The sequence below is a fragment of the Nuphar pumila genome, chromosome 16 (genome assembly GCF_984573655.1).
Source record: "Nuphar pumila chromosome 16, dmNupPumi1.hap1.1, whole genome shotgun sequence".
Taxonomy (NCBI): Eukaryota; Viridiplantae; Streptophyta; class Magnoliopsida; order Nymphaeales; family Nymphaeaceae; genus Nuphar; species Nuphar pumila.
The window spans coordinates 86,209,734-86,281,822 of record NC_143264.1 but is presented as its reverse complement, the minus strand read 5'-3'; the positions used below and the strand labels follow the sequence as shown (position 1 = coordinate 86,281,822).

Sequence of the window (72,089 nt, the reverse complement as noted above, 5' to 3'; positions counted from 1 at the left end):
AAATTGGTGAAAAGCTCATACTAGATCCGCTTTTCTACATGTAAAGGGATTTAGATATCCATTAAAATTCGGATGTTCCTCTGATTAAGTAGCAAAAAATCAATGTCATATTTGCATCTGATTACAATCGAATATGGTTTTGGCTTACCAAATGCAACTAAATGTTGTCAAATTCGGATGGATATCGGATAAAATCTGATCCATTGATATCCCTAAAACACATTGATTATGCTTGAGCCTATCGGAGAGAGCACATTGGACACTCTTAAGAGAGGGCTCATTAGTTGCAAATCACATTCCAAACTTTGAGTGTGCGGCTGCACCTGACCACCCTCCATCTCTGGGGCACAGTGTGTCACTGTATGTGGAGCCCAACATAAGATGAAGGGTCGATCAGGTGCAGCGGCATGCTAAAGTGTGCTGTGTGATTGTACATTGATTTTGGTGCTTGGCCTAGACCCGACACGAGGTAGAGTTTAATTATGTCAATCTGATGCAAGCAACTGCAAGAGTGTTTTGGTGGCATTTTAGCAAAATATACTTGCCTTTGCTTTGCTTTGCTTTGCTTTCTTTTTGAAATCTTTTTCCTTGTCCTAAAGGCGTATGTGTAGTAATAACGGGTACTTTTAGCATTTTCATTTTAGCTTCCTAATAGATATGAGGCCTCTCGTTTTTAAATTAGAGAAGTTTCCATTTAGAGACCCAACTTTTATTTTGTTTTCCAAAAAGAGATCCATGCTTTCCTCAAAGACATTTTAAGGCCTGCTATTGTGGAAGTTTGAGGCCTGCTCTTTAGGTTCATGGTAGACGGGTCAACGGTATAATCATTCTAAAGTGTTCCAGCCCGCCATGTTTCTCTTGATGTAAATAAAAATAAGCCCGTGACACCAACCATGTTGGCACACCATTATATACTACATTACATAATAAAAGTAGATGACCACATTACGTGTAGTTAGGGGTGTCAACAGGTCAGGTTTGATTCGACCCAGGTAGAACCAGACTTGGACCACATTTTTTGGGTACCGTATCGGGTTCAGACTCGAGTCTAATCGGGTTCATTATAAGAAAAAAAATACTTGGACCTGATAAGAACTACATGAACCAAACCCGGTAAAACCATATTGTTTTATCATTTTTACATTAAAAATTTGCAGGTCTTTGTATTAATCGGCCTTCGAGTCTGGACCCGGGTCTTAATCAGGTCTTCTTATTCATCACCATACCCAGACCCTATAGGGTTTGATTAATTATGGTCGGGTCTGGGTAAACCAGACCTGTTGACACCCCTACGTGTAGTGTTATAGTAATAGTCATCTATACCGTTCAAGGTAATTTCTCAGAGATATTTTAAACAGTGATCTTTCTTGAGAAAATCTCGTAAGATATGAATAATAGAAAAGACAAGAAATAATAGGTTTTATAGTATTTTTCTTGCAAAGATATAAATAATCAATTAAAAAAGACTTAAAAGTATTAAAGAAACAAAAAATTTATTTTAAAATATATATATATATAAAATATTTTTTGAAATCTCCAGAATATCTCAAGAATATATGAAAAAAATATTTTAATAATATGTGATATTTTAGGTTCTGACGATATTTTAAAAATCTTAGAAAATATAGACTGACATTGAAATACAAATAATATCATGATATTTTCAAAATAACAACGATATCAGTGACTAGGTGTTAACATATCTCAAAATAAGCATTTTGGATGCTTAGCTTTTAGAATCCCATGCTTGCTCTATTTAAAGATTAAATTTGTTTGCTTAGTTTAAGTCACTTGGAGTAAAGAATGTCAGGTTTTAAACTGATAATGACCATATTCGATGAGCAGAATCTAAGAAAAACTGAATGTAGGCATTAGAGTAATACCAAAATCCGTACCTAACGTATCTTAAAAAGAGAGATTTGGACATGCTTTTTATAATGATATAAAGGCAGTATCCATATCACCAGACTGTTGCACTCTTAAAAAGCTGTTTCTATGATCACACACCAAACTATATGGATCATCACGGTGACGTCTTATTTGGTGTAATTCAGAATTGAGATAATGATTGCATTTACTAAATCATACAAAATTACATCGAATCCTCGATCAGCAACGGGCCAACCACAGCAAAAACTCTTTTTTTTTTCAATGAGAAAGTGTGGAACCGCAGCAAAAACTTGACTCGTAATCTGAAAACAGAAACAATTGAAGCTATGCAATTAAAAGAGTTTGCAGTGATATGTGGTGATAGGATAATCCAGATTTAATGCAAACATCACGATTACATCATTTCATGCGCTCTCAGTTGTGCAAAGTTCAGGGCCATTAGCGCTAATGAACAAAAATGACATCCGCAAGCATCTCTATTCGGGATGCTGTTGAACGTGCTAAAATCCACCGAGGGCCCTCACACTCTTTAACCGCTGCTAAAGGTTGATGCCCCCCCTAATGGTGCTTTATTTGGTGACCACCCGATCTGTTAGACCAGATGGGATTTGACCTTGTGGATGTGATTTATATGGTCAAAAACCTACATACACTCTTGGATCAAACTCTTTTGATGTATAAGATTTTATAGTGTAGAAAATTACAAAATTTTCAAAACCATTGATTTTTAGATTCTTGTGAAATCCTATTTATACATTAAAAAAACTTGATACGAGTTTGTTTCCACTATGGAATCACGTCTTTACAGTTAGATTTGTTGAAAAACACATTTACATATGTTTTTTTGTAGGTGAGGATAGGGATGGCAATAGACCGGGACGGGGGACAGGGTCTCCACCCCCGCCGCGTCTCAAGATTAGAACCTCCATCCCTGCATGGGGATGGATTTTAACCTCCACCCCTGCCTTCATCCCTGGTTCAAACGGGGATGAGGCGGGGCAGGGCCCGTTTCCCCGTAGTCTATTGCCATCCTTCAGAAGGACTGGGGGTGGGGTGGGGCTAGGCGGGGATCGGGGCGGCAGGGAAAAGTGTAAGTCCATCCCCTCTTTCATCCCTGAACGGTGTTGGATTTTAACCTTCATCCCCGTTTCATACCCTTCATCCCCGGTCCAAACGGGGCGAGGCGGGGCGGCCCCCCTTTCCCCCAGTCCACTGCCATCCCTAGGTGAGGACAAGTGGGTAGACCATCCTCTCTCTCTCTCTCTCTCTCTCTCTCTCTCTCTATATATATATATATATATATATATATATATATATATATATATATATATATATATATATATGTTAGAATTGACTGTATATGCAATCTAGATCTAGAAGGGAAGTTAATTGTATCCACTCAATCTGGCCTCATATATGGATGCATTGAGTGCAGTTTGTTTATAAGAATTACCATTTGCATCAGCTTTAAAACTAAGTTATCGAGTCATGAAAATATAGTACCTTGTAGGCCATTGATTTTTGGAGAGGCCATGAAAATCCTGCTTACACTTTGGAAACATAATCCCAAACAAGTTTCCTACTAAACAAATTATCATGATTGCATATGTAGAATTTAATCTGCTAAAAATAAAAAACTAAAAGAGTGGTGTTTGCTCATAGATTGAACATAAGATGGTATATATATATATATATATATATATAGAGAGAGAGAGAGAGTTTGGTCATCTATATAAAAATTTAATATCTAACTCACCGTTTTGAGCGCATTGAACCAAAGGAAAGAAGTCACAATGGAGATTACGGGTGTGAATGGGTCGGACCTCTGCCAGAATTGGGTAGGTCTGGACCTAGATTCGATTAGGAGGTGCTGGTGCCAGATCAGAGTCTATACCTGATTGGATCTCTCATAGGAAAGACCGAATCCAGGTCTTATATAAACCAGACTCAGCTCATACTTGGTAAATAAGATTATGTATACTTTTCACATAGAAAAATTGCAAATCTTAATCAGAACTCTGATCATACCGGGGTTTTGTATGAAGTTCCACAAATTAACCATACCCTGTTCCTAACAGTTCCTGTACCGGACCTGTTGACACCATAAATTGGAGAAGATGAGATGGCGTTTGAATCATAGCAAAGACACAATCAGACATGATGGGCACCTATATCTTCATGTTTTATTTCTGTTCAAAGCAACCGGAAAAGAAAAATGCACATCACAAAGAAAGCGAGAAACATGCGGGTTCCTTTTGGAAGAAAAGTATCCCATTTTCTACAAACGGGGGTTCCGCTTGTTGTCTGGTAGGAGCAGCTAGTGCACGTCACCTTGTGTTGGACGTTGCAGGTTCAAAACCCAATGGCATAATTGTACCCTAACTAGCCTTTAAAAAAAAGGAAAAAGTATCCCATTTTCTTGCGTCGGTTAAAGGACGTGACCCCATGACCCACATTGTGATGTCATGAGGAGAATAAAACAAAACACCGTAATGTTGAACGTTGGCAGATTTTTTTGGTCACGAAAGAAACACCTTCTTGAAGTCGTCATGCCTTGTTGGCTTATTTATTTCTTTGAAATAAGTACAAGATCTAAAACAATGCATTTATGAACCCTTGGACTCGGAGAACATGGTTGACGGGAAGCCATCAGCTGATTAAAGCTGCACCTCTAATGGAGCAATCAAGATGTGACTCGTTGAGGACTTTACGTACAACTCTTAATTGGGTTTTGCAATCAATTGATTGCAAGGTTTAGGCAGATTTTTTAAGAGCTTCAAAAATCAACCATAATGAATAAACAACAATTTTACGTCTCAAAAACTCGTATTTTTTTAAATTTTAAGTAATGTGATCAAAGGTTTGATCCGCAGCAAACAAACACATCTATGTGGTCAGATTGAGTCAGTAAAGCATGAAACTATGATTTCCAGTCTCAAATAAGCTGGTTCGTTCATTGTTTTCATGGGTGTCGTTCATTTTTAAGATGAACAACATCCAACATCACCGACTGAATACAGGCCACCATTGGTAAAACCTCTCAAATCCCTAGAAACGAGATGAGCGCGGCTCAGGTGAACTTGTGAAACGCTCGGCTTGGTTCGGAAAGTAGGCTTGGCGAGCAGAGCTACGAGCCAGCTCGTTTTAAGTATACAAGCCACGTATATACAAGAGAAGCTCAGCTCAGCCCAGCCCAGCCCAGCCCAGCCCAGCCCAGCCCAGCCCGTATAGTCATAAAATCTATACATGCAAATCTCCGATCTACTGGGCCTTTTAAAATCCAAATAGGGAAACCAAAAATCCACATGCGCGGGTGCGCGCGCGCGCACACACACACACTCTGTGACCGTCAAGATATGTATTTATTTGTTAAAATAATGAGCTTTTCAGCAAATAAAGCCAGTGATAATGACTATCAGCTTATGATCTTGATGGATCCAAACACAAGGGACAGAAAAAAACCATCGCTTCTCCAGGCAAAATTTTCGCTGTCCGCCACGCACTCTCGCGTGTCCATCTGGTTGGTCAAGTTAGGCAGCTACACCCTCAAAAAAAGGGCTCCACCCAAGTCAGATCTCTCTTGTCAAGCTAACCCCAGCCGTTCAAGTCTTTATGAAAATGAACGATACCCATCAAAACAATGAACGAGCTCATTATGAGCCGTTCATTTTAAAACATTCCTATGCCGCCCATCCTAAACATGAACGACATCGGGAAAAAATAGTGGGGCCCATTCAAGTGATGGGCATCCCATTCGTACAGGTTTTTGATGCCTTTCATCTTGAGATCAACGGCATGCAGAGGTGTTGTGAGGGAATACCGTAAGAGCAGATTATGACATGATACTACCGTCTCGAAAAAAGAAAAAAAATCTTTTAGAGCCATCAAGTTTCATTATCTATCTAAATTTCGTGCCCTACAAGCGACATTAGTCAAGATATTGATGCAGCGATTCGACACAATTTCCACCACTCACAACTTTAGTCTGTCCTCGCTGCTTGTTTGTACCTCAAGAGTCCCAATGTGACGTGGCCTTGCTTTGATCATTGCTATATATATAAAAGGATTTGACCACCTATTTAATTTGTTAGATGTAGGCATCAATTTCAGGTCATGCTGAAAATGAGCCTTTTTTGCTCCTCTCAAACTGACTATGTTCAGCCATGATTCCGACTGTAGCTCAAGAAACGACGGTGAGTTTGAGAATTTAAAGCAGGAAAAAGGAAAGGAAGGTGAGTCAAGTAAAAGGCTCGTGTCATTAGGTCGATCCAATGAACTTTTGCCTAACTAAGTTTCATTGCAAACGTAACCAATGAGCTCACCAAGCTGCATCGATCTTTCTGGGCGTATGATTAGCGTTCGGACACGAGACAAGTGCAGGAGAATGATCTAGACAAAGAGTTCAGTCTGATTTGGCAAGGTCAGAAGTTATCTTAACAACACTGGTACACACTTGTCAAAGGCCGAACCAAGTGGGCTCGGCCCATGTTCATATTGAAATGACAAAATTATTAGTTGTAAGAAAGAATATCGTCAACATATAAAACCAAAATTATAAACTTACTTCCACTAGTCTCTATGTAAATGCATTGATCAAAAATATTTTTTAGTAAATTTAAATTTCACAATTACCTGATTCAACTTTTTATATCACTGATGGGAGGCCTGTTTAAGTTCATAAATTGACTTCTTCAATTTACAAACTAAATGATTCGAGTCATCTACACTGAAATCAGAAGGTTGTTGCATGTATACCTCCTCTTCCAGATCCTCATTCAGGAAAGCAGTTTTCACATCCATTTGATGCAGCTCTAAATCAAAATGAGCTACGAGGGTCGTGATTATTCTCAAGAATTCTTTAGTTGAGACAAGAGAAAAAGTCTTATTATAATCAATGATCTCTATCTGTATGAAACTTTTTGCAACAAGCCTAACCTTATACATCTCCTCTTGACCTTTAGAGTCTGTTTTTGTCTTATAGACCCACTTACAACCAACAGGTCCAACTCCATCAGGTCAAAGTACAAGTGCTCACACTTGGTTCTTTGCCATATAGTCAAGATCTTCTTTCATAGCATTGATCCAATGTGTTGATCTTTCACTTTTAATGGCTTTTACAATTATGAAGAGATCATCATCAATATCTATGAAATTATATGATTTTTGCAAATACACCACATAGTTCAGACAAATGACAGATTTCTTGCTCCTCGTAGACCTCCATACAGGTGCTATAGGTGGTTCAAAATAAACTTTTGTATTCTTTTGTTGTATATTTTCATCAACAACTTGCTCTTTTTGGGATTGATGTCCATTGATCGGAGTTTCTCTAACATTATCCAAAGGGACAATGACAGAAAAAATGGGACCATTCACCTTTGCAGGTATGGAACCTAAATCTTGTATTTCCTCAAAATCAATATTTTGAGATGCATCTATCTCAATAGAATTATTTTAAAAAAAATCTCGCTTTATCTGTTTCCACTATCTGTGGTGTATGAGATGAACAATAAAACCTAAAGTCATTTGACCTTTCTAGATAACCAATGAAAAATCCACTAGTCATCCTAGGATCAAAGGGTTTTATATGTGAGATACAATTTAGCTTCAGCTGGACATTCCCATATGCGCATATATGACAAAGAAGGTTTTTTATATGTCCATAACTCGTAAGGAGTCTTCTGAACAGTCTTTGCAGGAACATTATTCAAAATATGTATTGTTGTCGTAAGAGCTTCACCCAACAAGGTCAAGGAAATGTTTGAGTGATTGAACATCGTTCGAACCATTTCTTTAAGCGTATGATTCTTCTTTCAACTAAATCATTCTAGTAAGCACTATCAGGCATGGTATACTGAGGTACACTGCCTACATCTTTTAGAAATCGTGTTAATGGCCCTTTCTTTTGTCCCATCTCAGTGAAATGATCATAATATTCACCACCTCTATCAGACCTGACAACCTTAATAACTTCATCGGTTTATTTCTCTACTTCTTTTTTGAAGTTCTTAAAAACCTAAAAGACTTCTGATTTTTCAAATAATAAGTTTGAGATATATATACCATGAGTAATCGTCTATAAAGGTGATAAAATACTTTTTACTTGTATAACAGGGTGAAAAAGAGCCGCAAACATCTGTATGCACTATCTCTAACTTTCCATTATTGCATTTAACATCTTTCTTATTCGTATTAGACTACTTTGCCATTATGCAGTCAATACATGACTCTATATCTATGCAATCAAGGGATCCAACAATTCCTTCTTTCATAAGTATTTGGATTCTTTCTTTCGAGATATGTCCTAACCTTTGATGTCAAAGCAAGTAGGATTGATCTTTCTTTAGACCACATTTATTGTCAATTAATGTGTTCTCAATAGAATGAGATTCCTGAATTTGAAATTCGATTTTTAACCAATATAAACCATCACACACATATACAGAACCTACATTAATAAAAAAAAATTATAATAACGAGCTTAGAGTTTTCAAATTTAAAACTAAAACCAAACTTATCAAGTTTAAAATTGAAATCAGGTTCCGACTATAAGATTAAACATAAACTGTATCAACCAAATAAAAAATAAATCATGATTCTAATACTACTCTGCAGGTCCCAATGTTCTTGACATGCGAATGTATCTTATTTTCTGAGAAGATGCTTCTTTCATGCTTTATTGGTTTTCTTTTGTTCAGAAATGCCTACAATGAGTTGGCAATGTGCATCGTGGCACCAGAATCAATCCACCAACTATGCAATGAAACATGAATCAAATTACACTCATAAGAAACAAATGACTTATTACTTTTATTTTCGATCCATTTCTTATGCTTCAAGCAGTTCACCTTCTTATGCCCCTTCTTCTTGCAGAAGAAACACTTTATAGAAAAGCCTCATGCCTAAGATTTGGCTTTTGTCTAAGAGTTAGAACTCTCTCTAGAGGCCTTCTTATTCTTCCTTTTAAAAAAACTTTTCTTTGACCCCAGCCTCTGTTTTTTCTTATGAGAGACCATATGTGCAATCGACACCCTCTCATCCTTCAGTCTCTCCTCTTCTTCAACACACTTGGATAATAGGTCATTAAAAGATCACTCATCATTATGTGTGTTATAGGAGATTTGAAAGGTCCATATTCAATGGGCAACGAGGTCAAAATTAGATGGAACTAAAAAGAATCAGAAATGACAAACTTCATGTCATTCAGCTGAGATGCAATGTTTCTCATTTTCAGAATGTGTTGTGGGATGTGACTATCACCGATATATTTCATAGATACCAATTTGGACATGAGCGTGTTGGCCATTGCCTTATTAGAACTAACAAATTATACCTCAATGGCTCCCAGAAATTCATTCATTGTCCTATAGTGAGGAATGGTACATCGAATATTCTTAGCCACTCGAGATTGCAAAAGCAATAGGCTAAGTTTGTTCGAGCGCTCCCACGTCTCGGAGGTAGCCTTCTATTCGGATATGCTTTACTTTATAAGAGCAGAAGGTTCATCAATTCTAAGGGCCAAGTCAAGATTCATATAACCCAAAGTAAACAACACTATTTTTTTTAGTCTAAAAAATTAGATTCGTCTAAAAAGAAAATGTTACTAGAACCGTCGATAAGGAAAGAACCTGATATAACAAGAAGCGAAAGATAAAACTTTAAGGTTAAAATATGAAATGCAGATTTTGGTTTCTGAGAAATCAGAAACTGAAAGCTGACGCTTGGATTTGAGGAGAGGAGACGAACACCCTCACCAGAGTCGGTGACCCCCAACAAGGTGCCATGGAGCCAGGTCGTCGCCGTGGTGAAGGCTATGTCGGTGAGGCCACCATTGAGTCAGTAACCCTTGGCAGAAGTTACCTTTTCCAACGACAACCCGTGGTGAAAAACACCACCAAATCCCCTGCCAACTGATACAGAGGTCGGTCGAAACACCACTGATGAGGGTAGTGTTTCGGCAACCATCCTTCTACCAGCAACGCTGACGAAGCCGCCAACGACTGACGACTGTCATTTTCAGCATATCACCCCACAGCGGCCAACACTGGCAGCAGTCACCATCACGCTCAATGGACTCTGGTGACAGTGGTTCCCTAGCAACGTCGATTTCCTGTGAAAACCAAAAAAAATGAAAAGGGAAAATACCCCTTCAGCATCCGGTGACTGGAAAAAGACGTCGGTGATGAAGCGAGTGGTTTGACGATGGCAGTCGGCGACAATGACTCCTTTCGGCGATGAGCCTGATGGAAACCCCCTTCCAACAAAGGGATTCCATCAGTGGCCATTCTGTCCAGATGTTGATCGAAAGCGTCACCGACAACTGTGCTATCAACGACTAAACAGGGCTGCCAGCGACGCTGGCATGGCTGCTGGTGAGTGAAGCCCCTTGACTCCTCGGTGAAATCTCCATCGAGAAGTAAAAGGGTTACATTTTTTTTATCTGTCGACAGGGATGTCTGTCGCCACCGGTGACCAGACGGCACTGTCGCTGACGACAGTGCCAGCAACAAGAAAAGGGCCTGGCCACTGTATGAATGGGTCCTTCTGGTATCTCTGTAAAGGGGACCAGATAGCAGACCAACCTCTGCTCCCACCGGTGATCGGTAGCAATCAGTTTCTATATGTCGGCCCTGGTACTGCGACCCACCGACGATGCAAAAAATGTGACAGCAGACGAGTCTGTGTTAGCAGCAAAAATCTAATACGTCGATGTCGGTGAGCATAAAATAAACACTTATGACACACCCACATGGGCAACAAAATATGTGATAAGTGGGCCCATAACCCAATGTTGGCATATTCGCATAAATAAAACCAAATTGTAAATGCGTACCTATAGGCGCCATTAAAATGATGTGCGGATGCTCAACATTTTCTTCAGCCTATCGACGCCCACGATGAGTAAAGGCCTTAGGTCGATGATGAGCAGGACCTAAACCCAATGCTAATACCTGAATGTGAGCAATATGAGGTGTTGGTGGCTGATGGCTCTCATCATACGTACAACCCCACACCTCTCCTTTTATAATAGGAGATAGGGTGCTTACGTGAATGTAGTCTCTTCATATTCACGTAACCTCCACCCACTAACTGCTCTTAACTTCCCACTAACCAGCCCATTAATAGTGCCAAACCGGGTCACCTGATGGGTTGGACCCAAACCCAAAATATCCAACACTTTTCACCTTTACGGCAAGCCTACTCAATTTTTGATACATTTTTTCATGTTTTCTTTAAATGTGACCGTACATGTCTTTTGCATGCGTAATTGTATAAGAAGTGATTCTTGGTTTGTCCGTTTTTGACAAACTGGAAGGTTTTTATAAAGTTTAAAATCAATGGCTTAAGATTTCATAAATATTCATGACTTAAAAATCATATTTTTATTCAAAAACTTGATTTAAGTGTTGTTTTTCAACAAATCGATCATGCTTAACACATCTCAGATTTGTAGAAAAACTTGAAAATACCCGTTCACTTGCAATAAGCTGGCATTAGACGAGAAAAGTGGTAGGCAGCTATCACTATACATGCATAAAGACACAACCATATATATATATATATATATATATATATATATATATATATATATATATATATATATATATATAAGGTGATAGCTACCTAACACTTTATGAGCCTATTGCCATCCTACCAACAATGGATATGGGTTTTCGGATTTGTTTTTTGCAAATCTATTTGGCATTGTCAATTTGCTAGAAAAAGACACTTGGATAATATTTTTTGATAAAAATAATGATTTTTTAATAAAAATAATGATTTTTTAATAAAAATAATGATTTGTTAAGCATTGGATATTTTTATAAATTGTAGATAGTTGATTTTCAAATCTTATAAAACCCTAGCTGTGTGTCAGAATTGGATGATCCAAGAGTCGATTTCTAGAATCAAGCATGTAGATCACATTTGTATGGTTAGATTTAAAAAAAAATAGAAAAATCCTTTCAAAACCTGGTAGGCCGGCCATAGGCTCAAAAAGCATTTGGCAGCTACCACCTACTATATATATATATATATATATATATAGAGAGAGAGAGAGAGAGAGAGAATACAAGGTAGTTATCTCATTTGTTCCATGCCTACTACAACCTACCACAAGTGATGAAAAGGTTTTCGGTTGTTTTTTGCAAAAATTCTGACCCCATAGATGCGTTTGGCATGGTCGATTTGTTAGAAAATGATACTTTTGATCATATTTTTTTTATAAAGAAATAAGAAAAACCTTAGATATTTATAAAAATTTTACACCTTCAATTTTCAAACATCATAAAACCTACTGGTACATTAGAATCGGGCAATGCAAGAGTTGATTCCTATAAAATCAAGCACGTAGAATGCATCTGTGTGGTAAGATTCGAGAAAATGATGGAAAAGAATCCTTCAAAAACCCCGTAATTTGTAGTAGGCATGGATTAGTGCAGGCAGATAGCCTCCAATATATATATATATATATATATATATATATATATATATATATATATATATATATATGTGTGTGTGTGTGTGTGTGTGTGTGTGTGGGGGGGGGGTCAACAAGTCGGGTACGTAATTAATAAGATTCAAGTTTGGTAATACATAAGGACGTACAACTAGGAACTCAGTGGGCCCATATAATCCAATTGATATATGGAGCCTGGTATCATTGATGGAAATTTATATCAGAACCAGGTCTGACTGGAGCTCTTATTAGGATCCATAAATTTTGAATGTAAAAAACATTAAAAAATGTTATTTTAGCAGGCATAGAGCATGTTTAGTCCATTGCAATCCTTACAGGACCTGGCTATGGTCTTTCCCATGATGGACCTGTTGGGGGTGTTTCACCGTCGATCCGCAGTCGTCGGTGCCTCAGCCACCAATCAGTCGGAGCCCCTGCAAAATCAAACACACAGAATGCGTACCTGAGGCGGCCATTGCCGGAGGGTGGAGGATGTTGCCGGAGAGGGGTTTTTTTCAACTCAACTGATCTGCAGCCACCATAAGCGCAGGCCTCCGAATGCCACTGGTGAGTCGACCTTTTTCCCTCTTTTACTGTGTTTTTCACTGTATACACAGATTTGTTTTTCCACACTTTTTCTCGTATGAGGTTGCTCATGAAACCTCCTTTTTATAAACACAAAATGGGAATGGTTGTGTAACTGTTTCCCCTTATTTGCGCAGGTTTAACGAGAGGAACATCTTCAGAGAGGGAGCGTTACGCACATCGTGGGTAACCACCACCAACGTGGTGGTTTATCCCAAGATTCTCCCACTTGTTCTGACGATAAACCCTTTAACCAGAAAACCTTATGGGAATAACTTGATGAATAAAATGCCATTTTTATTCTGTTCTGTAGGTCCTTAGTTGAATCTCTAATCCTTATGAGATTAACAACAACCATAATGAGAATCAAAAGACTAAAAGTGATCACTTTATTTATATGCATATGTCAAAAAGAGTTTAACAATCCCATCCTCATTACATGTTTGAAATATAATCCAGGTGCTAGCCCTTTAGTAAGATGATCAATGATCATCTCTTTGGTACCAATATTGACAATATGCACTAAATGGTTTTTCGTCCTTTCTTTAACAACAAAATACTTCAATTCCATATGCTTACATGACGTAGTACTTTTGTTGTTGTTCGAAAAGGATACCGTAACTTCATTATCACAGTAGACCTTCAGTGGCTTCCCAATGGAATCGACCACCTTTAACTGTGATATGAAGTTCTTTAACCATATAGCCTGCGAAGTAGTCTCGTACAATGCTATGAATTCTGCCTCCATGGTGCGGGCAGCAATGGTCGTCTGCTTTTCACTCCTCCAAGAGATCGCGCCTCCAGCAAGTAAGAAGACGTACCCAGTAGTAGACTTTCTACTATCAAGGCATCCTCCTAAATCCGCATCTGAGTAGCTAATGACCTCGAGGTGATCAACTTTATGATACGTCAACATATAGTCTTTTGTCCCTTGTAAGTACCGCAAGACTTTCTTGGCAGTCTTCCAATGGGGTAAACTTGGGTTAGACTGAAATCTTCCAAGCACCCCTACTGCAAAAGAAATATCTGGTCGAGAACATATTTGTGCGTACTGCAAGCTGCCAACAACTGATGCATATGGATAAGCATTTATCTGTGCTTTGTCAATATCGTTCTGTGGACAATCCTTTAGGCTCAGCTTGTCACCCTTTGATATGGGTGTAGAACTAGGAGAACAATTCTCCATCCCATATCGCTTTAACACCTTATCTATATAGGATCTCTGGGAGAGGCCTAGAACACATTTTGCTCTGTCTCGACGAATCTCAATGCCAAGAACATAAGCAGTCTCACCCATATCTTTCATATTAAAATGTGATGCAAGAATCTGTTTTGTCTCTGAAAGCAAATTTATATCATTGGTTGCAAGTAAAATGTCATCCACATACAACATCAATATAATGAACTTACTCCCACTTTCCTTAAGGTATATACATTGATCAATAATGTTTTCTGTAAACTCGAAAGTCACAATGACTTGGGAAAATTTAATATATCACTGTCGGGAGGCCTGTTTAAGTCCATATATTGATTTATTAAGCTTGCAAACCAAATGATCATCTTCAGAGAAACCAAGAGGTTGTTCCATGTATACCTCTTCATTCAGATCCCCGTTGAGGAACGTTGTTTTCACATTCATCTGATGTAACTCTAAGTCATAATGAGCTACGAGGGCCAAAATTATCCTCATTGACTCCTTAGTTGAGACAGGAGAAAATGTCTCATTATAGTCAATGCCCTCCATCTGGGTGAATCCTTTAGCAACCAATCTTTGCATTGGATAGAAGCCATGAAAGAAGAGTTAGACTCTATGGCTAAAAATCAAGTGTGAAATCTTGTCACGTTACCTAAAGGAGTAAAGCCTGTAGGGTATAAATGGGTCTTTAAGACCAAAAAAGACTCATTGTTGGGGGTGTTTCACTGCCGGTCCGGAGTCGCCGGCGCCTCAGCCACCAGCCAGTCGGAGCCCTGCAAAATCAAACACACAGAATGTGTAACTGAGGCGGCCATTGCCGGAGGGTGGATGATGTTGTCGGAGAGGGGTTTTCTTCAACTCAGTCGGTCTGCAGCCACCACAAGCGCAGGCCTCCGAATGCCACCGGTGAGTCGACCTTTTTCCCTCTTTCACTGTGTTTTTCACTGTATACACAGATTTGTTTTTCCACACACTTTTTCCCGTATGAGGTTGCTCATGAAACCTCTTTTTTATAGACACAAAATGGGAACGGTTGTATAACTGTTCCCCCTTATTTGTGCAGGTTTAACGGAAGGAACATCTTCAAAGAAGGAGCGTTACCCACATCGTGGGTAACCACCACCAACCTGGTGGTTTATCCCAACAGGACCTGGTACCAGCACTTAAGAGTTAGATCCAAGCAAGTAAAGATCCGACCTTTGGCGTCCAAAACTTCAACAACTCCCATGTCAACGGGTCGTACTGCATAACTTCACACAGGAAATCAAGTTTTTCTCAACATGTAGTAAGTATCGTCTAGGACCTTGAACCGATCGAACAAGGGGAATCAGACGATTCCAATTCAGGGCTGAATAGTTTTTGAATGGGTTAACTTTTAACCACAAAAAGACATGCGTAAAAAATTTACGATAATATTAAAAATATAAAAAAAAAACTATTTTGACCATTATCTGATTTATTTGAAAATTAGCTAGTTCAGGTCAGTTTCGTATCTATTTTCTGCTGATACAATGAATCGGACAATTTGCAACGATACTGGCACTTTTAATGGTTTTTCTTATTGAAATAATTCAATTTGACGCATTCTCTATACTTAACCTATAATAATTAACGAATGTATAAGTTGATACCAAGCATTCACCACCACCAAAGCTTAAGCATTTTTCCAATTATGAAAGGAGCAAATGACACACTTACTACCTGTACTTCGAAAATGCATAATGTCATTGAATGTGGTTTTTGTGATTATTTATTTTGTGTTAACTTATCACGGCCCATGTGTATAATGATTTCAAATGTGCAATTAAGCACTTTCTTAAATTGAATGGACAAGAAGCTATTTACTATTAATAAAGTTTTTCTTTCCCTCAACAAATAAATAAATAAATAAATTTAATGACCATGAGTAAACCAAGACCTTTTACATCTTCTGTTTTAAATTTGAAAGTGTGCCAGATTCCCTGCTTATTTGTTTTTTTGCCGCTGTTGTCTCACACATATGAGAGAGAGAGAGAGAGAAAATCAAAAGATCAACAAAATGTTGAACCCAGAACAAGAAAGAAAATAAAAATAGAAAATAGAAAAATAAGAAGCTAAAGAAAAAGAAACTACAGACGGATAGCAACAGACAACAAAGCCCATCTCAACCAGGATCCGCTGGACTAGAAGGCACCACAGATGAGAGAGAGAGAAAGAGAGAGAGAGAGAGCTTTTTGTCTTTTTTATTGTGAAGGTCAAATTCGGTGAGTGCAACACAATATTGTAGGCTTAAAAGTGACCTGGCCTGATCAGGAAATTTTCAAAGTTCGACACTTTTGGAATGGCACCTTTTTGTGTGTCCATTTGCACTTTTATATACAAAACAAACTCAAAATCTACCAAAAATTTTCTTCGTTGAGTAAAAACCTCCAAAACAATTTTGAGACTAGATGAAGCTTTTATAGTTTTAGGATACATTTCTTGGGCCCAAATGAGAATTATTCTCTCAACGATAGCTATTCGCCCCATTTCGAACATGCACGCCAACATGAGAAAATAGAACGGTGAAATTCGAAAGCAGATTGCAGCCACCCAAGTCACTTGAATGGCAGCAGACTTGAGGAGAAGGTGCTTACACCTTTATCCTAGGTTCGACTCCGACCGGGTGTGCGGATGCCTTTGACTGTGGGCTCCTTGGGTGTAGGTGACTCCACCCAGGGTTTACCTTGCAGGAAGGCGGACCCATCAAGTCACCTGGTTCAGGTAAGGGTTCTTTTATCATCAAAAAGAAAAAAAAATAGAAAACAGATCATACTTACGTCATTTTACTGTTTCATGACATTCAAAATCAAATTACATCAGATCCAAGCAAACGTGCCCTTAGAAAAAGCCAGCGTCATCAAACCTTTATAGCCTTTGTCAATGGAAAAAGTTTTTAGGCATCAAACCACTTCAAGTCTAATCATATCATGGCAGATCTCAAAAGGGTTTTAAAAACGTAAAAAGCACACTATAGTAATAGTGGTAGATAAAAGAAAGCTTTCATATCCAACAGGAGATCTCAAACTTTTCAACATGACCACAAGCATAATGAAGATATCACAAATTCCACTCACTCAATCTTATAGGTGCCACCGGGGCCGTAATTATTTTCAAAGCTGAGCCACATTTTAAAAGTAGTAATATTCTCCTTCGACTATTACTGCATCTTTCTGTTGGTTGTCATTTTTTTGGCAATACAATGTAAAATTGCTTGATCATGCATGTATTCTTGAAAGACTAATCTTTGCAATGCTATGTGATCTTGAATTTTCTGAATATGCTGTGATTGTAAGTCACAATCAGAATACTTTTTCAAGGATAGTGAAAACATGAGAAAAATGTAAGTTGTTATCTGTATGACCAGCTGTGATTGTTTTTGCCCTTGTGACCAACAATTGCAGCTTCTACTTTCTTAGTTTCTCACTGTTCATCACCACTTGTGACCAAAGCAAACTTGTACTTAAGCTCCCTAATCTCTATCTAGCTCAACTCTCCCCCTTCCCCCAAATCAATCCAGATATACTTGTTAGCTCCTTTCCATCCATCCGGCAACAGTTGTCAATAGAGGAATTGGTATTTTCTTTCTTTTGTTTCAAGTGCTCGACTTTGAAAAAACAAGACTTCCCATCCACTCATATAAAGAAATCTTAAGCCATATCCAGTGGCGTAGCTAGGATTCATGTGGGGGGCAGGGGGGGTGTAGCAAAAAAAAAAAAAAATTGGTGTGATAGTCTGGGGTTCGGGGGCAATTATTAATAAAAATCTATTTCATATAGACAAATCAAACTATTTGCTGAGGTCAGGGCTGGGCTAGGACTGGGCTACAAAAATAAATAAAAATCTATTTCATATGGAATCAGGGCTGGGCTTTAAAAAAAAAAAATTACCCCCCCCCCCCCCCCCAGCTCCACCTATAGCCATATCCTTTCTGGAAAACCAGTTTTCCCGAAACGGATATGGCTTACTTTTTTTTCAAGGAGTGAAAACAATGGAGACTGGGAGGGTTTGGAAAGCTCGCAACAATATTAGAGTTCACAGAAGCGACTCTGGTTCGCTCCAATCGGTGCTGCATGCAATCCAAATGGGCGTTCAAAGTGTGGCTAACATACTCTGGCCTGGGACCGACCATTCTTGGCTGGATCCTTACTATTGATGCGCACTACTGTAATCTTATGCACCTCATTCTGTTTCTAATGTTTTCTGGTGGCCACGATGACCTCTCATCCTCTGGCCAACTACCACTGCTACTGCTGTAATGTTTACATCTTTTAACTAATAAAATCTTCTTTCACCTATAGAAAAAGATAATTTTGTTATATGAAATTAAATATTTCTCTAAGTTTCATTGGTTTTGTGGTAAACTTGTCTCTAGCATGATAAAAGCAGCTCGGAGAAACCACCCCAGGCGCACAGACCTAGCTGTACTTATGGTCGCTGTCCTGTCAACGTAAAACTCAGAGGTCTACCCCAGAGAGTCACCAAGCTTCGGCTTTACGCAGGGGGTGATGCCCATGAGATTTGAACCTAGACTGCCCGTCAAACTACCTAGCCCCCCATCCCATTATGCCAAACCCCTGCCCTCTTTTACCTACATCAACATGACAAAGGAAAGAAGGATAGGTCCGGATGAGAAACCAGCCAGTGTGGTCCGCAACAATGAAAAGCAATCTACCACAAGCGACAAATCGCAGAATTCAAAGAAAATTTTGCGTTGATTAAGGTCAAGAGACATAACTGTCCTCCACCACTTTAAATGAGCCAAAATCTTACAGCACCATAAATATGCATGCTACCGACCTCCCCCGCCTAGCAATCCAAATTTCAATGTCAGCATTCCAATTTTGATTGATCGTGACATTCAATGCCATTAGAGTTTATCGGCTTCCCCTCAAGTTGATAATTAAATGCGAGTAACTCCAGACGGGCACCAAGATACAGAATTGATATATATATATATATATATATATATATATATATATATATATATATATATATATATATATAGAGAGAGAGAGAGAGAGAGAGAGAGAGAGGTCATGAAATATATGTCTTGTGTACTTTCTTTGTGGGGATTGGGATTTTTGAGCAATTGATTTGAGCTTATCCCCCTCACTGTTGCTAAATAGGACCAAAGATTTAGCACTAACGGAAATGGTAGGCCGAAACGAAGACAGGGTGGGCTTAGCTAGCAGTGCCACTTGCTGGCTTTGGGCTGAAGCTATATGTTGAATAAAAATCATTCTCTCTCTTTTTTTTTTGCACTGAAGCTACTGTAATATTGAGCCAAAATCACCATTTTTTCATATTTTTGGATTTCATAAAATCTGACCCTATATGTGTGATTTACAAGGTTTATTTAGTAGAAAACTGGTTTCAGTTCATATGTTTGTGACGTGCAAGCAGGTTTTTCAACGGTTACAAAAGTCAAAGACCCACAATGTGTCAATTTTTTTACTCAAAGGATCAGACTATTTACATTGGAAAAATGCAGCACAAGGCGCAAGCCCCAGCAAACAGACCATGCTGAATAATTGGAATGAACTGATACAGCTTACACCTATGATTTCCAGTTCAACAGTATCATACCTTCAATAGCTAGGGACACATGGAGCTGAGAAATATTATATCTAAAATATGGCTTTTTGACATTTATAAAAGTAATTCTTCTATAAATAGTTTTGATGTTCCAAGAACCAGTATATTTGCAGATGCTACAGTACCTATCTACTTGGTTGTTGGACTGAGCTCGGTCAGGACAGACATGATGTAATGTTTTCCCCAGCTCAAATTAATAATAATGTATGCCAATTGGGGGGCTTCATATAAAAAAATGGTTAGTTTTAATCTTTCATAGATTTATTCATGTTCATACACAGAGAGACTTTATCCAAAACGTAAAATTATGTTTAGACCAGGACTCTTTCTACGTTAGGTGAATGGTCACACTTGTAGTTTATATTTTATTGGATTCAACAGTTAGTTTTTCTTCATTGCTGGCCTAATATTACTCAAGAAATCTTCAAGTAACTTGAAACGCTGTCAATTAATAAATTCCACACTACGGAAAATTCAACTACTTGGATGGTGGTTGTTTTTATCCCATCCAATGTTTGAAACATGTCTCATTTTCACAAGATGGAGTCAAGTACGAACCATTTAAGTCTAACCTACCAACTTCCCTGAGGGCGAGGGGCAAGCTCTTGGAGTTTTACGCTGTCAGGACAGCGACTGTAAGTAGGGTAAGCACAGCCAGCACGACAAGATCTCTATCAGTCTTTTTTGAGTAAAAAAAATAACCCTACCTACTGCATTTTCATTCCATAACTAATTAATACATAAGCTTACTTCACACCTAATTCTTTAAGATATTAAGACAAAGCTAACAATCTGTCCATGCTTCTCCCGCTGGTCATAATCCGCATAGACCACTTACATCTCAATTTTAGAATTGCTATTGCTTCATGACATGCATCATACCCCCTCAATGCTCTGCATACTAAACAGTACAAGGATGTTTGTGTGTGTTTGATGGAGAAGGAGATTGGATGCAGCCTTCCCTTAATAATTCTTAATTGTCGATGCAACAAAAGAGTGCACGTTAACTGTTTGATGATTTGCCGCAAGTTTTTTGGAGTTATATTTTTTTATTTGTTGTTCTTATCATCTCGAGTCATATTAAACAAAAGAGCGATAAAAAATAAATAAATTCATAGAGGAGTTACTTGGTCCCCACTTCTTTGTTTTCCATCTCCTTTTCTACCATGAATTGAGATTCTGGTTACTCTTCTTGTGATCATGCTTTTCATCACCAAAAAAAAAAAACATTATTTTCCTCTTGCCTAAAACCACCCTCCAATCCACTTCTCTATATTTGGAATCTGTCGTTTGCTGGCTTCTTTTCGGTAAGAAAAATTCAATGTTTCATCCTCTTTCATTCCATCATCATCTTCTCCAACATTTAAAAGGCATTAGAGATTTTTAGTTACACAACAAAGAAAGAATAGTTACCATGATAATTACCAATGAGATTCAAAAAACGCGTTGTGAAACATAAGTTAATGACAAGGATGGAGTTTAGACTTCAGAAGTTTCAGTCTGTGATAGAACAACACAGATTTTGCAGAATAACAAGATGCCATAATGCTGAAATCTCATGTATCCTACCCTTTGGCTCTCTGTCATTGCCAACCTTCAGAGGACCACATATGTCGGGGTAGCACCTCTGTCCTTAAAGTGTTCTTCAAAGGCGTTGAGACCAACATCACATTATGAGATGCAATTCAATTTTATTAAATTGTGAGAAATTCCCTTTAAGGCTTAAACTACCCCAGTAGGGATGTAAATGGTTCGGTTTCAGATCGGATTTGGCCAATATCATCAGTTGTTGTCTAAATGGATTCATATTGGGATGGTGAAAAGCTCATATCAGATCGGCTTTCTTACGTGTAAACGGATTCTGATATCCAACAAATTCGGATATTTATTGGATTTGGCAAAAAAAAATCAAAACCATATTAGCATCTGATCATAATCGGATATAGTTTGACTTACCAAATACAACTAAACAAAATCGAATTTGGTCACATATCATATAAAATCTGATTCATTGGCATTCCTTAAACCTTGGATTGTAATAGTTATGGTCTTCACAATGTGATCCTTCTGCACTAGGCCTATCTAAACTAGCTTGCATTTTTTTTCTCTAGATCCCTTCTTTTTGTTGGGCAAAGACATTCAATCTTTATGTGTTGCTTATATCGTAATTTAATCAGCTTACTAACTTTAGAGGGTAAGCATGATAATTTTCCCTTTGTCGAACATGTTCGCATTGTATAGTTGAGAAAGCAGAACAAAAATATATATATATATATAGTCGTTGTCAAGTTATAATTAGTTACAAGTACGTCAAACAAATTAAACACATGAATCTAATCATTGCCAAGATTTTGGGCATCATCCTCTTCATTTTCTCAATCTGCTCCTCCCCCCATGCCTCCATTAGCTCCTCTATGTTGATATCTCTAGCATCCTACAAGAGAACCAAAATGTTAGTATTTATAAACAAAATATAATAAAATAAATTATATGCAATGCACCTAATCTAATGCAACAGAGTAAATGGCTGAATGACACATAGACTAGCAATAAACTAAAGGACATTAACAGAATTCAGATATGTGTTCTAAGACTGGAAAAAAAATATAGTGATTCAATCATGCAGATATGTATTCTAAGGTTGTCAAAGAATGTCATAGTGATTCACACATGCATATATGGTTTATAAGGCTATCAAATAAATGTGTTATGTATCACAATCATGCATATATGTGTTACAAGGCAGTGATGAAATCATGCTTATATGTGTTCTAAGGTTGTCAAAAAACTTTCATAGTGATTCAATCATGCTCATATGTGTTCTAAGGCAGTCAAAAAACTTTCATATTGATTCAATCATGCATATATATGTGTTCTAAGGAAAATTTTATAGTAATTCAATCATGCATATGTGTGTTCTAAGGCAGTAAAATAATTTCATAGTGATGAAAGCATGTTTGTATATGTTCTAAGGTTGTCAAAAAAATTTCATAGTGATTTAATCATGCATATATGTGTTCTAAGGTTGTCAAAAAACTTTCATATTGATTCAATCATGCATATATGTGTTCTAACGTTGTCAAAAAAACTTTCATATTGATTCAATCATGCATATATGTGTTATAAGGCAATAAAAAAACTTTCATATATACTAATATCATGCTCATATGTATTATAAGGCAGTCAAAAAACTTTTGTAGTGATTCAATCATGTTCATATGTATTCTAAGGCAGTAAAAAAACTTTATATGTGATTCAATCATGCGTATCATGTTCTAAGGCAGTCAAATTTTTTTATAGTGATTCAATCATGCATATATGTGTTATAAGGCATTAAAAAACTTTCATATATGCTAATATCAGGCTCATATGTGTTCTAAGGTTGTCATAGGATGAAAGCATGCTTGTATGTGTTCTAAGGTTGTCAAAAAACTTTTATAGTAATTCAATCGTGTATATATGTGTTATAAGGCACTAAGAAAATTTTATAGGGATGAAATCATGCATATATGTGTTATAAGGTTGTAAAAAAACTTTAATAGTGATTCAATCATGCATATATGTGTTATAAGGGTGTTATAAAATTGTATAGTGAATCAATCATGCATATATATGTTCTAAAGGTGTCAAAAAAATTCATAGTGAGGCAATCATGCATATACTAGCTTGAAATCTAATGACATGAATCTTTATACCTGACAAAAACCGGAGCACATGTTGAATGCAGACGAAGTTCTCCTATCCCGAAAAAAGTTACACAACTCATTATGAAAAATGTTGAGAATGACTTCATTTAAAAAGTACTGCATTTTGTCCTCAAGACGCTGACAAACACCATCTCAAGACATAGCAGGATCAATCAGACGTTAGAAGCTGATGGTGGCAGGAGAACTCTGAGAGTCATGACTGCAGGAGACAACAACTGATGTGGTGTTCATGTTACTCCCAAACCCGAACACACGACCCATTTTGGGTTCACCGGTTGCAGTCAGCCATACTGCAAGATCAAAAGGCGGATGCTGAGTGGAGTCATCGTCATATCGTTCTACCATTTGTTGCTCGTATGACTCCTACAAAGTAATGATTATATTATAAATTAAGAATTAAGAATTACAATATTTATGATAATGTAATTCATAGTAACTTGTATATTACAATGTTTATTAATACAATAAATACATACCGATGTTGCTCTCGCCTTCTCTGATATAAAATCTTTCGTGCTCTTACGTTTATGTGTTTTAACAAACACATCATTGTAAGGCACAATGTCTTCTTTTTCTGCTTCATGTAATGTTAAATGATAAAAAAAATCAATTAATAAGTATGCAGAAATACTTACAAATTTGACTATATATATATATATATATATATATATATATATATATATTGATGAGTTACGATTTTCTTCTTGTGCCTCCCAGAAGTCCTAGATCCACCTGTGTGTAGATGGGCATCGGGCATCTTCGCTCAGTTTTGTGCAGCCTTTGCTAAGCGGTTTTGAAATTCATTGTTTCCCCACTTGTCGTACATGCCCTCCCAATAATCTCTCTTGATAGTAGAAGGCACATGGCCCTTCCATTGCAGTGGATCATCTATCCCACCAGTTGCTTTTTTTGCTACAATTTCCATATTGTGCAGCATGTCGGCAAATCAATTGGTAACACGAGTATGAGATTGTTCTACTCCCAAATAGATTAAATCCATCTGTACATAAATTGAGTCTAACATTTCTCACTTTCATTGAGAAGTTTTGATGAGTACGATCAAAGTGCCTCCAAGCTTCTACGTCAACAGGATGTGTGATCTTGTCTTCATCATGTCGAACTTTATTTGTATGCCATATCATGTATTTAGTTGTCCTCAAAGATATATACAGTCGTTGCAATCTAGGGGTGAGAGGAAAGTAGCGAAGTGACTTGTATGACACTTTTTTTGACCTCGTGCTATCATTTCTCTTTGTCTTTGGCTAGAACCGAGGATGCCCACATGATGGACATGATCTACTATTTTTTTGATCTTTGAAATACAACATGTAGTGATTTGAATAAGTATCTATCTTTTGATACCCCATACCTAGAGCGTTGACCATAACCTTCGCACGGTAGAGATTTTCTGGCAATTTCTTATCTTTAGGCAACATACTCTTCACAATAAAGCACAGACGATCAAAACATGATTAGCTCAAATTATACTCTGACTTTAAATTCGGTAGTTGATTAACTGCAGACAAGATAGTGTGACTATCACAATCATTCCATATTGGCTCATTAGCATCTCTAAGTAAGTCATAAAAACTACTAGCTGCATCGTTTGTTGCTTCTTCCTCTACCCCAGTTGGTACATCACTAGGTCCCATAGCAGAACCCATTTCTGGTCCTGCGACATCAAATATCAATTTCACATATGGATTATCATGCACTATATCCACCCGTGCGTTAAAATTATTCCAAAATTCTTCACCATGAAGCGTCTAATTCTGATAATCACTAACAAAACTCTTTCTTTATAGGTGATGTCTAAAGTCATGAGGTTCTACAAATCGATTGTTCTTACATATCGTGCAGGGGCATCTAATTCGACTGGTGGGATCCACTGTACTGACACTTGCCGTTGCAAATTCAATAAAACTGTCAACACCATCCATATATTCATGTGACACCTCATTATCAACTATCCTACGATACATCCATTCACGGTTTGCAGTCATTTTGTCCTATAATGTTACGTATATTATCATCACCAGTTAAAAGAGAATCATATTAATGTTATGATGAAAAAATATCTAATTAATCTATTAATTTTTTTTTTGTGATTGTTTGTGAAAAAAAAAATTATTTTAATTAATGCGTAAATTTTTTCTCCTCTATACCACAAACATACTTAACATAAAATGTAATTTTATGAACTATTATGCATGCATTGATAATTTAATATTTTTGTATGTAACACCATCACATCATATTTATACACATTACGAGAATATTTAGAAATATGAAATCACATTCTATAAAATGATACACTCATTTGAAGCATGTTTCCATGATACAATTTCATATGAAAGGCATAAGCAAATAGAAAATAACTTCATGCAAACATAGATACAGACACATCAAACATTGCAATACATTCAAATCATTCATATCAAAACAATGTCAAACATGTACCTGCAACAAACACACTTCAATATCCTGCTAACTACTATCATGCCTAGCATGGAATCCGAACTCCAAAAATAAGAACACTTCTATTTTCATATATTAAAATCATGCTCAGCATGATCTCCAAACTCCATCAAAGCAGTCCTAGATAGCCACAACTAAGTGAGTGTGTGAACAGAAAAGTGTTGGATCCAAGAAATTAAATAGCATGTGATGCGCTTGCATCAATTACTCACCATGGGTATTTACCCGATTTGTATTGCTTTTGCCTTTGCATTTTTTTTATTTTTTATTTTTTGCATTGCATTTTTTAGCCGCATGCGGTGCTTAGCACTAAGCATCGTGCAATTAGCTCAGCAACGTACCTGTAAAGCACAAATATACAAAATAATATAGGGAGGAGGCTCGACCCCTCCCTGGCGAAAAAAAAAACAGGGAGGGGTCAGAGTCCCTCCCTCATATCCCGTAAGACAGGGAGGGGGCCCGACCCCTCCCTCTCATCCTATAAGATAGGGAGGGGGCTCGGCTGGCGAAAAAAAATAGAGTTTGAGGTTGAGCCCCTACCTCGCATCCCATAAGACAAGGAGACAGGGAAGAGGCTCAGCCCCTCCCTGGCGAAAAAAAATAAGGGAGGGGGTCGAGCCCCTCCCACGCATCTCGTAAGACAGGGAGACAGGGAGGGGGCTCGACCCCTCCCTAGCAAAAAAAATAGGGAGGGGGCTTTTGCCCCCTGCCGGAAAAAACAAAAGAAGCAAGGGGAGCTCTGTCCCCTGTCGGAAGACACACAAAGGCAGGGGTCAGAAGACAAAATCGATGGCACAGGGCTCTCCCTCTGTCAGGAAAAACAAAAGGAGACAGGGGGCGACAGGGCTCGACCCCTGCCCACATGCCAAGAAAAAGAAGGGGAGGCAGCAAGGGCTTTGCCTCCGCAGACCTACCAACCAGAGGCAGGGGGGCCTGTCACCCTGCCAACCAAAACACAAGGGCCCCTTGAGAGCCCTTCCTTAAGCTGGACAAAGAAAATGGAGGCAGAAGTCGAGGTTTCTGCCAACGAAAAAGAGAGGGGGCAGCACAGGCTTGGCCCCTGCCGGCCATTCGACCCAACGCAGGCGACAACTTTGCCGCCTGCCAGAGGAAGAAGGTCGAAGAAGATGAAGGAAAAGAAGGCCAAAGAAAAAAGGGGAAAGGAGTTACCTAAGGAGAGGAACAAAATGAGAGGCGTGGTGATGCTCGTCGGAGCAAAGACGGCGACAGTTGGCAGTCAGATGGGGCTCGGGGTTATGTTGACGGCAACCAGGAGGGTTTGAGGGAGGTGTCACTCGAGAAAAGAGGTCGTCGATCAAGGGAGGCTCCTGGAGAGCAAGGTCAGAGAGGGACGGCGATGGGGAGATCGTCGGTACAGTCGCCGACGACTCTAGTCGTCGGTGGCCACTGGGGAAACGAGAGGAGACATGGAGAGGGGGGGGGGGGTCTCGGGGTCATCGGGGTGTCTGCCAGACACAGGGAGCGGTAGGTGGCTGGGGCGGTCGCCAAAGAATGGTAGGCGGCCTGGGCGAGCAGCGCGGGTGTGTGAGAGAGAGAGGGAGAGAGAGCATAGTTAATTTTGTGCCCTAGATGGGCGTTTTACATCAAAACTTAGTGACAGATTTGTGACGAAACAATTTTGTCATCAACATCAACGCTACTGAATGATGGATTCGCGATGGAAACATTTCATCGCAAACACCATCGCTAATTAGTGATAGAGTAGCGACGGGAAAAGCCATCGCTAATCCATCGCTACATTGCGACATAGTTTATGACATATGTAATTCTGTCGCTAATTAGCGACGATGTTTGCGACAGAATTGTTCTGTCACAACTTCTGCAACTAAATCAAATTTTAGGGATGGCTCATTTTCTCTCGCTAATCTATCATAAAATTGTGACGGATTATTTCCATCACAAATTTCTGTCACTAATTAATGTTTTTTTTGTAGTGTATTTTGATAATTTGGTGCAGACCAAGTTTGATTTCGACAAGAAAATGGTTGAACATTGTACTACCATGGATAAGCAGCTTCAGCTATCATACTCAAGGGTGTGAGAAGGTTTTTACAAGTATTATAATAGGTTTAAAAACCACAACGAAGAAACAAAACATCCTTCCGAGGGAGTCAACTCTGAAGTGTGGAAAGAGATTTGCAACTTTTTCACCAGAGCCTATTAGACGGTAAATATTTGATATATATTCATAATTAAATAAATATTCAAATTTTTTATTTTTTAAGAACTAATTGATCTTCCTTTAGTTAACAACGGACGTTAATGAAAATTTTGTGAATAGAGCAAAACAGATGATCCAACATACCAGTGAATTATCTTCCTACATTGAGAGGTTTCATACGATGGTAAGTTTCTTATTCCCTATTTTTTTTTCATATAGCAGTATAGTGCTAAATATGTTTGCTTTAATAAATTCTAAATTTGTTATTTGCAGACTAAAATGGAAGGGTACAAACTGTCAACAAGTGCATTCTATAAAGAGTTGCACACCCATTCAGGTTTGCACTTACATTCATCTGCAGCGAAATAGAAAATACCTTTGTAAGTGACTCACACTTTGTAGCAATGAAGCAGAAGCCAAATTCATTCATTCTATTTTGTATATTATCACTAGCATTCTATTTTGTATATTAACATTAGTTATTGATAACCAAATATTAATGTTATGCAGAACAAGTTATACTATATAAAGATTGAAAGTGATGGAATGTATTCTTCATAAGGAGGCATGTCGATGTTGTAGTGAGACATCTTTGCCAAAGTTCTTGGGGAGAGGTCTGGATATATGAGAGGGATGAGTGCATTTGTCATTCCATCCAAAGGCAAAACTTGTGTATTAGCGATATCTTCTCAATTGGAGGTTATGCAGTAAGAGCTCCAACAATTAAGAGAAGAACAAAGGATGGACTATGTTCAACAAGAGTGAGAGAGAGAGAGAGAAGAACAAGAGCGAGAGGAAAAAAAATGAGAGCAAGAAAAAAAATAATGAGAGCGACTCTTTAAGTAAGAGAGAGAAGAAATTAGGAAACTCAGAGAGTGAATGCATACCTTCATAAATTCTCTCAGATAGAACCCTTCATCCTAGATCTCTCTTATTTTTTCATAGATAAAGATAAGACTGTCCAATGTCTATTTATTGGATGAATATAGTGTAATTTTTTATGTTATGTTATGTTGTAAGGACACATGTCTGTTTATATTTTTTTTTCTATTTGACGTGTATTGATTTTTATCAATGAGATGTTGTAGCTAGTGTGAACTGATTATATATATATATATATAAACTAAAATTGATATCATCTTGAATGTGAAAAGATGTTTTGTTAATGTTATCTTTATATTTTTTTAGATTCTCATGAAAGTACAATAAAAGGTGAAAGCATTATCAAGTCTTCAATCATAATGTAATTAAAATATCTATAAATTATCCGACTGAATTCTCATACTGCTATCATCATTATTAACATTGTTATAATTGTTTTTTTTTATAATTGTTTTTTTAAATTTTTAGATTGTACTCATTCTTAAAGTGTGTTTTTTGCAGGTTTGAAGAATATGTAGGGGAGGAGGTTGAAGATGATGTATGTTTGTTTTTTAAAGTGTGTTTGTTACATGTTTGGAAATGATGTAGGGAAGGGGGTTGGAGAGGATGTATGTTTGTTTTTTGGAAGTGTGTTTGTTGCGGGGATTTGAGAGAATGTGTATTTGTTTTTTGAAATGTATGTTTATATTTGAGTGTATGTCTAAAGTTGAATGTTTGAGAGAGTTGGAGAGGACAAATGTTTGAAGAGGTTGGAGAAGTATATGTTTATATTTGAATGTATGTTATGTTTGAGAAAGTTTGAAGTGTATATTTGAATTGTATGATCCATTTGTTTAATTTAATATAAAAAATAATTAAAACTAATATAAAAAATTTAGTTTTGTTGGTTTAAGGTCTTTAATAGCTACATTCATGTGTCATTGTTGTAGGCCTTAACCTTATGTCGTCATTAGAACCTATAAAGGTGACTTAGTTGTCGCTTTAATAGACTGTACCAACCACTTATTTCTCGTCGTTATAGATTATAACGATGAGTTAATTATTCTTATTACAGGCTACAATAACGACACATAAATGTTGTCATTATAGGGTGTGTGGCCGCTATGTGTGTACCCAGTTTCGGTTAGATTATTCGGCGGTGTTAGATCACACACTAACGATGATTGATAAATATCGTTATTACTCAACTAAGAAAAAAAAAATTGATGATTGTTTTAATTTGTCGCTGTTATAGACCTATAACAGTGATAAATAAGGCAATAACGATGAGAAAAATCACTGCTAATGACCCTCCTTATAGTGAAGGCTTCTCTTTCGAGAATTTTTTTTTTAGAAGGCATACTAAAGCTTCTCTCATCACACGACATAATCCACATAAGAGTTCGACATCACTACCGTTCTCCCATAGTTGCAACATGTGATATTTCATGGCATCAGATCAAGGAGTCGGTAAGAATCCGTCATTGTCACCAATAATCTAATACAGGTAGACTATTACTAATACATACATTGAACTTGGTCATGATACAGAATGCCTCCAATAGTAGAAAACACAGAAAGGAAAGTTTTTTTATTCTTAAGATTAGAACGGTACACGGTTCATATCCCAAGCGTGACGATTCCCTGTGGCAAGGAGTAAGTACACGGAGTTTTATGATGCCAGGACAGCAGCCATTAGTACGGCAGGCAGAGCTAGCGCTGTTAGGTCTCTGATCCTGTGAGCAGTCTTTCCATGTAAAAAAAAAAGATTAGAACGTGGATGGGGATCCAGTCATCCTTATGGTGTTTTTGTTTTTTTTTTTTCTGAGAGAGAGAGAGAGAGTCATCTCTAATGTCATAGCTATTCTCATACTCACCCTGTCCTGTGATATCTGGTTGTTTTGATCAAATCAGACCTCATAGATGTGATCCACATGGTAGTATTCGTCAAATCTGTTTACAGGATTTTCTGGTGATTAAAAATAACAGTAATGAAAACACCCAAATTTTTTTATTTAAAATATTATACTTTTTCATCAGAAAAAAAAAATCTAGTGGTGGCTTCCTAACAAATTGACTATGTTGAGTCCGTCTATAGGGTCAGATTTAATCAAAACAACTTGCAACAGCACAAACACAAGAACATGGATATACGTGGTTAGGATACGAAAACCTACACTCTTCATAATCGTCGTCTGAGGTCTGGAACTTCCTTATCAGTAGAACCAGCTGAAATATATACAAGAGACAGTGATAACCATATCAAGAGGATATTCTCTATATCTTTTGCTATGTAAGAACGTTTGCTTTGAATAGTCTGATTGTTGTATTTTTCTTGGAGCAGAGATTGTGTCGTTTTCACGGGCTTCAAAAATCAAGGTCCACAATGCATTACAATTTTCAAGATTGAAAAAAAAAATCATATTTTTATCAAACCAGTCAATCAATCGGCCAAACCTCACCACTTGCACATCTCCATGAATATAAAAAAACGATCCGCACAGGTGTGCAATATTCACCAAGTTTGCCACGTGTTAAGACAAGTGTCCGACCGCAAGAGGGCTTTAAAATAATGGGGGCCATGACGGAAGTTTGACTAAGCCCAACCGTGCTCAATGATTTGAACCGAGCAAACGTCCAAATCAAAACCAAAAATTTCAAAGGGGTACTGATCTGGTTTTTCAAAGATGGGCACAGCCTCTTTCTTTGACTCTCACTTTGTTTGCCATCTCCAAAGGATTCAAACAGTGTGTGTGTGTGAACCCCACCTGTTCAACTTTTCCAGCACTCTCCCAGAAAGTCATCCTTTGGGAGATTCCACTTGTCCCAAACACGATTTTTCGACTGTCAGAGAGAGAGAACGTCATGCCTTACACGCAATCCCCCCGTTTGAAAGAAGCATCCTAGAACCCGTAAGGGGACATAACCTCTTGTGTCCCTCTCTCCCCATTTATCACTTTTGTATTTTAGATAGCCCTTCTCACTTTTTCTTACCTTTCTCTGCCCGACATGATAATAAGGTAATTTTCTAATTAAAACAGAAATTTTCAGTATAATTCAAACGTCAATTTTTTTTTTTTTTTTTGCAAATGCAAGACGGGACAGGTTTGGGTTGCCTAAGCCACCCAGGCCTAACATAGCCTGATTAGTAGATGGACTAGTTCAAATATGAGCAGAATAATTTCTGGACTCTACTAATAATTGTGCTTAAAAGGCTCAACCCAAATCCAAACCGTTTCTTGAGGTTCTCTCTGCAGACCGCGAAGAGTACACCTAGGCTCGACCTTGAAACAAGAAATGCCCCCTTGTGGGTCAAACAATGGTCATCCCCATGTCAGGTGGGATAAACGATGGTCGCCCCCTAACCAATAAGATAGAGCCCTTGTAGGCATCCATGAACCGTTTCGGTGTTTAAACTTGTAGCAAGTGTTAGATACGAGTCCGGAATATGATTGCACAAAAATTGTGCATTAAGCACCTGATCGCCCTCCATCAAGTCTTGGGCCCCACACCTGACAGGCCCTGTCCCCAAGATGGAGGGTGATCAACTGCTTAAATGCATAAATATGTGTCCAAATATACAACCGCCTTTTATTTTATTGATGATTGCTTCTTTCTTTTTTTCCAAAGTTGGATTTCTCTGTTCTAATAGTTGAACCAGTGAAGACGTTAGTGATCCAAAGATCGATATATTCTAAGGTGAATAGAAAACAATAAAATCATAACATTAACTAAGGAAGATATCAATTCATTAGCCTCCCAAACTCTGTTTGGCGTATGAAAACAAGTCTATGTCCTAATTGTTGGAAGGTCAAAAAATGTAATGTCTTTGCACCAGCAACTGCAGTTCATTTTAAGATAAGTTTGTTGTTCTTTTTTGGGTGCTTTTCTGAAAACATCCAAACGTTTTTTGAATTATGCCAAAAGCATAGGCGTCATTTTGAAAAAATCCTTTAATAATCAATGGGAGATTTATTATAGCCGTCCGTCCACAAGGTTTTTCTTTTTCCAAAGGAAAATATACAGCCGCCAAGTTTACTACAGTAGCAGAGAGATAATGAATCAAGTGGGTCATTTTCGACGAAATTGCGGACCTTGCGGTACAGCACGTGTACACGGGGGGGGACCCCCAATTTGGAGGGTAGTGTCCTTCGTTCTCTCTATAAATAAGGGGCAGCTTCGCAGGAAGGAGGATGACCACCTATCGAGTCCTTAAAGTGGGAGTTGAACTCTTCTAAGGAACTTGGAACCAAATTGCAAAAGAGCAGCAAAGATGGTGAGGGCACCTTGTTGTGAGAAGATGGGACTCAAGAAAGGACCATGGACCCCTGAAGAAGACCAGATTCTGGTTGCTTACATCCAAAAATATGGCCATGGCAATTGGAGGGCACTCCCTAAACAAGCTGGTAAGACCCCCAATTCTCGAACTTGGTTTCTTGCTAGAGTGCTGAATCTGAAAAGATACTTTGGTGTTCTCCTCTGTTTTCGTTTTCCAATCCTTTTTTGGGATTTTCCAATTAATGAGTGTTTTTTGTCTTTGGGAAAATTTGCAGGACTCTTGAGGTGCGGCAAGAGTTGCAGACTAAGATGGACTAATTACTTGAGGCCAGACATCAAGAGAGGGAATTTCAATAGAGAGGAAGAAGAGACCATCATCCAACTACATGAATTGCTGGGAAACAGGTGAGCGTCCAATGCTTTCGATTAATTACTTGTAGTCTTTGATTGAGAACAGTGTTAATTGCAATCATGATCTGGGCATTGGCACTAACAAAATTCTGTTTTTCTTTGGATTTCTAGGTGGTCTGCGATCGCGGCGAGATTGCCGGGAAGAACAGACAATGAAATCAAGAATGTGTGGCATACCCACCTGAAGAAGAGATTGAAACAGAACACAACACCAGCAAGTCAGGCCAGCAACAGCACTCAAGCTGCAGATGACAAAGCCAAACAATTGAAAGAAACTGTAAAACCTCCCCAACAGATAGAACCCAGTATCCCGACTTCGACCGAGTGCGAGAACTCGATCCAAACGCCGGTGTCGCCGCAGCAATCATCGAGCAATTCCTCGTTTTCGAACGCCGAATCGTCGTCGTCGATCTTAACGTGCGAGAACAGAGCGGCGATAGCCTCCGCTGCCGACGACGAATGCATGGACTCATTGGAGTCTAATGCGATCCAGTCCTGCAATTCAGCCGAGTTTTGGCCTGAAAATCTATGTGGGATGGACGAATTCTGGATGGAGGCAATCAAAGAAGAGAAATTCGGCGGCAGCGACGGTTTTCCGGCCGATCCGGCGTACTGTGTGCCACTCTCTCCGTTGCCGTTCTCCATGTATCAAGACGATAACATGAATTTCTGGTTGAACGTGTTGATGGAAGCGGGGCAAATGCAATTGACGCCGGAATTTTGAGGGGATTGGCCGGAGTCAGGCGAGGGAGACAGAGAAGGACGGCCATAGAGATTAAAAGAGCTTTCACTTTTTCCTATCTTGAATTTCGCAATTTTTGTCGGTTGACGGTTTGTGAAAAGTGGGGTTGCTGTGAAAATTCGTCCCGTGAGGAGAATTTCCGCCCCCCGTGTAGAAAAGAAATCCGAACGCTGGACTTGTGCAGATGTGAGGTAAAAACTGAGGGGGAAAAGAATATGGAAAAATGTATGGCATAGTCTCTGTGTGCTTACGGGGGCAAAATGTTTGATGATGAGAAAGTGGGATGGTTGATTCAACAATCCCACCATAGACTTGTTCTCGAGACCATTTATGTGTGATAATTAAGTTGCTCACCCTGGTTGTATTGTATCCATGACTTGTTATTTGTTCTCTTTGAGTAGAGTTAGAAATAAAAAAATTTGATCCGCCATATACATGATTATCGTGTTTTAGCCTACGTCGCATGGATATGGATACAAATACGGATCGATGTGACAAATTCAAGACATGAATGTGACTTTTTTTTTGGAAGAGAGAGACAGAAACAATTCTTTTTATCACGTATAAATGAAAAACAATGTTTTAGAATATCTCACAGGGATAGGAATCTATGTGATACAGTTTTTTTTTGAAACACAAATGCATGTTCTCTTTGCTAAGAGTAGGACACAAGTGCACCTATTTTTAGTATTTAACGTATAAAGTACAAATAATTAAAACAAAAAATAATTAAATGATCCCAGTGTCTAATGGCATGTTCGCGTGCAATGTCAAGTCCCCTTGACACTATTGATGGATCCACCTGGTAATGATCCGATCAAAATCAACTTTTATAGTTTAATCACTACTGGAAATTGGGTTTAATATCAGAAATAAAACGGGTCATTTCTTATTTGCAAGATGGTTTTAAAGAATCGTCACCCTTTTGCACAATCTGACACTTAGTTAGCATAGGCCCTTCATGGCATCAGAATTTTACACCTTTGGCAGGTATATGGCTGGCTGAGCCAGCGTGACCAATTCTTCGATCCCATATGTGGTTTCTTTGAGTAATAAATTGAAGACAAAAAAAAACTCTAATTGGCATTTCATAAAGAATGGGATGCATGGACGGATTTTTTGGGGTGAGGTACCAGCCTTTAGCCTGCAATCAAGTTGAGCAACGCTATTTCCCAAAGCTGGCACAGTATATCATGCTAGGTTAGAACGATGGAGAGCTCTAACCTTGGGAACCCTCGCCCCCTTCCAGAGGGGCTTCCGTGCTATGACGCGTCTCACAGTCTGGGACCCCCGGTCCCTTCAGTAATGCTCTAATGGGCCAGTGTGCTGGATGGTTCAATAAATCCTATCTCTTTTTGGAAGGTGAGCATCGTGCAGCAGCATGGCGATTCCTAACGCCTAGAGATCCCCATGAAACGACGACATGATGAAATGTTGTGACCCTTTCAAAGGACTTTGTGATCATGCACATCGTATACATATATTTCTATGCATGATCCATTGAAAAAAAATACAGTAAAACCTCATTCTTATCAATATTTTTGAGAAATTGTTTTGAAATTCAAAATAAAGATAAAATCACATGTTTAAACTCCTTTATGCATTTTTTTAGTGTTTTAAGTATTTTAAGACTTTTTCAATTGTAGTTTAATTAGTTTAGAAATTTCAACTAGTATTTTATTTTGTTTAGAATTGCCTTTTTATGAAACACGTTTTTCTAGAAGTGCTCATTTAAAATTCTTAAACATTTAATGGAGTTTTTAAAAAATTATGTTTTGACCTAATTAATTAGTATAAAAACTTAATTTTGAGAAGAGAGGGGCACCTCTCACTTGAGAAAATATGCCCTCTTCTTCCTCCTCCTATTCTCTTCCTCCTCCTTTTTCATTTTCAACAGGTTCTCCCCAGTTTTTTCCCTCTTTCTCTCCAGTTCTCTTCTTGCCTTTATTCCCTTCTGGCGTTAGTTATTCTTATCCCCATCGATAGAAGCACGTGCATCCCAAAGAGAGAGACTGTCTCTTCTTCTCAACCCTCCATTGGAGGCGAATCGTGAGATTTGCTTCTTCTTTTCTCGTTTCTTTATTTGTTTTACATGTAGTTCAGTTGTATTTTGTTTCGTTGCAAGAATAAAACATGATTTCGCATTGCATTTAGCATAGAATAACATGTAAACTTTTGAAATCTTTAGTTTGTAATAAGTATTGTCATTTGTTTCGTGTGTTGGTAATCTAGGAAATTTTATTTTTTTTTTCTTTCTTTTCTATTTTTGAAACATGCGTAGTGTAAAATAGCCAATGGGCCTGTAGATCTGTTGGATGGGTTTATGAGTGAGTGAATCAACATCTTCACGAATTTCGATCAACAGACTTGCTTTGAAAAAATATTTGTCTTGATCGTTTGTTCGTGTAATACCAAAACTCACTTGATTAGATTCAAGATTTCGATCCGCAGGCTGCTGGCATCAGTGTTAAAACATGGTATGATAATCAAGATTATTTTCTAGATCTCTAGCAAACAGCGTGATTCACGTTGATTAATCACAATTCATGCATCAACGTGATCAACAATTAATTAGCTTAATTTGTAGCAAACGTATTTTAGCCTAGTTAGTTTAGTCTAGATAAATTTTCTTTTGTGTTTAAGTTTTTATTGGATTAAATATGCATGTTTTCATGTTTAGTTAGTCGATATAGCTTGTAGTTAAGTGTTGAACAGAACCAGTGTGTTCTGATATCAATGTCATTCACGCAAATTCTAAATATGTGCGATTGATGCTGATCATTATTCAAGTTTTGTTTAGTTGGTTATTTAGTGAGTAGTTTCCATGTTTTTATTTATTTTTCAATCGGTTGCACCATTGTGTTAGCATACTCAGCTTGTCTTAGACTTTTATAGCATAATGATTAGTTATGAATACATTCTTTTGTATTATTTAACTCATATAACAATCCAACATTAGTTGCTAGCTACATTTAAGTTAGTTTTAATTTTAATTAGTTAGAGTAGATTTACATGTTTTATAATTACATTTAGTTAACATTTTATTTAGAATTTGTTGTTTGTTTACAAGTAGCGAGAACTAGTTAGTTTGTTAATTAGTTAGTTTTGATTCAACATTTCTCTTTATTTTAGTTAGTTTGTTTGTTTTAAATTTGCTTCATGTTGTTAGTTTGTTAAACAATTTGTTACAATTCATCTTTTAGTTAACTTGCTTTAGTTTGTTACAAGTATATTATAGTTTATTAGATTAGTTTCTTGATTTTTTTGTTTAAAATATTAGATTTTTGTTATAGTTTCTTTGCTTTGTTTGGCTCGTTTTGTGTTTTTGTTTTGCAAGAAAGTGGTTGGATGTGAGATAGGCTCTCAAAAGTATCCCTAAAGAGCCCTCTGAGGTCCCTCAAAGTTTTCTGAAGGTCCCTTAAAGGCCCCTCAGAGAGCCCTTATCAAGTGATCCAAAGTACTGGTCATATTAAGAGTTGTGAGAAACATAAGCAGTGAAGATCAAAGAAACTAGAGCTCAAGCAACTGAAGACCTTTTTCTTTTATTTTAGATTAAATTTAATTAATTCATTAATTTGATATTGTAATAAGGCCATTTATTATTCTTTTTTAGTCCTCTATAATAGAAAATTCTTTGTAATAGTTAGTTGTTTTTATTTATTTTTATTTTAAAGGCAATAAATCTTGTCATTTTGTGTAATACAAAGTTTCTTCTTTTGTTCCCTGAGTTCAACCCGGATCTCACCCTAGTGTGAGTTGGTTTTTATTATTTGGTGTGTGGCTTTCATAAAATATTTTTTTATTAAAAATATCTCTTTAAAAATCTATTTCATAAAACTTACACCAAATTTTTAGCGTCGTTGCCGTGGAACGGCAATAGAAAAATGAGTATTCACTTTATTGTCTCTCGTGTGTTCTCGCATTATTTAGGACTGTTATTTATTTAGGATTGCTAGTTTATTTTTCTGCTCATTAATTAGGATTGTTAGTTTGTTTTTGTAATTAAGATTTGTAGAACTATGTTACTTGCAAGCTCTAGAGACCAATTTACTTTTTTTGCATGGCCCACCTAGTAGGTTACTCCCTTAGTAGGTGACTGTGCATGATTGGTACTGTGCACATAGTTTGCTTTCTGCAAAATATTTGTTTGGGTGCAAGTGTGCGGTGTGTGTTTCCTATTTTCTGCTTTATTTATTTATTTTGCATGTTTCATGGTTTGTGTGGTTGATCACGTGTGCATGGTAGGTTTAGGTAGAACAACCCTTCTTTAGGATGGTTTCTACATTGATCTACCCACAGGTGTATGCCAAGGCGACGCTCACTTGACTTCGAGCTTGTTGAGCTAGTAGAGGACCCCGCTCAAGAGTGTCAACTTTTGCAGGTTTTGCACAAGCATAAAGAGGCGATTGAATGGTCGGTGGCAGAACTGAAAGAGATAGACCCCCTCATTTTGCACGCATTGGATTATCACGAACGAGGGTGCCAAGCCCTTAAGAGAGATGCAAAGGAGGATAAATCCATACATGAAGGAGGTGATGAAGAAGGAGGTAGTCAAGTGGTTGGACGCGATGATCATTTATTCTATCTCTGATAGTCAGTGGGTGAGCCCCCATCTTGGTTGTACCCAAGAAGTCTGGTATCACTGTTGTAATTAATAAGAAAAGAGAAAGCGTCCTTATGAGGACTACCATGGGGTGGCGAGTAAGCATTGATTATCAAAAGTTGAACAATACAACATGAAAAGATCACTTCCTATTGTTGTTCATCGATCAGATCTTAGAGAGACTTGTTGATCAACACTATTTCAGTTTCATGTATGGATATTCAAGATACAATTAGGTGAGTGTTCAACCTGAAGACCAGGAGAAGACTATGTTCACCTGTCTCTATGGCACCTTCATATTTAGGAGAATGTTGTTTGGGCCCTGCAATGCCCCGACAACTTTTAAATGGTGCATGATAGCCATTTTCTCTCACATGGAAGATTGTATCCTAGAGATATTTATGGATGACTTTTTGGTGTATGGCTCTTCATTTGATGATTGTCTTTAAAGATTAGTGAGAGTACTAAAATGATGCATGGAGATAAATCTTGTGCTCAGTTGGGAGACGAGTCATTTTATGGTTCAACGGGAGATTGGGGGTCGATAAGGCCAAAGTGGAGTCCATTGCCAAATTATCTCTACCGACCTTAGTGCGATAGGTCTGATCATTTTTTGGACATGCAGGTTTCTATAGACGATTCATTAAGGATTTTAGCAAAATTTCTAAACCATTATGTAACCTGCTCGCGAAGGACCAGTCATTTTTTTTCGATAATGCCTGTCTAAAGGCATTTTTGTCTCTGAAGAAGGCACTAACCACAACTCCTATCCTTCGATCTCTTGATTGGTCAGTACCTTTCAAAATCAAGTGTGACGCTTCTGATTATGTGGTCGGGGGCATTCTTGGCCAGAAGATCGAACGAAGGTCTTATGTCATCTATTACGCTAGTAGGACCCTCTCTGATGCTCAGATGAATTATATGACCACTTAGAAGAAACTGCTAGCTGTGGTATTTGCCTTAGAGAAGTTTTGTTCATACTTATTGGGCTCCAAGGTTTTCATTTACTCAGATCATGTCGTTTAGCAGTATCTGATAAGTAAAAATGATATCAAAATGTGCCTCATTCGATGGATCCTTCTACTACAATAATTTGATCTCCAGATTCAAGATAAAAGTGGATATGAGAATCTTGTAGCAGACCATCTGTTCAAACTGACGGTGGAGACATCCACTGATCAGGGATGGATTGATGATCCCTTTCTGGATGAGCAACTTCTTCATGCAAGTGTCTGCCCTGGTTTGCAGACATCATCAACTACTTGGTGACTAGAGAGTTCCTTGCGCATTGGAATAAGAATGAGAGAGATCGTTTTATGGCATAGGTGAAACATTATTTCTGGAAGAATTCAAAGTTGTTTCGATTATGTCCTGACCAAATTATTCGAAGGTGTGTGTCCTTGAAGAGGAATTCACGTCCATTCTAAAGTTATGTCATTCTTTGGCCTGTGGAAGCCACTTTTCTAGTCGGAAGACCGTTGCGAAGGTCCTCCAATCTAGATTTTGGTGGACAACACTGCATAGAGATTCTCATGAGTTTTGTAGAAGATGCTTACACTTTTGATTGCCCATGTAATAACACAAATTTTAGGAACAAAAAGCACAATATAAACTTGATAATGTTGTGATTATATCTTGAGAAAAGGTGATAATATAAAAATATCATGACTTTATAATAATTTCATTGTTTTATGAATATATTGTGATAAAATTTTAACAAAATCGCATTTTACCAATCAAAATGCTATTTAGCATTTTCTTGGCAATCGGTAGCCACTAGACCCTCTCTTTTTTTTAAAGGCAAGCTGGGGTTAAGCAGACTCCTACCGGTTATACAACTATACCTTTGGGTTTTGAACCAGCTACATCTCAACACAAGGTGACGTGCATAAACGGTAGCCACTAAGTCCTACCAGGGGCTCCTTATCTCCTCCATCTAAGGGCATCAACAGTTCTGGCTTATCGGGATCAAACACTATAGGGTTCGGGTGTGGTGATAAATAAGAAGACATGATTAAGACCTGAGTCGAATTAACACAATGATCCATGTATAGTTTGTGAAATTTTATACTAGACCCGGACCTGACACAAGTTTCGATTAACCCATAATATTTTAATGTAAAAATGATAAAATATTATTTTATTGGGTATAGTTCAGATCTGGTTCATATAGTTTTTATCGGGTCCGGGTATGATTTTTTTTATATTAGACTCGATTAGACTCGGGTTTAGACCTAAAACCGTACCTGAAAATCTGATCCACGTCTGGTTCTACCTGGGTCCTAGCCAAACCCGACCCATTTACACCCCTAATCTCGTCCGACTCTTAAAAATAAAAAATAAAAGAAACAAGATAAAACATTTCTTTCACTCGAATATGTGTAACGATCGCTTCCGTCGATGGGTCCTTAAGGGGTCCACTACCCTTCGAGCTATAAATAGGCCTCCTCTTTTCTCCTCATCGTTCGCTTTTTGTGTTTTTCAGTCGTACGACTCGTTCCTCTTGTTCCCCAAGGGCATGTTTGATGCACTGTTCTCATCAGGATTCAGACGAAAATCTCGTTGAGAACAACGAAAGCGGACAAACGTTGGACGCGGTGGAATGTGTTCCGCGCGTCTGCCGCGTCCATAATGGTTTGTAATTTTTTATCCACCTGCCCCCCTGTTACGAAAAGAACAGGAATGGAAGAGATGAGAAAAAAATGCATCGGCGGGTCTCTCTCTCTCTCAGTATGCAAGGGCTACGTTGGAGCAATGGGTGGCAGCACCACCGCCTTCGGCCCCAAGAGGGGGCATCCCTTTGGCAGCAAAATAGTAGCTCCTCATCCTCGTCTGCCGCTGGCCACGGTGACTCTGCCGCCCCATCGACCTTTCATATGACCTTTTATATTGATTTTTTTATGCATTTCTTAAGTGTTCCTACGATGCGTTGTTGACAGATGTTGACGAAGGCATAGAACTGAGAAGCATCCATCTCTTTCTATATTTTATTGTTGTTTCTGTGAAAAGGAGAATCTCTCTCTCTAGATTTTGTTGTTATTTCTGGGAAAAGGAGAAAGGGAAGAAAAAAATAGAGTGTTTGTAGCCATGAAAGAGGAAGATGGAAGGTCTCTTTAGAATGGGTTTCTTGCCATTTTGGATTTTGCTTCTTCTGCTCGTCGTTCGCGCCACCACTGATCAAGTCGACAGTAATTTCTTCCCGGCTCTTGCATTTTGTAAAATAACGAGCAGAAAAGGAAAAAACCCATTTTTGTTTATGCATTTTTTTTGGTATTTCTCGGATCAAAATCTGGTTTTTCTCTTTGGTTGCAATGGAAGAAATGGATATCCTTCCATGTATTTCCTGACTAGTCTTTTATTTATGTGTTAAAGAAATGAAAAGGAGAAAATGGTTTTACCTGTTCTACTTAGTTGCAGCCTGTTCATGTCTTTTTGCCATTTGATGGTTTGCTTATCGCTCTTGTTGGGGTTGCATTTTCAATAATAATAATCAGAAAGACATCACCACCATCAATGGTAGATGAAGATGGTCTCTGGGAGAAGTTATAGAAGTATAATTTTGGTTTTGGTATCTGAGTTTTTGTACCTATCAATTTATGATTAACCATGAGATAAAATTTCATGTTTGATTTTGGAAAAATTAGTTCTTTAACTATGTAGGATTCTGAAAAAGGGCATGAAAAGGTTCATTAAAATATCCTATTTTGGTTGACACCTTACTATTTATTGATCTTCATCTGGTTAGCATCGTTAAGAACAATGCTTGACTATAAAACATGCAGTAATCTCCCAAATGTTAAAATTCCAAGTACTATTTACCTGCAGTGTCGCTTGTTTGATGTGCATAAATAATATTGGTTGTCGAATGTGTAAGTCTTGACTATAAAACAAGAATGTAGTTGAATTTCTTTTCATCAGATGAATGATTCTATCCATTGCAGTTTTGACCACTTTTTTTTGTTTAATCTATGGTACCAACCATCATCCCTTTTTTGTTGAGTTCAAGCCCTTCAAGTTATATACAACTCACTGAACCGACCACCTCAATTAACTGGTTGGAAAGCCAGCAGAGGTGATCCATGCGGGGAATTGTGAATGAGAGTCTCCTATGTGGGGTCGTCAGTTGTATTCATGTGTGCACAATTTTCCTGTCAATGAGTCTTTTAAATGTGCTTTGTTGCTCTTTCAACAGATTTTCAATATTGTTTTAATTTGACCCATTATTCATAATTGTCCAAGTTGTTCGCACATCGTCATCAAACAATGGACATTTGGAATATAGCATTTGACTACGGTCCAAACAAACATTGGACTTGGAACAGTTGTTACGGAATGAACAGAACCAATGTTTTGTTCCATTCTTTTTGTTCATTTCGTCCAACCATGGACAAGCCATCAAACATACCCCAAAGGTATGGGTTTCTTCTTCTTGTGTGCATATTTTTCCATCTTTCTTATTCCTTTTGTTCTGGGTGTTGTTTTTTAAATTTTTTTGTGCAGTTTTCTCTGCGATTCTTCTATTTGTTTCGGACATTCTTTCTTTGTTGGTTTTATATGATTAGGGTTTCTTGGGTGTTTACTAGGGCAAGGTTTCATTCTCGTTTTTTTTTCCTTGTTTTTAGTCTTGGGCAAGGATCCCTTTTCTCTTGTATTTTTTTTCAATGTTTTTGGACCTAGTTTTCGCTTTTATGATCTGAAGATTCTTATTACTTGTTTTTTGTCTTGACAGTTTTATTCTCATGCTATGGTCGATTGAGTGTGAGTTTGCCTCTTGATTTAGAATCTTTAATTTTAATTTTTATGTTTTTTTGGTCCATTTTTTGTCGTGTAAGCATGGTGTTGCTTGTTGCTATTGTTTTTATGGCTCCTCCCTGCCTGTCTGGTACTGCGTTTAAGATCGCAGACGTTTTTATTCTGTTTTGGATAATTTCTATTGGTTGGGCCCCTTCTATTGATATGGCCTTTTTGAGCGGTGGTTTCCCTCAATTTGTTTTTATTTTAATTTGTTGGTGTCGAATGGAAGTTCTTGTATTAGTCTCCGATGTGGGAAGTTACTAGTTGTTGGTTGCATTCTTTTGTATCAAATTGCTTTCCATATTTACTTGTTGTGAAGTTTTCTTTTGTTTCTTGTTATCAGAATTCGACTCTGTTTTTTTTTTCTTTGGGTGCACAGTGTATGTGCGTGGTTGTATCTCTTAGTAGAGTCCCCAAGGGTTGAGAAGTGTTTTTCTTGGGCAGTTTTGGTAATTTTGGTCACGTTTTTTGGCATGAGTTATGTAATTACTTGTAATGTTTTTCATTTTTGCATGTCGTTAAAACTTGGCTATGATTTTTTTTTCTGTTATTTGTTTCTTGGTGTTTCTTTTTTAGCTTTGGGGCACTTTATCGCTTTCGCTGAAAACAGAATTGACTCCTTAATATCTGGCTCACTTAAAATATTATTTTGAGAAATTTTGTGTGCTTCGAGCGAGGGATTGATTTACCTGTGTTATTTTTGGAGATACCAATGTTCCGTTCTCTTTTCTGTTGCCCCCTTCAAACTTTGGTTCTTGATATGTGCGGCTTTATTTTCAAGTTGTGCTTTTTTGTTGTTTTCACATCGTGCAACGATCCTAGTCAGTTTCTTGGTGTTTCAGTAGTTTCTTTCGATTGAATTTTTTGTGGCTGAATGTTGCACTGTGGCTTGTTCTTGTGTTGATGTGCACGGTTTTCTCGTTCTATCTGCAGATGCAGATCTTCGTTAAGACCCTCACCAGAAAGACCATCACCCTTGAGGTGGAGAGCTCAGACACAATCGACAATGTAAAGACTAAGATCCAGGACAATGAGGGAATCCCTCCCGACCAGCAGCGGCTTATCTATGCTGGTAAGCAGCTTGAAGATGGTCGCACATTGGCTGACTATAACATCCAGAAGAAGTCAAGCCTTCACCTTGTCCTGCGTCCCCGTGGTGCAAATATTTGTCAAGACCCTCACTAGGAAGACCATTACCCTTGAGGTGGAGAGCTCTGACACACAACCTGAAAGCTAAAGTCCAGGACAAGGAAGGTACCATCCATATGATCAGAGCATTGAAGACGAGTTGGATGTGAATCCAGCTCTTCATACCCGATCCGGGATACGATACCTTAGAAGATTCAATTCCCTTCACACCCATTAAGGTCCAAATGGATCTCTAGGGTAACTCCTTCATTTTGGCATATCTCAACTTTTTAGAATTTTGTTTTTAACTTCTCAGAAATTACCTTATGTGGCAATTTCATTTTTATGAATATTGGAATTAGTTTTGTATTTTTTTTCTTTTTTTTAGGTGCTGAATTTTACGGATCCGGATAGTTCTGGTATCCGATAGAATTATTTCAGGGCACTAGAGGGTTTATGGGGTATCGGGGTAGATGTTTTTTTTTAGTAATTTTATTTTGCTCTAAAAATGGTTCGAGATTCATTTGCACGAATTGGATCTTGGACCAGATTCAATTTGTCTTAAATGAATTCATATTGTCCCCTTCATGGCTGGACAAATATGAACCTCATTTGAACTTTTTTAACCAAAGTCAAGAGGAGTGTAACTTTACTTCCTAGTGGTGCAGATGGGGGTGGACTTAAAGTCTCGTTAAGCCCAAGTCACTTTCAAGGTAGCCAATAGAATGACACCTCTTTCTTGACCATTCCAAAAAAAAAATCAAATTTAGCCTTCTCATTGGCCACTAAGGATGTGACCTTCAATATGGCCAATGAGAGGCTATGTCACCTTTCTTCCTCCTTTAAAAGAGTCCAGAAAAAATAAGGGGTCTTTTCTTTTTGCAAAAAAAGTTTGTTGACGAAAAATCATGGTAGATCTTTCCTAGTTGTCTCTTACATTGGGATGTTTTGTTGAAGCTTGTTGCAGTCAGACCGCGGTGTATACTATTGCTCCATCTGTGTGTGAATTGAAGTTGTGTGTGAACATGTTCGTGTGTCCATAGTAGCTATTCAAAATTTGTTCTAACTGTGGTGGCCATTTTTTTGTTTATGGTGCCCTTACCGAGTTGGAAGGGAGTAGATTTTTTGTTGTTTGTGTTTGTGTGAATCTTGATACTTTGGCGAAACTTTACCTTCTAACTTCTAATCGAGTTTGCTTAAACTTGCCTCAGTTTGAACTAGTTATATATCTTATTTGATCTAAGAGGTTACTTTCTAAACATTGGATCTTGAATATAATTTTTATTTATAATCTTTACTTAGTCTTATCGGAGTTGGGATAAGGTGGAAGGGATTTGGCATTAAAGAACATACTTAAGAAGTGTTTATGTGTGCTGGTTGAACAATAAACCCTTAACATTAAAATTTGGATTGTAACACCATTCGGTTTTGTGACTGTCTGTGTGTCAAAAATAGTTATACTAATCAAAGCATAACTTTTAATCTACTTCATAAAAATTAGCGTATGATAGCTTGTTGGAAAGCTAACATCTATGGTTACAACGTATATGTATAAAGAATTTTTTGATTCATTCATTTTTGCTATCAAAATTGGTTTAGAACTAAGAAATTAGTCGTTTGGGTGACTGTATTCGGGTGACTGTCATGACTATAACAGTTCGGCCCCTTGTTTGGTTTGTAGCAGAGTCATTTGAACTTTGATTCAAGTGATATTTGTTGCTCTGATTTGATAATTAATTTATCTACAACTTTTATATTAGACAAATTTGTTGAATCAATCGTCTGTATGGTCAAAAGTATCTTGGAATATACATAACAGTTCCATGAGTGGTTGTACATAACTGTACCAGTCTGTTGTCTTGCTTGGGTCGTATCGGAGTCAGTTGATGTTTGATTTGAGTGATTTTAGTTTCTCTGGTTTCAAAACTAAATTTTTTACAACTTTGGTTTTCAAGTCATTGACTGAATCCATAGGAAACAATCCTGTTTTGACATGTCCATACTTGATAGTTATAGCAGACCCACCTGTGCACACTGACTCATTGGTTTGGTGTTTGGTCTGTATCTCGACCATCAGTGGTCATATTTACGAGTTTTGGGGTTCGTTGGAAAAAGTAAACTCTTGTCTACAAGATTCGTTTTGGCATTGTTCTTCCATTTGGAGTGCAACAGGGTCCAAACACCTCCGTATTGAAAACTATCATTTTTTTATATTATCTTGTTTATCTTTCGCATATCAGGATTCATTTAGATCTTGGATTGTGGATCGACCTTTTGCTAGATTCACATCATTTTGGTATCAAAGCCTTGTTTAGGGTTTATCTTAATCTTAGAATACCCTTATGAGTGTTTTTGCCATATCTAGGCGAATAAACGAGCGTAGTCTAAGTGAATCTAGCATTGAAAACGAGAATCATGACCTTAGGTATGAAAATCATGACTTGTGACGACAAGTCAAAGAATTGAATAGGAGAATAGAGGAACTCACTTGGGAGAGAGTGAGATGACATGAGTGAAGCATGCATGAATCTCGAGAAAGTCATAAAGCTAGTATGTATGATTTAGATTGTGAGTTTGATGCATATACGCAAACACAAGATATAAATGTGAACCAGCCTAATAGGTCGAATTAAGAATTCGGCCTAAAGTTTGAAATTCCAAAATTCAAGGGATCGGTTATCCTTGAAAATTCTTTGGACTGGATAAACGAGGTCAAAGAAGTTCTAGATTTTAAGGAGGTCCAAGACGGAAAATGAGTCGAGGTAGTTACCCTTAGACTAAAGGGATGTATTGTCGCTGGGTGTCGACAGCTCAAGCAAAGACGTAATCATCATGGTCGCACACCAATCGAGTATTGGGAGCATATGGAATAGAAGTTGTGTGCCTAATTTCTACCTCTTAATTATCATCGCGAACTTTATCAAAAATATCAAAACTTAAAGCAGGGTACGAGGTTTGTCGACCAGTTACACAGAAGAGTTTCATGATTTGGTCGCTCAAAATGATATTTGAGAAAGCGAAAAACAATTAGTGTCTAAATGCATAGGAGGATTAAACTTTCATTTGCAGGATATGTTGAACTTCGTTGAGTGTTGGACTGTGTCAGAGGCTCATCAGAGAGCGCGATAATGGGAAAAGTCTTCACAAAAGAAGTCTTTAACCAGGGTTGATCAACCAGTTAGAATGACTACTCGGGCACCTGGACCCCCGAACAATAGAAATACCCCACCCTACTGACACCCTAATGGCACTACCCAACCTAGGATGACTATCTAGAATGCGCTAGTATCATCCTATTCTAGGTTGACTAGCTTGAGCGACTCCACTAAGTGTTATACTTGTGAAAAACTCGTTCATAAGTCCACAGAATGTTGTGCAAAAGCTTTATTCATTGAAAGCATTTACGATGAAGAAAACCCAAAAATCGATCCAAAATTTGATTTTGTTTATGATCCAGAAAATGAGGAGTTTGAACAAAAATTCGAAGAGGAAGAGAAAGAATATTTGTTGCTACCAGATAGAAGAGAAGCACTCATCTTGAGATGAGTTTGTTGATCCCCTCGTTAGGAAGCGAGCAATAGATGGCTTAGGACCCACATCTTTGAGTTTGATAGTATGGTTTGTAGGTTCATCATAGACTCAGGATGCTGCGAAAATGTTATCTCTGTAGAGGTCATGTCAAAATTAAAGTTGGGTACTAGGACTCATCCCAGACCCTATCAAATGTTGTGGCTCCAAAAGAGCGTAAATGTTTGCGTTGATCGGCATTGTTTGATTAAATTCTCTATAGGAAACACCTACTTTGCCCAAGTGTGGTGTGATGTGCTTCTCATGGATGCAAGCCATTTTATTTTAGGAAGACCATGGCAATATGACACATCGGTCATTCATAATGGTCGAACTAACACATAATATTTCTCCTTTTGAGGGAAAAAAGACCCAGTTGTTGCCCTCTAGGGATTTACCTTTTCTGTCTTCAACCTCATCTTCCTCTAGACCCTATCAAATGTTGTGGCTCCAAAAGAGCGTAAATGTTTGCGTTGATCGGCATTGTTTGATTAAATTCTCTATAGGAAACACCTACTTTGCCCAAGTGTGGTGTGATGTGCTTCTCATGGATGCAAGCCATTTTATTTTAGGAAGACCATGGCAATATAACACATCGGTCATTCATAATGGTCAAACTAACACATAATATTTCTCCTTTTGAGGGAAAAAAGATCCAGTTGTTGCCCTCTAGGGATTTACCTTTCCTGTCTTCAACCTCATCTTCCTCTACACCTTCTACTTCTATCTTTATCGTTCCATCTGCCACCCCTAAATCCCACTCTACTTCTACTAAGAAACCTGCACCAAAGGTTAAACTGTCTAGTGTGTTCATGGCGAGACATGAACTCCAAGAAGCCTTAGAACAAACCAATATATGTTATGTTCTATATCCGTTATTGTCTTGTCATTAACCCTAGAGTGTCACTTGTACTGAGGAATTTCAAGATATTTTTCCTGAAAAACTTTCGGCCGAACTATTCCCACTTAGAGATGTCCAACACCATATAGACTTTCACCAAGGAGCAGACTTACCTCATGCCCCCACATTATAGAATGAGTCCTATAGAGTATGAAGAACTTTTAGCGAAGGGACGTGTGCGAGAAAGTCTTAGCCCATGTGTTGTCCCTGCCCTGTTGGTACCTAAGAAAAATGGTACATAAAGAATGTGTATTGATAGTTGAGTTATCAATAAGATCACTGTCAAGTATAGGTTTTCAATTCCTAGATTAGATGATTTGTTAAACCAATTGACATGGTCTAAGATATTCTTCAAGTTAGATTTAAAAAGCTAATATCACCAAATTAGAGTTAGACTTAAGGATGAGTAGAAAACAACCTTTTAAGACTTGTGATGGTCTTTATGAGTGGCTTGTGATGCCCTTTGGGTTATCAAATGCCAGATCCACTTTTATGAGAATAATGAATCAAATTTTTGGACCTTATATAAGAAAATTTTTGGTAGTGTACTTTAACGATATTTTTATCTATAGTCAGAGTGAACCTGAGCACCTACAACATTTGAGATTAGTCTTTGACATATTTAGGAAGAAACAATTTTATGCTTATATAGATAAGTGTGTGTTCCTCGCTACTAAACTCTTATTTTTAGGACATGTGGTATCGACTGAGAGATTTTTGTCGACCCATCAAAGGTTGAGTCTATTAGAGATTGGCATGTGCCAAACTCTGTCGTTGTGGTTAGGAGTTTCTATGGATTAACTTCCTTCTATAGGAGGTTTATCCCACATTTTAGCAATATTGTTGCCCCGTTGACAGACTGCATAAAAGGTAAAACATTTCAATGGAACCCTAAAGCCCAAAAGTCTTTTAAGCTTTTAAAATTCTATCTTTGTTCCACGTCTGTCTTGACTTTATCGAGTTTTGAACTAACTTTTGAGTTATCGTGTGATGCGTCTGGCGTAGGCATATGAGTTGTGTTGAGTCAAGAAGGCAAACCTATTGCCTACTTTAGCAAAAAGTTGAATAAAGCCAGGGTCAAATATAACACCTATGACAAAGAATTTTATGTTCTAGTTAGGGCATTAATGCATTGGCGACATTATTTAGTGCATAGAGAATTCATCTTACATACTAACTATGAAGCATTAAAGTATATCAATGGTCAACATAAGTTGAATGCACATAGAGCTAAGTGGATCGAATATTTACAAGAATTCACCTTTGTTTTAAAACCTAAGGCAGAAAAGGACATTGTGGTAGCTGATGCGCTAAGTAGAAAAAACATGTTACTTTCTACCATGAAATTATTTGTCTGGGGTTTTGAAGAGTTACTTCATTATATGCCAATGATAACTATTTTTCAAAAATTATTAATGAGGTAAATGAAAATAATCATGATGAATTCTCCTTGGTTGATGATTTTTTATTTAAAGGAAATTTGCTTTATATTCTTGATTGTTCCTTTAGGCTTAGATTAATTTCATAATTACATAATAAGAGACATTTTGGTAGAGACAAAACTATGAAATTAGTTTCCTCAACTTATTTTTGCCCTCATATGCGAAAAGATATGAATAGGTTCGTAGAGAAGTGTCACAGATGTCATATAGTAAAAGGTAATGTTACTAACGCATGATTGTATTTACCTTTACCTATTTTAGAAAAGCCTTGACAGGACATAACCATAGATTTTGTTTTAGGTTTACCTAAAACTTCGCATGGATTATATTATATTTTTGTTATAGTAGATAGATATTCAAAAATTGTTAGATTAATACTATATAGAAAAACCATGGATGCATCTCGTATAGCAGACTTGTTTTTCAAGGAAATATATAAGTTGCATGGGATTCCTTAAACTATCACATCAGATAGGGATGTTAAATTTGTAGGTCATTTTAGAGACAATTATGAAAAAAAACTAGGCACTTCGTTGCATTTTAATACTGCACATCATGCTCAAACAGATGGTCAGATTGACGTTGTTAATAGATCATTAGAAAATGTATTACGATCTTTAATAAATGACCAACCTAAGTCTTGGTCGCGCATCCTTGTGCAAGCTGAATTTGCATTTAACAAGTCTGTGAATCGTTCGGCTGGTTTTATTCCATTTTTTGTTTTATATGGTTTTAATGCATTTTCTCCTAGAGATTTAGCCCCTATTCATGTGATTGGACATGTTTTAAATTCTATACAAGATTATATTTCTTTTCTACAAGATATTCATGAACACGTACAACAAAAGCTACAAGATGGCATCGGTAAGTACAAATCTAGCTATGATAATAACCGTCAATAGATAATTTTCAAAACTAGAGATCTTGTGTGGATTACTTTAACAAAAGAAAAAATGTCGATTGATATGCATGGTAAGTTAGCGCCTAAGCGCATTGGTCCCTGTGAAATTACTAATGTTATAAATAACAATGTTTACTGGGTGAAGCTTCCAACAGATTTCAAGACTTCTGATGTGTTTAATGTCCAACATTTGGAGCGGTACCATGGCGATGTGCTTGATGAGGATCCGGCTGCGTGGACAAAGTCTTTTCAGCTTGAGGAGGTGATACAAAGTATCCAGATGATCAGAGCATTGAAGACGAGTTGGATGTGAATCCAGCTCTTCAGACCTGATCCAAGATATGATACCTTAGAAGATCCAATTCTATTTAAACCCATTAGGGTCCAAATGGATCTCTGGGCTAACTCCTTCATTTTGGCACATCTTAACTTCTAAGAATTTTGTTTTAGCTTATCAGAAATTGCCTTATTAGGCGATTCCATTTTTGTGAATATTGAAATCAGTTTTGTATTTTTTTTAGGTGTTGGATCTTATAGATCTGCATAGTTCTGATGTCCGATAGCATTATTTTAGGGCAATAAAGGGTGTATGGGGTATCGGGGTAGATTTATTTTATTTTTTTTAGTAATTTTATTTTTCTCTAAAATGGTTCGAAATCCATTTGCATGAATTGGATCTTGAACTAGATCCAATTTGTCTTAAATGGATCCATATTAGCCCTTACATGATTAGACTAATATGGACTCTATTTGAATTTTTTTTACCAAAGTCAAGATGAGTGTAACTTAACTTCCTATTAGTGGCAGATGGAGGTGAGTTAAAGTCTCTTTAAGCCCAAGTCACTTCCAAGGTGGTCAATAGGAGGACACCTCCTTCTTGATCATCCAAAAGAAAATATTTCAAATTTAGCCTTCTCATTAGCCACTGAGGAGGTGGCCTCCAACATGGTCAATGAAAGGCTATGCCACATTTCTTTTTTCCTTAAAAGAGTTCAGAAAAAATGAGGGGTCTTCTCTCTTTGCAAAAACAGTTTATTGAAGAAAAATCATGGTAGATCTTCCCTAGTTGTCTCCTATATTGGGACGTTTTGTTGAAGCTTGTTGCAGTCAGACCGTGGTGCAGACCATAGCTCCATTTGGGTGTGAACCGAAACTGCGTGTGAACCTGTTCGTGTGTTCATAGTAGTTGTTCAAAATCTGTTCCAACCGTGGTAATCACTTCCTTGTCTGCGCTGCCCTTGCTGAGTTGGAAGGGAATAAATTTTATTTTGTTCGTGTTTGTGTAAATCTTGATATTTTACTTGGACTTTACCTTTTGACTTATAATCAGGTTTGTTTAAACTTGCCTCAGTTTGAACTAATTATGTATCTTATTTGATATAAGAGGTTACCTTCTAAACATTGGATCTTTAATATAATTTTCTGGATAGCTTATTTGTTATTTGGGACTTATTTATAATCTTTACTTAGTTTCACTGAAGTTGAGATAAGGTGGAAGGGATTTGGCATTGAAGAATATATTTTAGAAGTGTTTCAGAAATAATCGCACTAATTGAAGTATAATTTTTAGTCTACTCCATAAAAATTAGCTAACATATGTGACTACAACTTATATGTTTAGAGAATTTTTTGATTAATTTGTTTTGGCTATTAAACCTGGTTTAGAACTTCGGGTGACTGTCAGGACTGTAACAGTTTGACCTCTTGTTTGGTTCGTAGCGAAGTTATCCGAACTCCGATTCAAGTAATTTTTGTTACTCTGATTTGATAATTAATTTATCTACAACTTTCATGTTAGACAAATTCAAATCAATTGTCTGCATGGTCAAAAGTATCTTGGAATGAACAGAACAGTCCTACGAGTGACTGTACAGAACTATATCAGTATGTCATTTTGCTTATATCATAACAGAGTCAGTCGCGATTTGAGTAATTTCAGTTTCTCTGGTTTCAAAACTAAATTTTTTACAGCTTTGGTTTTTGAGTCATTGACTCAATCCATAAGAAAGACGGGTTCTAACTTGTTCATATGTTCATACTGGACAGTTCCTATTGAAAATTATCAGTTTTTCCAAGTTATACCCTTTAGTTTCCGTGTATGGATCTTAGTCATCAGTATCCCTCCAGACCAGCAGCGTCTCATCTTTGCTGGCAAGCAGCTCGAGGACACGTGCACGTAGTCTGACTACAACATCCATAATGAATCTACCCTTCAGCTTGTCCTCTGTCTCTGTGGTGGCATGTAAATCTTTGTCAAGACACTTACCGGAAAGACCATCACCCTCGAGGTGGTGAGCTCAGATACTATTGACAACGTGAAAGCTAAGATCCAGGACACGGAAGGGATCCCCCCAGACCAACAGCGTTTGATCTTTGCTGGTAAGCAACTTGAGGATGGTCGCACTCTGGCTGACTACAACATCCAGAAGGAATCCTCTCTGCAGCTTGTCCTCCGTCTCCATGGTGGCATTCTGACTTTTGTGAAGACTCTGACCAACAAGACCATCACCCTTGAGGTCGAAAGCTCGGACACCATTGACAATGTGAAAACAAAAATCCAGGACAAGGAGGGGATTCCCCCAGACCAGCAGCGTCTCATTTTTGCTGGTAAGCAGCTTGAGGATGGCTGAACGACTACAACATCCAGAAGGAATCCACCCTTCACATTGTCCTCCGCCTTCGCGGTGGTATGCAGATCTTCATAAAGACGCTCACTGGCAAAACCATCACCCTTGAGGTTGAGAGCTCAGATACCATTGACAATGTGAAAGCGAAAATCCAAGACAAGGAAGGGATCCCTCCTGACCAGCAGCGTCTCATCTTTGCTGTCCAACAGCTCGAGGATGGACGCACCCTTGCTGACTACAACATCCAGAAGGAGTCTACCCTTCACTTGGTTCTCTGGCTCGGTGGTGGAATGCAGATCTTCGTCATAACCCTCACTGGGAAGACCATCACCTTGGAGGTGGAGAGCTCGGACACCATTGATAATGTGAAGGCAAAGATACAGGACAACGAGGGTATCCCGCCAGACCATCCGAGGCTCATCTTTGAGGGGAAGCAGTTGGAGGATGGGTGCACTCTCGCTGATTACAATATTCAGAAGGAATCTACCCTGGCGTCTTCGAGGTGGCCAGTGAGCGAGCGAGCGAGCCTCTTCTGGGTACAGTCTTTGTTCTTTTGTGTTTATGTTTTTTTTTCAATTGTGTTTTAGTTGGGTGTCCTCGTCTGCACCTTTGTCTTGTTTCGTGTCAGCCTCGGACTCGCAAGGCTGCCGTGTCCAAGCCTTCGGATACAGTGGATAAATTTCACTTGGTACCCTTCATTGATATTCGATAATGTGCTTTTGGTTTTAATCTCCCCGAGTGCTAGTCGGGGCATAGGACTTTGTTGAAGAGGACCGAGGGCTTGGGTGCGTTTGGCCATGATTTGCATGTGGAACTTAGGTGTGTAGTCAGATAGCAAGCTTGCTTTCCATCCGTTGGATATGGATGTCGAGAAGACGCTTAGCCAACACTAGGATGTTAGTTTTTCAAGTAACTCCCTCTGCTTTTGAAAAAATCCTTCACTTATGCATTGTGCTCCAGTCTGAATCAAGACTGTTTTACGAATACGAGAGTTCCCTCTTTTCCCCTCTCGGTACAACTATGGACTATGGATGGCATGAAGTTTACTCGGATAAGTGGTGTTGCTAGGCGGTTTATCTTTTCAGACCATAGGTCCATAGCCAAGGCCGGTTACTAATTTTTGTGCCAAATGATATGTAAATGATCAGATATAGTTTTTTGGAGCTCCGAATTTAACCTTATAAAAAGTGAAGAGAGCTCATACCGACTTACATCCACGGATAAAATTAACCCAGCTTTTCCTGGATGTTCTAATAATAATAAACCGATGATCAGCTGAAATCATACTCGGAACATGAATCCATGCCTGAAATCTGCCCAGCGATAAAATATTGAGCTTTACCTATTACGGCAGCCTTGTTCATAAGAAAAGTGTTGGTTTTGCTGTCACTTTTGTCGTTGTTGGGAGAGAATTTCCTGGGTAATTCTTTTTTTTGATAGTCGAATTTGCTGGGTAATTCTTGAAGGATGAAAACGTAGCTTTAATATCTCTTGATTATGGTCAATGCGACCTGTAGCTATGGTGGTAAACTCACAATGATATCATGTGTGAGAATTGGTGATATTCCAGAAGGTAAATAGCGGATGAATTTTCGGTACTTTAATCTTACTCTTCAATAAAACCATGACAAGAATTACGCTTTGAATACACATTGTTTGTGTAGAATTGTCTCTTGAAGGTTAAGAGAACAGTAGGATGTCCATTTTTAAATTTCCTTGTAAAGTTTTCTGAAGATTAAAATATTCTAATCTGATTTACTTATTTACTAACCCGATTAAGGATCATATTTACATGTTTAGAGGTATGTAAAAAAATAGTAGTTGGATTGCTAGAGACGGCGGTGGGTATGCTTGCGGAGACAAAGTTAAGTATAAGGTTATTGTCAGCCAAGTTTTGATGGACTCCACAACCCCACAAAGGATCAGAGACGTGAACAACATTACAAGATTTCAAATAATCCCCAGCACTGCCTTCGCTTTTGTTCGCTGCTTGGACTCCTGATGTTAGAGATGAACTGCAGATGCTTCCCCATGATGATTGTCTTCTGCCTTGGCCAAGATTCTTCATGTGCCAATGAACTGTGAAACAGTAGTTTGTCTTTCTGGTTCAGTGTCAACACATTCAACATGCAAAGAGTCGACCTAAAAATCACTTCGATATCTTGGATTTAGAAAGTATCCAACACCTGCTTCACCGGAGACACACACACGGGAAAAAAAGGTTACCTCCACAGCGTTGGTGATCCTGAAACTTTCTCCTTCAAAGATGCTTTGAGATGGAAATTCTCATTAAATAATAAGGTATAAATTAATGTAAGAGGCAGTTAATAAGCATTGCATATCAGTTACAAGAGGCGGTTAATATGCATAACTTACGAGAGGTGATTCCATCCTCAACCCAATTCCAGTATGACAGAAGAATAACAGATGCATGTAGAAGTTTGCATCTTACACAAACACCTAATTACATGAGCATGAAGGCTCACCAAGATCATCATCCACCTTGTCGTCTCTACACCTTTTAAGAAGAAAGAGCTGTCGTCTCAGGTGTAACACCTGCAGGTCACGTTGTACTTTGCTCAAAAACTCATATTTTCCACCAATTCTCCAAATAACAAGCTGTTCAGACTTAGAACCAGAGAGAGAGAGAGAGATCACCTCATCTTGAAGAATGAGCGGAAGATTTTTCGTGGAAACCATATCATAAATTTTCCTAAGCACCTCGTTTTCCTTGAGAGTCTTCCACGTCTCAGATGGCAGTGCCAGCAGCAGGGCTGTCAACACATCAGTGCTTGCTGGATATCCAACACAATCGTTTTGCTTTGAATCAGAAGAAGCCTGGTAGGCCGTGGGAACCGGCATGTCTATACCTTGCTCAGAGTTGCATGCAACAACCTTACCTGAGACGACCCTGTTAGGATCTACCCCATTAAGGCCAATGGATTTAACACATGATTCTTTACAGCAGAATGCATTTGCAGATGCCAACATTTCTGTTCCTTGGCGACATACACTAGCAGCAGTTTGTGACAGTTTTTCATTGCTGCCCAGGATGGACAAAGCTTTTCTGCAGCAAGGGTTCTCGGAAGACAGCCACTCTAAGACACATTTAAAGAGCTCTGTCTCATATATCTGCTGCAATACCATTTCCTGAAACCAAGGGAAAGTACAAACCTGAGCTCTGGGAACAAAGACCATGGCAACAAAAAATTTGTGATGCCATTAAGAGTCCTATTCAAGATATGTAAGAGTCCTATTCAAGATTTAGTTGTATAAGTAGGGATGTCAACAGAAACAAAGTAGGATATCCCTCTGTTGGATTTGGTAAAAGAAATTCAGATTAAGATATATAAACGAATCCAACAGACACCCAATTCTGACAGATATCTGAATCTAAATAATGAACTTTTTCTATTCAAAACTAAATCCGACTCCAGATCCGATTAACCAATATCCAATTAGTCGGATCTGGTATGAGCTACATTCGACCTGCTTCCATCCCTGTATAAGTTTCCACTCATGTCTTGACTAAATTTAGTGGAAATCACAGATCAAATGATCAATCCATCACAGACTATCTGGATGACATCGCAAGATAAAAAGGACCATGTCACAAGAACCTTAAGAGCAAGTCTTCCTTTCTCCTCCTGGCTTAATCTTGATGTTACCCCTTCTTGCCCACGAACCTCGGCAACCCACTTGATGAACTCCTCTATATTGGAGGGTAGGAATGTGAAAATAACCGAGAGGACTTTCTGCACTGTGTTTATACCCTCAGACTTCAGAAGGCATGGGACCTCATCAAATAAGTACCTTGCAATGCCAACCCAGCTCTCATGCTTACAGCTCTGCACGAACATGAAACAAAGATCATGTGAGAATTATGGAAAGACAAAGCAGTTTTAAGGGCATGTTTGGTATCCTCATGAGATTCAGAATCTTGTGCAAATGAGAGAATGGATCTCATTTACACAAAAATGAAAATGAGAAATGGAATGTGATTTGGAATCACACTTGGCGCGAATGTTGTGCTTTCAAATCACAAGGTGGAATATGTGATTTGAAATCATAACTCCAAATCACGTGTGATTCCATTTCCATCTCATATGATTCCAAATCACATGAGATTCAACCAAACATGCCCTAAGTATCTTTATGGAATTGCTTACAAAAATATGGATTGTGAATGTGAAGCCGAATCACCAGTCATAACACAAATTAGTTGCCCAGGTATAGCAAGCAATGTTCACAACTATGATAAGATGCTCTGCTGCCTATCAAGTTGTTTCGCTGACCTTGGTAACCACAGTATCATGCTTTAAGCCATTTAGATGACAGCAATGGCGTAGCCTATGTAAAGCAGATCAAACTGCTCATGGACTGACACATGCTTGATGTTACCTCAAGGTCCAGCTTATTATTTACTTCATTACTTGCGCTTCTTGGGTATACTGATGAATGTTATGCACATAGGCTTAAACGATATCTTCTGGAAAAGGGGAAAGGACTCAAACATTCACTAGAAAGCTCCATGAGAAACATCAGCAACATTCTGAAATCCTTTAGGGGAAGACCCAAGTCACCGAACATGATTTATGAAGAAGAAAAGGAAAGTTGGAGGAAAGGAGAAACCAAATGATAGAATGAACCTCGGCCTCATAATGAATTCTATATGGGGCATCTTCTCAATGATATTATTTGTACTCAGACCGATTGAGGTTCTTTACAATGTGCCAATATACTTGTGTATTACAAGATTGCCACTGCTCGGCAATACCACAACATATAAAAGTAATGCCATGATCAAAGTATTTCTCATATCACAAAACAACTATTAAAATGTGGTGACAGTGCTTTGAACAATATTAGATGCATATCATCTCAGTCTGATACTCCCGTAAAGTTATACATCTGATGATGACATGTACAACTTTCTCTCTAAATAATTAGATCTTTCCATGTAGAAATCATTGGCAAATATATCAGCAACTTGGTCTTCCAAAGTCAACAAATTATGCTTCCATTTCTTCTAACTTTTTTTGAACAAAATGACACTCGATGAAACATTGGATTTGCTGAGAGTGCCGAAGTACTTTTAGTTTAACAGAACCTAAATCCAGACTATTTTCAAGATAGTTCTTGCAAATGCTCTGTATTCTACATTAATACTGGACTTTGACACTTCCTTCTATTTCTTACTTTTACATCATATTAAATTTTCTCCTTGTTAGATACTACATTCAGATTCTTATCTTCTTTAATCAGGATCTCTTGCCCAATCAAAATCTGAAAGCCCAAATAATGACTTTATCTGCATCTTGGTATTCCTACCTTATGATATATCTACCCATGTGATATTATTCCTTTTATAAATCTCATTATTCTCTTCAGAGCTTTCATATAAACATCTATAGGTCTGGGTATGCAATATCTAGATAACAGTCAGATACTGCAAAGCTCTTATTATGCTTCTATACAATTTTTGCATTGTAATAGGTACACTATGATGCCTTGATATCGTTTTCCCTATGCAACTGAAGTGCCGATAGGATTGCAAATATTTTAAGCTTCTCCAGCAGATCTAGTGTGTATTGTTGGTAAGCTTAATTGAGGATTGGTTACGATCAATTTCAATTCCAAAGGAACATCCGAGTTTCCCAAGGTCTTTCATTTTAAATATGACATGCAGAAACTCCCCCTTGACCTCATTAGTTAATGGTTTCAAACGTCCAGTTATTATAATATCATTAACATATCAATACAATAACAATTCTCCTTTCTCCTTTGTATGTGACTAGTGAATTATCCACTATAGTCCTTATAAAACCTTTATCTCTTAGAGTATTGTAAAAGCTTTGGAACTAGATTTTTGATGCTTGTTTTAAATCATAAATAGATATATTGAACCTACGGACAAATTTTCTTGATAGTACCTAAAAAAATTCCATTGATTGTTCCATTTACACTTGTTTCAGCATTTTTTCATGTAAGGTGGCATTCTTGATACCAAGTTGGTGCAACAGCTATGTAACCAGGACACGGCACTTTAGGTGTTGTACCCATGTCGACATGGGTACTGGTACCTGGACACGGCATTTGCCGTGTCCTACATATTTTAGATATATATTATATTTTTAGCCAATTTTTTAATATATAATATATATTTTAGAAATATATATTATATCTTCAATATATATTTTAGATATATAATATATTTTCAGTATATATTTAGCAGTGTCCCCGTACCCACATTTTTTGGAATTGCAGTGTCGTACCCTCCGTACCTGCACCCGCAGCCATACCCAGGTGACTGAAATGAAGTGGATTGAATCTTATACACATGCAATAACACACCTTCAATCAAGTAGAATACTTGATTGAATCAACGAAACCACCCACACAAGGGTCATAACAAATTGTTATTGCATAAAAGGCACTCAAAATAGTAGTAGAGAATAAATGGCCCATTGGGACTATTTATAATACAATGGGGGAATAAGTGGCTGAACATGTGACTGTTAGGGCTGCACCCAATGGTCACATTTGTGACCGTTGGGGCAGCTCCAACAGTCATATGAGCTGTTCTTTTTGCATAAAAGACAAAAGGAAAAAAACAAAAAAAAAAAGTAAAAGTACAAAAGACAAAATAAAATGTCAACCCATTAGGGACTGATGCCTATTTGGTGAAAAGACCGAAATACCCCTAATGGGTATATATATATATATATATATATTAACACCCCCCTCAAATTCATGGTGGAACAACCGAGAATTTGTCAAGTAAGAAGTGAAATTTGGCTGATGGAAGCGCTTTGGTGAAGAAATCCGCTAGTTGATACTTTAATAGAACATAGGGCAATGTGATAGTCTTTCGCAGAAATTCTTCACGCACATAATGACAATTCATTTCAATGTGTTTTGTCCTCTCATAGAACGTATGGTTGCTTGCAATATACACAACGCTTTTGTTATCACAGCATAATTTGGAGGGTTTTTTGACTTGGATTCCCAAGTCCTCAAGTAATTGTCGAAACCATACTAACTCTGACATGATCGTTGTCATGAAGCGATACTCAGCTTCAGTTGAGGAGAGAGACACTTTCTGTTGCTTTTTGCATCGCCATGAGATTAGAGCCACCTACAAAAATACATAAACCAGTAGTTGAGCGTCTATCATTCGCATCCCCTCCCCAGTCAAAATCTAAATATGCAATGACATCTAACGAGGAAGAGGATGACAAAAATAGTCCATAACTTTTAGAGTTCTTAATATATCTAATAATTCTCATTACAGCACTCATATATATTGTAGTGAGAGCATGCTGAAATTGACCGACTGAATGAATAGCATGAAAAATATCAGAACGAGTAATAGAAAGATAAGACAAAACTCCAATCATTTGTTTGTATGGGGTTGGACCTTACAGAGGTTCTCCATCATCCTTCCTCATTTTTGCATTTATGACCTCTAGAGTATCAACTTGTTTCCCATTTGAGAGTTTGGATCTCTCAATAATCTATGTTGCATACTTAGTTTGTGACAAAAAATAACTATGATGTGAGTAAGTCACTTCAATACTAAGAAAATATCTTAAAAAACCAAGATTTATCACATCAAAGTTGTCTTTAAGCACATATTTGATATGATTTACTCTATGCTTATCACCTCCTCTGATTATCATATCATCCACGTAGAGTAGCAGTATGATCATCCCTGCATTAGAAGACTTAACAAACAATGCAGTGTCAGTAAAACAAGATTTAAAATGAAGTTGAGTCATTAGATTATTGAATCTATCATACCAAGCTTTGAGAGCATGTTTTAATTCATACAAGGCTTTTCATAACCTAAGAGTTTTTCCATGTGTTAAATTCAAACCTGGTGGAGGATCCATGTAGACCTCTTCATCTAAATAAACGTTCAAAAAAACATTTTTTACATACATTTGAAAGATAGGTCATTTTTTAATTGATGCTATAGATATAAGGGTTCTGACAATCGTCATTCGAGCAACTGAAGCAAAGGTCTCATCATAGTCAATTTCATATTCTTGACTATATCCCTTAGCTACTAATCGAGCTTTATATCTTTCCAATGTCTCATCCCATTTGGTTTTAATTTTGTAAACCCATCTACACCCTATAGTTTTTTGTCCTTTGGGTAATGTTTGAATTTTCCAAGTTTTTGCTTTTTTTAAAGCTTCTAATTCATCATTCATTGCTTTAACCCATTCTTGATGGTTTTTGGCTTCATAATAGGATGATGGTTCAGTATATGAGTGTATAACCATTAAACACGTTCGGTATCTTGGTTCAAAGGAATCATAAGATACAAATCTACTAGGGGCCTTGAAAATTCTTATTGATTTTTTAATACTAGCAGAGTCTACATCTTGATTTTGTGAGTATCTTTCTAAGGCACATGGTGGGTGATCTTCGGTCCGCCAAGTGTACGTTTGTATGGTAGTATGAAGTGGGTCGATATTATCAAGACCATTGTCTACATTTTCACTTATATCATGAGTGTCTTTGTTTTCACTCTCATGCTCATTATAAATGTTTCCACACCTATTATGTTCATTAATAAGATAAAAAAGAAACAAATAATCATAGTTTTCTTGAATTTTTTCTTTGTTAAAACCATCTTCATTTTCCAGAAATGTAACATTTCGTGAAACATATAACTTTTCTTTCCATGTCATAGCATCTATATCCCTTTTGATTTTCAGCATAGCCTAGAAAAACACAAAGGGATTGCTTTTGGAAAAAGTTTGTCATTTCTATGAGTAAGAACAAAACATTTACATCCAAAGACTCAACCTTTTATAATCGGGAGAGATTTTAAACAATCATTTTCAATAGTTTTTGAAGGCATTCTATTTATCAAATAAACTGTCGTAAGAATGGCTTTGGCCCAAAACATTTTTGAAACATTTCTTGATATAAGAAGTGTTCTAGTGGTTTCAACAATATGTCTATGCTTTCTTTCAGCTAGACCATTTTGTTGAGGAGTATATGGGCAAGATTTTTTATGTATAATCACATTTAGGTCAAGAATTTTTTTGAATTCTTTTGATACAAATTCCCCCCTGAATAAGATCTAAAAATTTAAATGTTGGTTTTGAATTGAGTCTTTATATAAAAATAAAAAAAATTAAAGCATTCAAATACTTCTAATTTTTGCTTAAGAAAAAAGATTCAAGCATGTCTACTATAGTCATCTATAAACACAACATAGTATGATACCCCACCTTTGGATATAATAGGAGCTGATCCCCACACATCTGAATGTATTAACTCAAAAGGATTTTTTGGTATAAAATGTTTTTGCTCAAACGGCAAAGCTTTCATTTTGCCAAGAATGCAATCTTCACAAACTAAATTCTTTTCTTTATAACTATTAAGAAATGGAAGCAAATGCAATTTGGTTACACTAGGACGTCCTAGTTTTTTGTGTCAATTTTCTATATCTTTCTTTTCCGCAAAATTATAAAAAAAATTGTTTTGATAACTCAAGATTGTCCATTACATAGAGATCTCCTCTTTTATGGCATTGCCCAATCGGCTTCCTGGACTGGAGATTCAGTATTAAACAATCGTTAGAAGAAAATAAAACTTTGTAACCATAATTCGTAATTTGTAAAACTGATAAAAGGTTTAAATTTAGTTTTAGCACAACTCTAATACTTGGTATGTGAAAGTTTGGTTGTTTTTAAAAAGTTCAAAACTTTTGATCTTTAAAGATGTTCCATCGACGGTTGAAACATAAGAATTATTTGGGTTAGAATGACATTCGGGTAATATTGACTCATTTGGAGTCATATGAAACGAGGCACCGGAATCTAAGATCCAATAAGTTTTACCAAGGTCACCACTTGTGGATACGACCACCCCCGAGAAAGAAGAAGCTTGACCTTTGAACATTGGTTGTAGTGCCTCCATTAATTGAGCTAAAAATAGTGAACCAATGCATTTGGAGTCGTCTACATCATTTCTTTCCACCGACGCAACTCTCTTATCATCACAGTAATTTTCTTTCTTTTGGGACAAAAAGGCTTGATGTGTTCTGGTTCATAGCAATGATAGCATATGATTTTGCCACCTTTTTTGTACTCACAATCTCCTCTTTTATCGTTTCTTTCATAGTTATTGGGATTTTTCTCATTCTCATTCTTCACAAAGTGACGAGGCTTGTAACTCCTAGTGTGATTACCAGGCTTGGACATAACAAGAACGGTTTCTTCATTTTTTGAAGTGGATGGCTTCTTTAATCTATTCTCTTCCATAGTCAATTCTTCAAGAGTTTCGACTATGAATAGCACATCTCCTCTATGAAGGAGAGTTGATTTTGTTCCCTCAAAATCGGGCCTAAGCCCATTCACAAATTGGTAGAAATGCTCCGTTTTAATTTGATTTTCACGGAGTTCTACATCTTGAAGACAATGTCATTTTGGCTCAAGAAGAGCCAATTCATCCCATAGGAGAGAAAGAGGGAGCATTGTAATATTCTCTAATATTCATCTCTCCTTGAGTCATGGTTCTTACTTTATTTTGGACATTGCATATGTGGGCAATATCTTTAAGACTATACATGTCCTTAAGATATTTTCAAGCATCGCTAGCAAAATCAAATTTTGCTAAGCTAGAGCATATGAGCTATCCAATAATTTTGGAATGGCCCATCCTCCACTCTTTTCATTTTTTTTTCATAATCGGAAACGGCTTTACCCATTTCCTCACCTTGAAGATCAACCTCCTTCTCATTCTCAATTTTCGTAAGAATGAGCTTGGGCTCTTTTTCGGTACCATTCACCAAACCCCATAATCCATTTTCTCATATCTTATGTTTTACTATAGATGCCCACATCACATAGTTGGTATCGTTTAGGCGTACGGGAATGGAGATTATAACTTCTCTCTCATTCTCCATTACTTTACAATGCGAAGAGAAAGAGTAGAGAAAAAGATAGTGAGAAGAAGGGAGAAAGATAAAGATACAAGACTTGTTTGAGAAATGACACGTTTCCCGATTCAACGATCCTTGATTTGTTGTATCCGCTAATCCCACGATCCTCCTCTTGATATCGTCACGATCTTTCTTTTAGAAAAATGTCTTTAGATCACCAAGGCTTTGATACCATGAAATGAAGTGGATTGAATCTGATACACATGCAATAACACACTTTCAATCAAGTAGAATACTTGATTGAATCAACGAAACCAACCACACAAGGGTCATAACAAATTGTTATTGCATAAAAGGCACTCAAAAGAGTAGTAGAGAATACATGGCCCATTGGGGCTATTTATAGTACAATGGGGGAATAAAGGGCTGAACATGTGACTGTTGGGGCTGCACCCAAGGGTCACATTTGTGACCGTTGGGCAGCTTCAAGTGTCATATGAGCTGCTCCTTTTGCATAAAAGACAAAAGGAAAAAAACAAAAAAAGTGCTCCTTTTGCATAAAAGACAGAAGGAAAAAAACAAAATAAAATGTCAGTCCATTAGGGACTGACGCCTATTTGGTGAAAAGACCAAAATACCCCTAATGGGTATTTCGGTTTACATAGCTATATATATTAACTATATCTTAACAATGACATAGTATAACAGCCATTCATATGATGGAGCCAGAGAGAGCACCACACATGCAAAAACTATCTTCACCACTGGGCAAAACTTTCCTCATAATCCATACCATTTTGTTGATTACAGTCATTTGCCACGAATCGTGCTTTAATTTGTTAAACAATTATTCTACTTTATACACTGATTTGTTTTCTATAACATTTTTATTTTTCGGTCTTTCAAATATACTCCAAGTTTTGTTACTATGCATTGCCTCAATCTCTTTGTCATAGATTTAATCCACTTTGAATTCCATATAGCTTCTCAGAAAGTGACAAGATCTTTAGTCATTCCAATTTCATGAAGAAATATTTGGAACTCCTGAAAGAATAATTCACATGAAATGAACTTCTCAATCATGTGTTTTTATCCCATGGATCTTCTAATTTGACACTCTTTTTGTGTTTCTTTAGTGGCTTTGGGTAAATTATTTTGAACGTCTTTTACTGACGACCGCTCCAGTGGAACCATCTTCGCACTTTCTGATTGCGCATGTGAAGAAGCTCTAGTGGCTCATCTTCAACTTTCTCATCATGCTTGTGAAAAAGCTCTAATTGTATTCACACTTTCTGATCATGCCTGTGAAGATTCTAAACATTGACCTTCATCTTTTGAACATCTAATTTCATCTAGTGGCTCATCTTCAACATCAACTCTTTGGCTAGTATCATGGCAGTGTCCAAATTCTTCCCCAAGATTGGCAGGAATGATCTTTATATTTGTCTCTTCTTTTTCGTTTCTTGTCTTCACTTCACTAATAATGACATTATGAAGGTTGGTTATTAGAAGCATTTTCATAAATGTGACTGCTATCATGCTCCTTTCGTTATTAGTATTGTAGGTCCTTGTCTGAATCCAGATAATGGATATTAGGTTCTTGGACTTTCTCAATTGGTCAATTATAGTAAAAAGCTTTTATCAGACATGCCTACTTAAGCCTTAGGAGTTTGGACCATTAGATATGGCATCCTCATCCTTCAATTCCTCTTTTCTGTCTCAACTAATAACCAAGAAACTTGATTCAATAACTTTCTAGTATGGAAGAAACAAGTGTGTCCTAAACAATCTCATGGGTCTTATGTCGTACACCATGCATATGTAGTTGCTACTTTTATATAAATGAAAAGGATGAAAGACTATCTAAGTACGCATAATTCATACTTTCAAGATGTCCACCACAGCACAAACCAAAAAATTTCTCACAGAACTCAGAGATTTCATTGAGCCAAATTTAACTGTAGTGCTAACATGTATGTCTCAATCAAGCACAAATAAAAAAAATGGTCATAACATAGGTAACACTCAAAATCAATTCATGGACTTAATTTAAGTCACTTTCCAGCCAGTTCCAATGACTGAGTTGAAACAAAAGTCGTCTAGCTAATAACATTTTCGAAGAGCCATCCATTTTAACACAAGGAGTGAACTCAGACTGTAAAAGCATGCATAAACATTAACCACACACACAGACCTATTTAAGCCTAAAAGACCTGGATGCTTCTACAATCATTACCAGGGTATATAACAAAGAAGGTCCCTTTTGAAGCTTGGATACTAGCATAAACCTGAAAAGTTTACAAATATTGGTAAGCCAACATAGCTTTAATATCATTTGCATGAAATGCTAAAAGTCAAAAGTCACTTTCAAATGTTGTTCAAATTCCTAGTTAACATTATCTCTAATCAGAGTAACATGACTAAATGCATACCCCCTACAATGTCCAGTTGCTTTATCAATAGTGTCCATGGCCTGCCAAAGAAGCGGAAGTGGAACCCAATGTGGAGGGTACTTAAAGCGAGCAACATCCAAAATAAGTGCCATATCTCTTCCAGAATGATACCCACCTATAGGTGAAAAATGGCCAGTTCCTGTCTGTAAACGAAAACAAAGAATGATCTTGATATACTTGAAACTCCCCAATCACAAAATTACAATAGTTATTTTAGGAAAAAACAAAGCAGTGGAAAAGCCTAATTCTTTCAGGCAACAACAATTTATTACATGCAAATTACCTGTGCACTGTAGCTATAGACAAATTCAACTGCAAGTTATCTAATGTACTGAAATATCTCAAAACTTGTCGAATTTCTCTTAAATCTTGCAGTCTATACTCAACAGAGTTCAATTCATAGCTACCACATTCATATCACAAAAACTGCCAAAACCAGTTTGATGCATATGATAAAGTTTAGTGGTGGATGCTCCAAGGATATTATTGTTGTTGAAGGGATTACAGAAGATAATTACTTGGCAGAAATTACATCAACAAACTGAGATTGATCTATCAGTGGAGAAAATAAGACATACTAATACTCATCTCATCCTTGTGATAAATCAAGTGTGACACATCAGTTCAGTTTTTTACCTTCTTACTCAATAAAAATCCGAGTAATTTCCAAAATGGTGCCAAACTATTTTGCGTATAAAAAAATGTACTTAACATTTGAAAGTTTTAAAAAAGACAAAAATTGTTTATATCAAACAAAAAATATATTTTTCTAAATTAACTGCAGTTACTACTAACCTGTCTTGGAGTAGGAAAAAGGCATTACCATTTCACTGTCTTGGGTTAGGATAAGTTGACAAAGATATTAAAATTTAACCCTCCAACATCTTAGAATATGATCTTGACCTCATATACCAACCTACATTTTTTAGGCTTACAAATCAGACAGGTTTTGATTTGATCTGTCCGTCATTTTTTATTGTATTGTTTCCTATTTATCCTTAAAAGTGTATTAATAGTTAGATGATCATCATCTCCATGCCAAACAAAACCGATTCAACTTATAAAAGAGAGTTAGAAGTTTGAAGGTGAGGAGAGAAAAAAAGTGATAACTTTTTGGAGGCTATATTTGAGATTGGACTACAAATTAATGTCAAAACTGTCTATACTTTTCTTGTTTGCCGTAACAAAAGCTTAGGTGCATTTTTTAAGAATTCAAAACATAGGTGCATTCTCGAGTTATGCTGAATAGTTAGATGCCAATTTGGAAATAATGGAAAAGCAATTCTTATTTCCTCTAGATTTAATTACACTTTAACATGAAATACTAGTTTACCTTCAAAAAAACATGCAAGATCAGTTACATCAGGGATGCATTTGATGAAACTAGGCCTTCCTCTAACAATGAAATGCACGTTTAGCCACTTGTACAACTTTATAGTATTGCTGACATGTTCAAGCCATTCAAACTTCCCAGCTTGGGCGAAAGAATGACAGAGATCCAGTAAGCACACGATTTTTTTTTCACCAAATGGATGGAAGGCTCAGTGAGTGCATGAGTTTTGACTTTTTGTTTTCCAGACCACAGACTTGGAACCATGGTTTGAAAAATCGCCAGGTCAACTCGTTGACTCAGCCCAGATCGCCCATCCACTTGGTCAAAAAACATGTTGGAGTCGGTATAAGCAAAGACTCGCCCTGACTCATCCGAGAAAGAGTCACAAGTCATTGAAAAAACCAGGCGAGTTTTGTAGATTTTTTTTAGAAAACAAAATCAGGCAAGTTTTATAAATAACTCGCTTGACTCGGCCAAGTCACTCAGCTGAGTCAAGCAATGAATGGTGTGAAATAGGTCTTTTGTTCTTTTTTTACACACAAGTGTTAAAGTTTTAAAAACATGAAAAAAAAATTAAAACACGATTTAGGTTTCCTGCTCCCTTAGTCTTTTTTTTTTTTGCCCCTTTCCTCCATCATCCCAGCGACGGTAGAACTATGTTATATAATCTATACCTTATAGTTGGAGACACTAGTTTAGTTGTTAGATACTTCGAATTTTTATTAGTAAATGACTAGATATAGCTTAGTTGTAACTTAGCATGATGGTATTTGATTTATTTAGTATTTTTATAAGAAATCATGTCATTCTCTAGCTTTTTTATTTAGTTTATTAATATTAAATTATTTTTATACAAAATCAAAGGTTAACATGACCGGATTGAGTCACCGAGTTGACCCAGCCAAGTCACGAGTCACTAATCGATGAGCCAATTCCCGAGTCACCAGGTTTTTGAACCATGCTTGGAACAGTATTGAAATATGAAGTAGAAGAGCTTATATGCAGCAGCATCCAGCACTGCCACTCCAAAGGCACCAGAATCTGACACATATACTCACATAACATATGATAGAAATTATGCTTCAGTTCAAAAGGAGTCATTAGCAATCAAGTTCTCATGTTTCTCAAAAGATGGTGTTCTTTAGGAAAGCATACTGGCATAGGCACATATAATGAAGACAACTCTAACATATTTATTGACTATTGATGCTCTACCATTTTTTTTTAACAAGGCATTCTTATTGTTCTCCATCTCATTAATAGCACACCTTAGTCAAACACTGGTCCAAAAACTGTTGGATGTGCCATAATATTATTCTTAATATCAAGTATTTGATACATACCCATTTCCATTTTCCCATCTCACCTTAAATTGCCTGATAGAACTGATCATTGCCAATTTCATTGGCACAGTGAAAATAAAAAAGAAAAGGGTTTTTGAATGCCAATGGTGACAAATAATGTTTTCTCAACGTGTATTGTTTCAAAACACGCACATTTTCATCTAACAACATTCCCAACATTCCCGCAACACAACTTTCTTCCCCTAACGTGCATCAGCCACCACCACAAGAAATCAAAGAAAATCAAGAGGAAGATGTATGTTCACCACGACCAGAAGTTTGAGAAAGTTTTCAAACATATGATGCAATGATGCTCCTACTACATTTCTATATTTTAAATGTGCTAAACACAAATGATAAAACACAAGATATTCACAACCACTCGCAAAGAATAGAAATTCCTAAATATCCACCCTCGTTACTTCTATCGATACAATATAGTATAGATGTTAAACTCTTAATAATCACAAAAAATATGAACTCATTGTATAAAAGAAAAGAAAAGGAAACAGATAAAGGAAGCAACCTGCTGAAAAGCACCCCGATGATATGAAGTTATCAGATGGCACTCGTCCGAAGAAGCGCACTTGATAACGTGCTCCCGAAAATCATCGATCGAGATCTGGTTCGTGCGGAATGCCTCGACTTTAGCTCCTGCACACCGAGCCAAGCACGCGACCTTCCCGAACGTAACTCCTTCGGCCTTAATCTTCTCCAGAGGCTCGCAGCAATCCAACATGGACTCGTCGAACCACCTCCAAGGACCTGAATCCTCACCAAAAACACCACCGTTGCAGCACTCAGATCCATCGTTAACGACAAAAATCCCTCAAAAACGTGAAGAAAAAAAATGAAAAAATGAAAAAATAACAGAGAACAAAGAAAATCCCAGGCGAGGCAGAAATCCTGAGGCTCACCTTTCCATTTTCTGCCGGGATCGATCCCGAGGGCATTCAGGACGACCGCAAGGGTCGCGAGACCGCAGTAGGCGGGCTCAGACTGCGTCTGGAAGTAAGAAATCAGCTTGAAAAATCCCTCCATCGTTCCATCTGCTAGGGCTTCAGAGAAGAGTAGCTGCAGAGATTCGAAGACAGAAACCGCATAGTATTAACCACAAATCGAAACAAAAAGAAGATGATAACGGCGATGACGATCTAAACTAGGGTTTAGAATTCCTCTACAGAGAGCAATGCCCAATGAAATAGAACGAGCGTGTCTAGTTGTCGACGATCCACTACATGTAAGAAAAAAAAAACGCGATTCCATGGACAAGATCGCGAAAAAAGATCAAGGAGAGAAGGAGATCTCTGGGTGGGTGGGTGGGTCCGTACCTTCCCTTCGGAAGAGGCGAACTCGATGGCCGGCGGAGAAGGGAGTACGCGCCTGTACAGACCCAACGTCGCCATCCTTTTCTCTCTCTCACACAGTTCCTCCTTTCTCCCCCTACCGTCTAGAAGTTATAGTGGGTTTGCAGCCGTAGCGTTGGAGGTGGGACCCAGCACAATCCCCACACGCGCCAACAGTCTACAAAGACCCGCCCCATTCCTTCATTCCTCCCCACTTCTCTCGTTTCTTTTCTCCCTCTCCCTCCCTTTTTTCCTACTTCATTTTTCGTATGATAGTTTTGCCGCCAATTGCATTCCCAGCATGTCGTGTGGAGCCACTTCCATAACTAGGAAAATTACTA

The 72,089-nt window shown here is 37.6% G+C and overlaps 2 protein-coding genes and 1 pseudogene across 2 annotated transcripts; 2 read left to right on the top strand and 1 right to left on the bottom strand.

Annotated features, from left to right (window-relative positions):
* The first annotated feature begins 33,151 nt into the window (after window positions 1-33,151).
* LOC149813981 (transcription factor MYB30-like) lies at window positions 33,152-34,834 on the top strand. The gene is made up of 3 exons (XM_089991937.1): window positions 33,152-33,379; window positions 33,527-33,656; window positions 33,774-34,834. The coding sequence occupies exons 1-3, from the start codon at window positions 33,247-33,249 to the stop codon at window positions 34,384-34,386; spliced, it is 876 nt and encodes a 291-aa protein (XP_089848063.1). The 5' UTR covers window positions 33,152-33,246; the 3' UTR covers window positions 34,387-34,834.
* A 9,900-nt stretch (window positions 34,835-44,734) lies between these two features.
* LOC149813980 (polyubiquitin-like) lies at window positions 44,735-54,880 on the top strand (annotated as a pseudogene).
* Window positions 54,881-56,640: 1,760 nt separating this feature from the next.
* On the bottom strand, window positions 56,641-71,831 carry LOC149813979 (glutathione gamma-glutamylcysteinyltransferase 1-like). Its single transcript, XM_089991272.1, has 8 exons — window positions 71,734-71,831; window positions 71,320-71,476; window positions 70,929-71,167; window positions 67,706-67,869; window positions 67,510-67,561; window positions 57,988-58,215; window positions 57,026-57,517; window positions 56,641-56,923 (listed from the first exon to the last, which is right to left on the bottom strand). Exons 1-8 carry the CDS (start codon window positions 71,806-71,808, stop codon window positions 56,828-56,830), a joined length of 1,503 nt encoding a protein of 500 aa, XP_089847398.1. The 5' UTR covers window positions 71,809-71,831; the 3' UTR covers window positions 56,641-56,827.
* Between the last annotated feature and the right edge of the window lie 258 nt (window positions 71,832-72,089).

What these genes read in the sequence shown, in the direction of transcription:
- LOC149813981 (XM_089991937.1), top strand. Translation starts at nt 33,247, where the DNA reads ATGGTGAGGGCACCTTGTTGTGAGAAGATGGGACTCAAGAAAGGACCA. An exon ending in GGCACTCCCTAAACAAGCTG is followed by an intron (nt 33,380 to 33,526) that starts GTAAGACCCCCA and finishes GAAAATTTGCAG; the next exon opens with GACTCTTGAGGTGCGGCAAG. An exon ending in CATGAATTGCTGGGAAACAG is followed by an intron (nt 33,657 to 33,773) that starts GTGAGCGTCCAA and finishes TTGGATTTCTAG; the next exon opens with GTGGTCTGCGATCGCGGCGA.
- LOC149813979 (XM_089991272.1), bottom strand. Translation starts at nt 71,808, where the DNA reads ATGGCGACGTTGGGTCTGTACAGGCGCGTACTCCCTTCTCCGCCGGCC. An exon ending in CTTCTTTGTTATATACCCTG is followed by an intron (nt 58,216 to 67,509) that starts GTAATGATTGTA and finishes ATGTTCGTGCAG; the next exon opens with AGCTGTAAGCATGAGAGCTG. An exon ending in AAGGAAGACTTGCTCTTAAG is followed by an intron (nt 57,518 to 57,987) that starts GTTCTTGTGACA and finishes CCTTGGTTTCAG; the next exon opens with GAAATGGTATTGCAGCAGAT.